Genomic DNA, 72,089 nt, shown 5'->3' on the forward strand with positions numbered 1-72,089 from the left:
GGACAGAAACCACACATAGAGCAAAAGGGCAAATGCTGACTTGATCTCGGTGTTCAGTACACACAGGGACAGCAAAAGCTCGGCCTATCGATCCTTTTGGTTTAAAGAGTTTTTAACAAGAGGTGTCAGAAAAGTTACCATAGGGATAACTGGCTTGTGGCGGCCAAGCGTTCATAGCGACGTCGCTTTTTGATCCTTCGATGTCGGCTCTTCCTATCATTGTGAAGCAAAATTCACCAAGCGTTGGATTGTTCACCCATGCAAGGGAACGTGAGCTGGGTTTAGACCGTCGTGAGACAGGTTAGTTTTACCCTACTAATGACAAAACGTTGTTGCGACAGCATTCCTGCGTAGTACGAGAGGAACCGCAGGTACGGACCAATGGCACAATACTTGTTCGAGCGAACAGTGGTATGACGCTACGTCCGTTGGATTATGCCTGAACGCCTCTAAGGTCGTATCCGTGCTGGACTGCAATGATAAATAAGGGGCAATTTGCATTGTATGGCTTCTAAACCATTAAAAGTTTATTTTATAAACGACAATGGATGTGATGCCAATGTTATTTGTAACATAGTAAATTGGGAGGATCTTCGATCACCTGATGCCGCGCTAGTTACTTATTAAAACATTATTTAATACAATGACAAAGCCTAGAATCAATTGTAAACGACTTTTGTAACAGGCAAGGTGTTGTAAGTGGTTGAGCAGCTGCCATACTGCGATCCACTGAAGCTTATCCTTTGCTTGATGATTCGATTTTTAAATTGCCGATGTACTTTTATTATATGGAGAGTATTTCATATAATAAGTATTATTAATTATTATAAGTATATAACTTAAAAGAACGAAAACGGCGGTTCCAACTGTGATCGTCATAATGTACCCAAATGAATCGTCATCATTTTAGTGACGCAACATATGTATTTTAAGAGATTCCTACTGTCCCTATTAAAAAGGGAAAATAAAATTATTATAAGTATATAACTTAAAAGAACGAAAACGGCGGTTCCAACTGTGATCGTCATAATGTACCCAAATGAATCGTCATCATTTTAGTGACGCAACATATGTATTTTAAGAGATTCCTACTGTCCCTATTAAAAAGGGAAAATAAAATTATTATAAGTATATAACTTAAAAGAACGAAAACGGCGGTTCCAACTGTGATCGTCATAATGTACCCAAATGAATCGTCATCATTTTAGTGACGCAACATATGTATTTTAAGAGATTCCTACTGTCCCTATTAAAAAGGGAAAATAAAATTATTATAAGTATATAACTTAAAAGAACGAAAACGGCGGTTCCAACTGTGATCGTCATAATGTACCCAAATGAATCGTCATCATTTTAGTGACGCAACATATGTATTTTAAGAGATTCCTACTGTCCCTATTAAAAAGGGAAAATAAAATTATTATAAGTATATAACTTAAAAAGAACGAAAACGGCGGTTCCAACTGTGATCGTCATAATGTACCCAAATGAATCGTCATCATTTTAGTGACGCAACATATGTTTTTTAAGAGATTCCTACTGTCCCTATTACAAAGGGAAAATAAAATTATTATAAGTATATAACTGCAAAAAGAACGAAAATGGGCGGTTTCAACTGTGATCGTCATAATGTAGCCAAATGACATTTCGTAATTTCAAAATTTCATAGTGATGCAATAAAATATTTTATTTATAGGGGTAAGGGAGTAAGCTGTTGTTTAAGTCAACTACCATGCGGCAGGTCAAGAACGAATGGAGCCTTAAGCTAAGAGACTGGTAGTGGAGCTTTAATGAAGCAAGTTAGCTGGCTAGTTGATATACAGGTATGCCTCCCCAGCCCGGTGCAGGTGTTTTGTTTGCCTTGTAAGTTTCACCGATACCCATGGAATTTCACAGCCGAACTGTGGATCTCAGGGATGGGTCGTCAGCCAAGTTGGCAGTCGGAACATGTTTCATCAGGGCTTTGTTTTGGAACCTTTGAAAAATTTTACGGCTGGACATGCAGGCTGTGCCCAGAAAGTGGGATCCCGTAGGTCCATACTGGCTTTAGAGATGGTTTTGTAAAAGATTGGCAAGTAGTTTTAACACGTAGCCTTAGTGATGGAGTAGTTATCGACCCATCTAAGGTGCAAGAGGAATTTCTACAACCTTTTGGTCGAGCATCTTCCGCTTATCCATGATAAGTGGTCGCCAGCGTTAATCTTTTATCCAATAAGTAGGCCAAGATATTTTTACTCCAGTTTGCCTCTGGAGAAAGATAAAGGCAAAAGCTCTCCGTTAAGTACTGGAGGACAGATCCCTCGTCTCATCGTGAAAAAGTCGTCAAATAAGAAGGTAGGCGTAGACTTTTCGGGATTCCCAATTTAGACCGCGTAGATGTTCAAACTGACAGGAGCCATTGGTTAGTGTCCGTTCAAGTAACGGTCGTTGAACATCATGTGTTAGACAATGGCGTATCAATCCTCATAAGTGGGCGAACTAGCGATTTGTGTATCAGACCTGATTGGTATGTCAGGGGTCATCAAATTGTTTGGCACAACGTTTAATGAGGCCCAGACAGGCTGCTACCTCTGGGTTGACACTTGAAGAACTATGATGACTTAAATGAAAGTTTAGGACCTCAAGCATAACGCCTACAGTCTTTGAACGATGAAGACTCCTCCCAAGAAGAACAGACTTAAGAGGAGTCCATGAGCTAGGTGCCGGGAGACAAACGATTTTAGAATGTACAGCAGGCCTGTGTGCCACACTTTGTCGAATGCCTAAGTTTTACATTTAGGAAGGTTGCCGTACAATATTTCCTCATCCTCAGAATGCTTCGAGAATTTTGATTGTTAATCCGAGTGACATTGTTCTGGAACGAACCATGACATTCCCTGAATGCCAAACTTGACGTGATCCGGGATCAAACCGGCCGCGTCCGTTATTGGTCGCAAGGCCAAAGGCAAATCATTTATCAACTACTTTGGAGAATATGGGCCCAACAGACTTACCTGGACGATAACAGGCGAGTATTGGCTGACAGGTTTCCCAGGTTTCGAGGATTACGTATGATTTCGGCGCACCTTCCACTGGGGTGGAGGAAGATACGTCCTTTAACTGGAAGCCATTGGTTTGCAATGGTGGAAGAAATGATGTTATGCCTTCTTCAGGTAGCAAGCTTTAATCGATGGTACGTCGATTCCGTCGTATCCCGAGGCACTTGAAAAACTTCAGTCTGGAGATTTTTTCCAGCAGCTCATCCATGTTGAACGGCTTGGATGGGAAGGGCCATTTGGCATGGAACGTAGCCAGGAACATCCTCTGTTTGCATGGGCCCCTGCCTGGGTGCATCACCTGAAATAGTGGTAACTCTGGATACAAGTGTTGTGGCGAAGGCTAATTTGCCCTATCGGTTTCGGATCGGCACCAGGTGACCATCGGCTCGGTTTTAACAGGCTCTTTTCTACTGGTGGGCCTTTTTAAAAGTCCGGATTGATTAATGTCCTCCAAATATCAGGTTATGTTGCTGGTCACCAGGTTCAACATTCTCAAGGAAATTTTCCAGAGACTGCTTGCGGAGAGTGTACAGCAGTTCCTTTAAAGCATTTGGCCGATCTAGGTTTAGCTCAGTTTTAGCCCTTGGATTGCGTGAACTCTAGCCAGACTCGTCGGAGTCGCCGCTTTTCCGCTACCATAGCCGTCACTTCCGGAGACCAAAGGAAGTCATCTCGACGAGGTATATTTCTTGAAGGGCCTTAGAGGTGGTGTTGCCTGGGTCACGGCATTGTGGATTTCGGTGTTAAGCAGTTCAGACTGCTTCCTCCAGGTCTTCTTTCGAGGAGATCTCAATGCTTGGATCCAGGTTCCTCTGAAGCCAAGATTGGTAGACCTCAGAGCGTTTTGGTATTCCGCCTGAAAAGTCTTCTAAAATCTTTTCGAGTTGGTGCTGGCTGGCATGTTTATCAGGAGCTTGACTCCACAGTGATCTGAAGACAGGTCGAGGTCATTTGGAGACTTCAATCCTGCGCCTGTCAATCCCCTTGGATATGGCTATATCCAGAACGTCCGGGATTTTATTTGGATCCGTGGGCCAGTATGTTGGTTCACCTGGCGTATGACAGTCAAGTCCTCTATCGACAACACATTGATACAGGGCCCTACCCTTGGGATTGACGATTCTGGATCCCCACCAAGTGTGTTTAGCGTTAGAGAATCTCCTCCGAATAGATGAATCTGCTCCCAAGGCTATCCAGCAGATCTTCAAATAGATTTTGTCCAACCAGATGGCGTGGTGGACAGTAAGCAGCCGCCAAGACGATGTCTCCAGTTGGGGAAGTAACTCTAACGCCGAGCGCATTGGGCCCAGGGCTCCTAAATAGGCGGGCAATTCCACATATTTTATGCCACTCACTGATAGGATGACAGCGGCGCCGCCAGGTTCGCTGTGCCATTGGGATGGTTGGTGGCAATGGTGTCGTAATTTAGTTTCCACTGATTAGTGGAGAAGTAGGCTAGCAAGGAAAACATGGGTTTGAGATGGGACTTAAGTAAGATAGTTCATCCACAAGCAAGAAATATTAGGAGTTAAAATCACCTAACTTAAGAACCTCACGGTCTGTTCAGCACAGACCGTTCGCATTCCAGATGACAACATGAAGATTTATTTGCATTGATTGGCCATAAGCTTTGTGATCAACTGTGTCAAGAGCTGACATTTGAGCGATAATGCTCTCCATCAATGCCTCGAAGCTTATTGATTCTTCCATGTGTCTGGTCTACGACGGCAGCAACTGGAGTCTGGTTCGCGACTGGGCAGACTGCTGGTCCGCCTCCAACCACACCGACGAAGGTCAAGCTTAAGAGTACAATTGGTAGGTCCTTTGTAGACCAGGGGTGTGGAGCGGGTTTCTGAGTGAGGCCGCAGAGCTGGCCGATTTGCCTGGGCTGGTGAAACTCCTTGGCCTTTAGGTATACCTTGCACCCTTTATATGATGCTGTGTGATTGCCATTTTACAATTGATCACATTTTGCTGGTTCTTCTTTTGCCTTTGTGCATTCTGTCGAAGAGTGTTCCTGGCTACCACACTTGACGCAGGCATAGTCAAGGTAGCAACCTCCTCCTTGGGTGTGTCCAAACCCTTGACAGCGGAAGCACTGGAGAACTTCCATGGACCTGCGAGGAGGCTCAATGGAGGCTCAATTTAGGAGTTGCGCCGTAGTCCGTTTTTGACTTGTTCTCCTCGAACATTATGTCCTTGAGCACGCAGAGCTTCCTTAATATCCAACGGATCAGTGGTGTGATGGAGAACTCTTGATGACAATCCGATAGGCACGCTCATCCTTCGGCTGGAACGTCTGGAATCTAACCTGGTTATTTATCAGGTACGATTTTAGCTTGTGGAAGCTTTCCCTTTCTCCTCAAGGTTGATTCTGACGCGTCCGTCACGACCAGCCTTGTATATGAACTTATTACTCCCAATGACAGAGGTGACATCTGCTATGAACGCCTTGATGTTATCCACCTCGGGAATGAAGATTGGTGGCGGTTTTATTTTTCTCACCATCGCAGTTGGGACCTCAACCTCTGGCTCAGGAACTGGCTCGTCATCAATGTCGATGTCTTCATCGTTGTCATCGGAAAGCAGGGAAAAGCGATTGGCCTCGTTTTGCCCGGTCTTTGCCCTCGGGTCTCTCTTGCGTAAAGGCACTTTCCGCTTCACTTCTCCAGGTTCTGTGCCTGATGAGCTGGAATCCTCGTCGTCGTTTCCACTCATTTTCTTAGAAGAAACCCTCGCCAGCTTGAAGGTGGTCGGTCCCTTTCCCTCTGGGTTCACCTTTGACTTGACTCGCTGCCAAGTCGGTCTCTGATTTGATGTGGATGGCAAGTCCATTTTATCCATTGCGGCAGCCACAGCCCGCAAGTATGCAGCAAGTTTATTTTTCCTGGCACTGCCTAGAAGTATGCACCACTTTTTGTAGAGCTAGGGTACCTCTGATTGGCTGGCCAATCGGAGTAAAGCAAAAGGGACTTGACTAGCAGGTAGTCAACTTTATGCACCCTTGGTGACGTTTTTTGAGGTTTTTGTTTTGATTATTATTTAACACAGCACCGTTATAAACAGCAAATGCGCACAATAAATAGTCTTCCGAGAACACGTCCGTACGGTCTGACATTCACAATAAGACTGATCATTTTAGTGACGCAACATATGTATTTTAAGAGATTCCTACTGTCCCTATTACAAAGGGAAAATAAAATTATTATAAGTATATAACTTAAAAGAACGAAAATGGCGGTTTCAACTGTGATCGTCATAATGTACCCAAATGAATCGTCATCATTTTAGTGACGCAACATATGTATTTTAAGAGATTCCTACTGTCCCTATTACAAAGGGAAAATAAAATTATTATAAGTATATAACTTAAAAGAACGAAAATGGCGGTTTCAACTGTGATCGTCATAATGTAGCCAAATGAATCGTAATCTTTTTAGTGATGCAATTAAATATGGATTACAAATTCTTCCGTATTTATTATCTCCTCATTATATTGAAAAAAAGTGGGAACATCCATATATGGGATATGCATATTGTATGAATATCTCATATCATATGAAAAAATATCATAACGTATGGGATTTATTTATTATCCCATTTATATGAAAAAAAAATTGTACTCACTATTAAAAATATTAATTTTGCCCATTTATCATATGGGAACATCCATATCATATGGGATATGCATTTTGTATAAATATCTCATATCATATGAAAAAATATCATAACGTATGGGATTTATTTATTATCCCATTTATATTAAAAAAAATTTTACTCAATATTAAAAATATAAATTATGCCCACTTATCATATGGGAACATCCATATCATATGGGATATGCATATCGTATAAACATCTCATATCATATGAAAAAATAACATAACGTATGGGATTTATTTATTATCCCATTTATATGAAAAAAATTTCAATATCATATGGGATATGCATTTTGTATAAATATCTCATATCATATGAAAAAATATCATAACGTATGGGATTTATTTATTATACCATTTATATGAAAAAAAATTTTACTCAATATTAAAAATATAAATTATGCCCACTTATCATATGGGAACATCCATATCATATGGGAAATGCATATCGTATGAACATCTCATATCATATGAAAAAATATCATAACGTATGGGATTTATTTATTATCCCATTTATATGAAAAAAATTTCAATATCATATGGGAACATCCATATCATATGGGATATGCATTTTGTATAAATATCTCATATCATATGAAAAAATATCATAACGTATGGGATTTATTTATTATCTCATTTATATGAAAAAAATTTCAATATCATATGGGAACTTCCATATCATATGGGATATGCATTTTGTATAAATATCTCATATCATATGAAAAAATATCATAACGTATGGGATTTATTTATTATCCCATTTATATGAAAAAAAATTTTACTTAATATTAAAAATATAAATTTTGCCCATTTATCATATGGGAACATCCATATCATATGGGATATGCATATCGTATGAACATCTCATATCATATGAAAAAATATCATAACGTATGGGATTTATTTATTATCCCATTTATATGAAAAAAAATTTTACTCAGTATTGAAAATATTTATTTTGCCCATTTATCATATGGGAACATCCATATCATATGGGATATGCATATCGTATAAATATCTCATATCATATGAAAAAATATCATAACGTATGGGGCTTATTTATTATCCCATTTATATGAAAAAAAATTTTACTCAATATTAAAAATATAAATTTTGCTCATTTATCATATGGGATCATCCATATCATATGGGATATGCATATCGTATAAAAACATATTTATAAAAAAAAAATGTTAATTTATTATTGAGCGGTACCTTCACACATAAATGGGCGATTTCGAGAAAGCGTGGCTTAAAACCTACTTAGGTGGTGTGATGTCGAGCATGGTCAGTCATATGTAATATCGGTACAGTTCTCAAATACATATGTCTTATGCATTTATAATCGGCAATGTCAGTTTATTTATATATTATATTGAAGTTTAATGGTATTTATAAAAATACATATGAAAAATTATTGTTGAGTGGTACCTTCAAACATAAATGGGCGATTTCGAGAAAGCGTGGCACAAAACCTACTTAGGTGGTGTGATGTCGAGCATGGTCAGTCATATGTAATATCGGTACAGTTCTCAAATACATATGTCTTATGCATTTATAATCGGCAATGTCAATTTATTTATATATTATAATGAAGTTTAATGGTATTTATAAAAATACATATGAAAAATTATTGTTGAGTGGTACCTTCAAACATAAATGGGCGATTTCGAGAACGGGTGGAGCCTTCTAAGACGTCTGGTGGTGGAGCTTTGTCAAGCAGTTAATGGCCAGAGGATTCAGGGCCTGTCAAGGCGGTCTAGGTGGGTCTCGTCAGCCTTGTAATTTCATCCGATACCCATGGAATTTCCAGCGTACCGTGGATCTCTGCATTGGTCGTCGAAAGTTGGCATCGGACATACTCTCAGGGCTTTGTTTTGGAACCTTTGGATAATTTTACGCTGGACATGCGGCTCCCCAGAGTGGGACCCGTAGGTCCATACTGGCTTTAGGATGGTTTTGTAGATAAGTAGTTTTAAACGTAGCCTTAGTGTGGATTTACGACCCATCAGCCAGAGGTATTTCTTCAACCTTTTGTCGAGCATCTTCCTCTTATCCATGATATGTGGTCGCCAGGTTAATCTTTTATCCAAAAGTAGGCCAAGATATTTTACTCCATTTGCCTCTGGAATAAAGGCGCTGTCCATAAGTACTGGAGGACAGATCCCTCGTCTCATCGTGAAAGTAATGTGCGTAGACTTTTCGGGATTCACCATTATATTCCATCTGACAAGCCAGTGGTTAGTTTCGTCAAGCTGTCCTTGCAGTAGACTGCTGGCTTCCGATGGCGATTCATCCGTCGCTAGAAATGCCGTATCATCCGCATAAGTGGCAACTAGCATTCTGTGATCCGAGCTGACTGGCATGTCAGCGGTATAGATTGTGTACAGAACTGGGCCCAACACGCTACCTTGGGGCACACCCGCTCTGATGTCTTCAATCTCGGACCTCGCATCGCCACATCTTACGTAGAAGCTCCTCCCAAGAAGATAGGATTTGAGGAGTCCATATATAGGTGCCGGGAACAGGGATTTTAGCTTGTACAGCAGGCCTGTGTGCCACACTCTGTCGAATGCCTGTTTTACATCGAGGAAGGCTGCCGTACAATATTTCCTCTCCTCAAATGCTTCCAGAATTTTGTTGTTAATCCGATGACATTGTTCTGGCGTGCCATGACATTCCCTGAAGCCAAACTGGTGATCCGGGATCAAACCGGCCTCGTCCATTATTGGTCGCAATCTACGCAAAAGTAGTCTTTCAACTACTTTGGAGAATACGGCCAACAGACTTATCGGACGATAAGAGGCGAGATTGGCTGCAGGTTTCCCAGGTTTCGGGATTAGTATGATTTCGGCGCACTTCCACTGGGTGGGGAAGTGTCCTAACTGGAAGCATTGGTTTGCAATGGTGAGAAGAAATTGTATGCCTTCTTCAGGTAGCGCTTTAATCGATGGTACGTCGATTCCGTCGTATCCCGGGGACTTGGAAACCTTCAGTCTGGAGATTTCTTCCAGCAGCTCATCCATTTGAACGGCTTGGATGGGAAGGGCCATTTGGCATGGAACGTCCAGGAAATCCTCTGTTTGCTGGGCCTCTGCCTGGGTGCATCTGCTGAACGGGGTAAACGCATCAGACAAGTGGGTGGCGAAGGCATTTGCCCTGTCGCTGTCTGATCGGCACCAGGTACCATCGGCTCTTTTAACAGGCTCTTTTCTACTGGTGGGCCTTTTTAGTCCATTGGTTAGCCTCCACAGGTTATGTTGCTGGTCACCAGGTTCAACATTCTCAAGGAAATTTTCCAGAGACTGCTTGCGGAGAGTGTACAGCAGTTCCTTTAAAGCTTTGGCCGATCTGTTTAGCTCAGTTTTATCCCTTGGATTGCGTGAACTCTGCCAGACTCGTCGGAGTCGCCGCTTTTCCGCTACCATAGCCGTCACTTCCGGAGACCAAAGGAAGTCATCTCGACGAGGTATATTTCTTGAGGGCCTTAGAGGTGGTGTTGCCTGGGTCACGGCATTGTGGATTTCGGTGTTAAGCAGTTCAACTGCTTCCTCCAGGTCTTCTTTCGAGGAGATCTCAATGCTTGGATCCAGGTTCCTCTGAAGCCAAGATTGGTAGACCTCAACGTTGGTATTCCGCCTGAAAAGTCTTCTTCTCTTCGAGTTGGTGCTGGCTGGCATGTTTATCAGGAGCTTGACTCCACAGTGATCTGAAGACAGGTCGAGGTCATTGGAGACTTCAATCCTGCGCCTGTCAATCCCCTTGGATATGGCTATATCCAGAACGTCCGGGATTTTATTCGGATCCGTGGGCCAGTATGTTGGTTCACCTGGCGTATGACAGTCAAGTCCTCTATCGACAACACATTGATACAGGGCCCTACCCTTGGGATTGACGATTCTGGATCCCCACCAAGTGTGTTTAGCGTTGAAATCTCCTCCAATGATGAATCTGCTCCCAAGGCTATCCAGCAGATCTTCAAATAGATTTTGTCCAACCAGATGGCGTGGTGGACAGTAAGCAGCCGCCAAGACGATGTCTCCAGTTGGGGAAGTAACTCTAACCCGAGCGCATTGGGCCCAGGGCTCCTGAAAGGCGGGCAATTCCACATATTTTATGCCACTCCTGATAATGACAGCGGCGCCGCCACGCGCTGTGCCATTGGGATGGTTGGTGGCAATGGTGTCGTATCCACTGATGGAGAAGTAGGATAGGGAGGAAAAATGGGTTTCAGAGACTAGTAAGACATCCACAAATTTTGATTTGAGGTATAGCTCGACCTCAGGTCTGTTCCTGCACAGACCGTTCGCATTCCAGATGACAACATGAAGATTTATTTGCATTGATTGGCCATAAGCTTTGTGATCAACTGTGTCAGAGCTGACATTTGAGCGATAATGCTCTCCATCAATGCCTCAAGCTTATTGATTCTTCCATGTGTCTGGTCTACGACGGCGGGAACTGGGTCTGGTTGCGACTGGGCAGACTGCTGGTTGCCTCCAACCACACTGGCGAAGGTCATGCCAGGTACAATGGTAGGTCCTTTGTAGACCGGGTGTGGAGTGGGTCTCTGAGTGGGCCGCAGAGCTGGCCTTTGCCTGGGCTGGTGAAACTCCTTGGCCTTTGGTTACCTTGCACCCTTTATATGATGCTGTGTGATTGCCATTACAATTGACACATTTGTGGTTCTTCTTTGCCTTCGTGCATTCTGCCGAATGTTCCTGCCATTGACGCAGGCATAGTCAAGGTAGCAACCTCCTCCTTGGGTGTGTCCAAATCCTTGACAGCGGAAGCACTGGAGAACTTCCATGGACCTGCGAGGAGGCTCAATGGCAACAACACAACTGCACAGGCGTTTGATGTTGAACACGTCTTTGTTGTTGCTGGATGGCTCGAGATTAACAAAAAACATAGCCATCGGCTCCTTGGAGTTGCGCCGTAGTCCGTTTTTGACTTGTTCTCCTCGAACATTATGTCCTTGAGCACGCAGAGCTTCCTTAATATCCAACGGATCAGTGGTGTGATGGAGACCCTTGATGACAATCCGATAGGCACGCTCATCCTTCGGCTGGAACGTCTGGAATCTAACCTGGTTATTTATCAGGTACGATTTTAGCTTGTGGAAGCTTTCCTTCTCCTCAAGGTTGATTCTGACGCGTCCGTCACGACCAGCCTTGTATATGAACTTATTACTCCCAATGACAGAGGTGACATCTGCTATGAACGCCTTGATGTTATCCACCTCGGGAATGAAGATTGGTGGCGGTTTTATTTTTCTCACCATCGCAGTTGGGACCTCAACCTCTGGCTCAGGAACTGGCTCGTCATCAATGTCGATGTCTTCATCGTTGTCATCGGAAAGCAGGGAAAAGCTATTGGCCTCGTTTTGCCCGGTCTTTGCCCTCGGGTCTCTCTTGCGTAAAGGCACTTTCCGCTTCACTTCTCCAGGTTCTGTGCCTGATGAGCTGGAATCCTCGTCGTCGTTTCCACTCATTTTCTTAGAAGAAACCCTCGCCAGCTTGACGGTGGTCGGTCCCTTTCCCTCTGGGTTCACCTTTGACTTGACTCGCTGCCAAGTCGGTCTCTGATTTGATGTGGATGGCAAGTCCATTTTATCCATTGCGGCAGCCACAGCCCGCAAGTATGCAGCAAGTTTATTTTTTCCTGGCACTGCCTAGAAGTATGCACCACTTTTTGTAGAGTTTATTAAAAGGTACCTCTGATTGGCTGGCCAATCATATGGGAAAGGCAATTATGACGGGACTATCATATGAAAAATTCATAACGTATGGGATTTATTTATTATCATTTATATGAAAAAATTTGAATATCATTGGGCTTAGTCCATATTATATTCATCTTTTGGTATAATATTCGTATTATAAAATTATAACGTAGGGATTTTTTGTTATTGATTTATATGAAAAAATTTAACATCATAAACCGTTATAAACAGCAATATGCTTTTGCATCAATATCTCATATCATATGTAAAACATGTCCATAACGTATGGCATTTATTTATTATCCATTTATAATGAAAAAAATTTTACTTAATATTAAAAATATAAATTTTGCCCATAAATGGGAACAATATCATATATATGCATATGTATGAACATTCATGTCATATGTAAAATTCATAATATGGATTATTTATTATCATTTATAATGAAAAAATTTTATCAGTATTGAAAATATTTATTTATAAAAATACATATGAAAAATTATTGTTGAGTGGTACCTTCAAACATAAATGGGCGATTTCGAGAAAGCGTGGCACAAAACCTACTTAGGTGGTGTGATGTCGAGCATGGTCAGTCATATGTAATATCGGTACAGTTCTCAAATACATATGTCTTATGCATTTATAATCGGCAATGTCAATTTATTTATATATTATAATGAAGTTTAATGGTATTTATAAAAATACATATGAAAAATTATTGTTGAGTGGTACCTTCAAACATAAATGGGCGATTTCGAGAAAGCGTGGCACAAAACCTACTTAGGTGGTGTGATGTCGAGCATGGTCAGTCATATGTAATATCGGTACAGTTCTCAAATACATATGTCTTATGCATTTATAATCGGCAATGTCAATTTATTTATATATTATAATGAAGTTTAATGGTATTTATAAAAATACATATGAAAAATTATTGTTGAGTGGTACCTTCAAACATAAATGGGCGATTTCGAGAAAGCGTGGCACAAAACCTACTTAGGTGGTGTGATGTCGAGCATGGTCAGTCATATGTAATATCGGTACAGTTCTCAAATACATATGTCTTATGCATTTATAATCGGCAATGTCAATTTATTTATATATTATAATGAAGTTTAATGGTATTTATAAAAATACATATGAAAAATTATTGTTGAGTGGTACCTTCAAACATAAATGGGCGATTTCGAGAAAGCGTGGCACAAAACCTACTTAGGTGGTGTGATGTCGAGCATGGTCAGTCATATGTAATATCGGTACAGTTCTCAAATACATATGTCTTATGCATTTATAATCGGCAATGTCAATTTATTTATATATTATAATGAAGTTTAATGGTATTTATAAAAATACATATGAAAAATTATTGTTGAGTGGTACCTTCAAACATAAATGGGCGATTTCGAGAAAGCGTGGCACAAAACCTACTCATGATGAACAGTGGTTGTTCAGACTAATTGAAGGTTATGCTCTACTTCAAATTTAATATATCAAATAAAAAGATAATGAAAAAGCCTACCAAGGTATTCCAAGGTGTATGATGAAACGGTCTTAGGAGCGTTCTCTCTGCTGAAGTTTATTCACTGGTTATATTTGGATTTATCGTTAATACAAAATAAAGATTATGAGCATTAAATTAGTTCTTAGTTTAATTGTTCATAATCTTTAACCTTTTTATATAAAAAGGTAAATATGAGAATTGCGTCATAAATCTTGTTATGTTCGCAAATTAACTAATTGATCTTTTATATAGAGCAAAATTATTATTTTTTTTTTATTAAAATCAAGTCATTTTTATTGAATTAACTTTTCCTTATAATTAAAAAACATTCGTCACATTAAATTTGAGTGATGGTTTTACTTAATATATAAAATCACACATTAAATATCAATTTCTATTTAAATTTTAAATTTAATATCAAAATACAAATGTTTATTTTATTTGAAAATAAACAAAATTAAAGCAAATGTGATTATATATTTTGTAAGTGTAAAAATAAAGATATTTTTGATCATTATTATTGAAAATTTATACAATTAATGAAAAACGAAAATGAACGCTATTAAATTTTGGCCGTATTCGTAAAATGTTACCACAAATAATATATTTTATTTTATTGAAAAATATATAATATTGTCAAGTATCTTTAAATATTTTAAAATATGCGTTTGTCTAAATTCATATATTCATGTTTTTAACAACACATTAAATAATAACATTATTCTGGTTGATCCTGCCAGTAGTTATATGCTTGTCTCAAAGATTAAGCCATGCATGTCTAAGTACACACGAATTAAAAGTGAAACCGCAAAAGGCTCATTATATCAGTTATGGTTCCTTAGATCGTTAACAGTTACTTGGATAACTGTGGTAATTCTAGAGCTAATACATGCAATTAAAACACGGACCTTTTGGGACGTGTGCTTTTATTAGACTAAAACCAAGCGATCAATTGATCGTTATATTGGTTGAACTCTAGATAACATGCAGATCGTATGGTCTTGTACCGACGACAGATCTTTCAAATGTCTGCCCTATCAACTTTTGATGGTAGTATCTAGGACTACCATGGTTGCAACGGGTAACGGGGAATCAGGGTTCGGTTCCGGAGAGGGAGCCTGAGAAACGGCTACCACATCTAAGGAAGGCAGCAGGCGCGTAAATTACCCACTCCCAGCTCGGGGAGGTAGTGACGAAAAATAACAATACAGGACTCATATCCGAGGCCCTGTAATTGGAATGAGTACACTTTAAATCCTTTAACAAGGACCAATTGGAGGGCAAGTCTGGTGCCAGCAGCCGCGGTAATTCCAGCTCCAATAGCGTATATTAAAGTTGTTGCGGTTAAAACGTTCGTAGTTGAACTTGTGCTTCATACGGGTAGTACAACATACATTTGTAGTTAGTACTATACCTTTATGTATGTAAGCGTATTATCGGTGGAGTTCTTATATGTAATTAAGTACTTGTACTTTTTTATATATTCCTCCTATTTAAAAACCTACATTAGTGCTCTTCATCGAGTGTTTTTGTGGGCCGGTACAATTACTTTGAACAAATTAGAGTGCTTAAAGCAGGCTTCAAATGCCTGAATATTCTGTGCATGGGATAATGAAATAAGACCTCTGTTCTGCTTTCATTGGTTTTCAGATCAAGAGGTAATGATTAATAGAAGCAGTTTGGGGGCATTAGTATTACGACGCGAGAGGTGAAATTCTTGGACCGTCGTAAGACTAACTTAAGCGAAAGCATTTGCCAAAGATGTTTTCATTAATCAAGAACGAAAGTTAGAGGTTCGAAGGCGATCAGATACCGCCCTAGTTCTAACCATAAACGATGCCAGCTAGCAATTGGGTGTAGCTACTTTTATGGCTCTCTCAGTCGCTTCCCGGGAAACCAAAGCTTTTGGGCTCCGGGGGAAGTATGGTTGCAAAGCTGAAACTTAAAGGAATTGACGGAAGGGCACCACCAGGAGTGGAGCCTGCGGCTTAATTTGACTCAACACGGGAAAACTTACCAGGTCCGAACATAAGTGTGTAAGACAGATTGATAGCTCTTTCTCGAATCTATGGGTGGTGGTGCATGGCCGTTCTTAGTTCGTGGAGTGATTTGTCTGGTTAATTCCGATAACGAACGAGACTCAAATATATTAAATAGATATCTTCAGGATTATGGTGTTGAAGCTTATATTGCCTTCATTCATGGTAGCAGTAAAATGTTTATTGTGTTTGAATGTGTTTATATAAGTGGAGCCGTACCTGTTGGTTTGTCCCATTATAAGGACACTAGCTTCTTAAATGGACAAATTGCGTCTAGCAATAATGAGATTGAGCAATAACAGGTCTGTGATGCCCTTAGATGTCCTGGGCTGCACGCGCGCTACAATGAAAGTATCAACGTGTATTTCCTAGACCGAGAGGTCCGGGTAAACCGCTGAACCACTTTCATGCTTGGGATTGTGAACTGAAACTGTTCACATGAACTTGGAATTCCTAGTAAGTGTGAGTCATTAACTCGCATTGATTACGTCCCTGCCCTTTGTGCACACCGCCCGTCGCTACTACCGATTGAATTATTTAGTGAGGTCTCCGGACGTGATCACTGTGACGCCTTGCGTGTTACGGTTGTTTCGCAAAAGTTGACCGAACTTGATTATTTAGAGGAAGTAAAAGTCGTAACAAGGTTTCCGTAGGTGAACCTGCGGAAGGATCATTATTGTATTTTCCAACCGTTATTAAAATAAATAAATTCCAAATTATTATAAGATATATAAGATGAAAATGAAATTAAAGATGAGAGCATAAGAACTAAATTCTATCCTATTTACCCAAGGATAAAAAAAAAAGAGTATAAAATTAAACAACAATTGACGGACGGTAGCAAAATATGCTAAAACTCTTTAAATTATGGTGTTTTGCCAGCCATAAATAAAAATTATGTATTCCGATCGGAGATTGAAAATGATTTTTGTATATCTTATTTATTTGCGTGTATATGTACCATAATATACAGGCGTTGCGTATTGTATTGGCCATTATTGGTTTGGGCATTCAATGGTTAAAGCAACATCCCAAATGTACAATGTTGTACCTGCATTTAAGGTTAACGTTTTACATAATTTGATCGCTTACAAAATTTATCATCTTTTATAAATTATCAAGTCCAGTATTCAATCATTTATGTTAACTAAGACATTTCGCAGCATTCGTTTGGGTTAAGATTTTATTGAAGGAATTGATATATGCCAGTAAAATGGTGTATTTTTAATTTCTTTCAATAAAAATATTATTGACGTAATGAAATAAACAAACAATTTATTAATCACTCTAAGCGGTGGATCACTCGGCTCATGGGTCGATGAAGAACGCAGCAAACTGTGCGTCATCGTGTGAACTGCAGGACACATGAACATCGACATTTTGAACGCATATCGCAGTCCATGCTGTTATGGTACTTTAATTAATTTTAGAGTGCTGCTTGGACTACATATGGTTGAGGGTTGTAAGACTATGCTAAATAAGTTGTTTTAGTATTTTACGAAATATTAAAGCATATGGTATATTATTGGATATATATATATATGTATATTCATAATATTAATAATAATTGAAACACATTGGCTCTCATATGTATGAGAAAAATGAAGATGTATAATTTTCTTTTTCAAATCAAATGATACTGAGGAATGTTTAGCATAAAAAATATAAAATTTTAATCTAGAATTGCCTCTTATTAATGATATGAAATGAAAAACAATTGTCATAATATTATTCTTCACTTAAATTAGAAATTTACAATGGTTTTAATATATTTAATAATATATTTGTGTGTATATACAACCTCAACTCATATGGGACTACCCCCTGAATTTAAGCATATTAATTAGGGGAGGAAAAGAAACTAACAAGGATTTTCTTAGTAGCGGCGAGCGAAAAGAAAATAGTTCAGCACTAAGTCACTTTGTCTTTATGGCAAATGTGAGATGCAGTGTATGGAGCATCAATATTCTAGTATGAGAAATTAACGATTTAAGTCCTTCTTAAATGAGGCCATTTACCCATAGAGGGTGCCAGGCCCGTATAACGTTAATGATTACTAGATGGTGTTTCCAAAGAGTCGTGTTGCTTGATAGTGCAGCACTAAGTGGGTGGTAAACTCCATCTAAAACTAAATATAACCATGAGACCGATAGTAAACAAGTACCGTGAGGGAAAGTTGAAAAGAACTCTGAATAGAGAGTTAAATAGTACGTGAAACTGCTTAGAGGTTAAGCCCGATGAACCTGAATATCCATTATGGAAAATTCATCATTAGAGTTGTAATATTTCAATAATATTATAATAATAGTGTGCATTTTTTCCATATAAGGACATTGTAATCTATTAACATGAACCAAATTTATCATAAAATATGACTTATAGTTTATTTAAATTATTTTGCTTGCATTTTAACATAGAATAAATGTCATTAATTTGATAAAGTGTTGATAGATTTATATGAATACAGTGCGTTAATTTTTCGGAATTATATAATAGCATGATTATCATTGATTTTCTGTGTTTATTATATGCACTTGTATGATTAACAATGCGAAAGATTCAGGATACCTTCGGGACCCGTCTTGAAACACGGACCAAGGAGTCTAACATATGTGCAAGTTATTGGGATATAAACCTAATAGCATAATTAACTTGACTAATAATGGGATTAGTTTTTTAACTATTTATAGTTAATTAACACAATCCCGGGGCGTTCTATATAGTTATGTATAATGATATTTATATTATTTATACCTCTAACTGGAACGTACCTTGAGCATATATGCTGTGACCCGAAAGATGGTGAACTATACTTGATCAGGTTGAAGTCAGGGGAAACCCTGATGGAAGACCGAAACAGTTCTGACGTGCAAATCGATTGTCAGAATTGAGTATAGGGGCGAAAGACCAATCGAACCATCTAGTAGCTGGTTCCTTCCGAAGTTTCCCTCAGGATAGCTGGTGCATTTAAATGTTATATAAAATAATCTTATCTGGTAAAGCGAATGATTAGAGGCCTTAGGGTCGAAACGATCTTAACCTATTCTCAAACTTTAAATGGGTAAGAACCTTAACTTTCTTGATATGAAGTTTAAGGTTATGATATATTGTGCCCAGTGGGCCACTTTTGGTAAGCAGAACTGGCGCTGTGGGATGAACCAAACGTAATGTTACGGTGCCCAAATTAACAACTCATACAGAAACCATGAAAGGCGTTGGTTGCTTAAAACAGCAGGACGGTGATCATGGAAGTCGAAATCCGCTAAGGAGTGTGTAACAACTCACCTGCCGAAGCAACTAGCCCTTAAAATGGATGGCGCTTAAGTTGTATACCTATACATTACCGCTAAAGTAGATGATTTATATTATTTATAATATAAATTTTGAAACTTTAGTGAGTAGGAAGGTACAATGGTGTGCTTAGAAGTGTTTGGCGTAAGCCTGCATGGAGCCGCCATTGGTACAGATCTTGGTGGTAGTAGCAAATAATCGAATGAGACCTTGGAGGACTGAAGTGGAGAAGGGTTTCGTGTGAACAGTGGTTGATCACGAGTTAGTCGGTCCTAAGTTCAAGGCGAAAGCCGAAAATTTTCAAGTTTTAAATATGTCAAATAAATTAATCTAAAGTAAAACACTTGAATAATTTTGAACGAAAGGGAATACGGTTCCAATTCCGTAACCTGTTGAGTATCCGTTTGTTATTAAATATGGGCCTCGTGCTCATCCTGGCAACAGGAACGACCATAAAGAAGCCGTCGAGAGGTATCGGAAGAGTTTTCTTTTCTGTTTTATAGCCGTACTACCATGGAAGTCTTTCGCAGAGAGATATGGTAGATGGGCTAGAAGAGCATGACATATACTGTTGTGTCGATATTTTCTCCTCGGACCTTGAAAATTTATGGTGGGGATACGCAAACTTCTCAACAGGCCGTACCAATATCCGCAGCTGGTCTCCAAGGTGAAGAGTCTCTAGTCGATAGAATAATGTAGGTAAGGGAAGTCGGCAAATTAGATCCGTAACTTCGGGATAAGGATTGGCTCTGAAGATTGAGATAGTCGGGCTTGATTGGGAAACAATAACATGGTTTATGTGCTCGTTCTGGGTAAATAGAGTTTCTATCATTTATGATAGTTATTTGTTCCCCGGATAGTTAGTTACGTAGCCAATTGTGGAACTTTCTTGCTAAAATTTTTAAGAATACTAATTAATTTTAATTAGTTCTTTTAAATTATAACGATTATCAATTAACAATCAATTCAGAACTGGCACGGACTTGGGGAATCCGACTGTCTAATTAAAACAAAGCATTGTGATGGCCCTAGCGGGTGTTGACACAATGTGATTTCTGCCCAGTGCTCTGAATGTCAAAGTGAAGAAATTCAAGTAAGCGCGGGTCAACGGCGGGAGTAACTATGACTCTCTTAAGGGAAGCAGGGTCTGATAAGCGCAGAAGGGGTGTTTTAAACACTGTAATTCATAAGTCGTTAGTCAGATCAAGTCGACTCGAAACCTCCTCGTGGTGCTTCCTGGGTGCTGATAAATTCCTAGATTCTAGGTTTCTATCGGTAGCTAATTCGAGCGGCGGAGCAACTCTTGGGGTTACCAGCCCCTTGAGCCAAGAACAAGTTGGTGAATCTCGAAATACTGTGCCTCGGATAAATTATAACACAACAACTTCAGTGACAACTAGTCCTGGGGACCAACCGAGAGAGGCTATAGCAGTGGTTAACCTCGCTAGCGAGATTCCCTGTACAGTATGTGGGCGCCTCTTTAGTAGCAGAAGAGGGCTCGGAGTTCACATGTCACATCAACACAGAGACGAATTAGATACACAACGTCAACGTGAAGATGTAAAACTCCGATGGAGTGAGGAAGAAGCGTGGATGATGGCGAGAAAGGAGGTGGAGCTCGAAGCAAGTGGTAATTTGAGATTTCCTAATAAAAAGCTAGCGGAAGTATTTACTCACCGTAGCTCCGAAGCAATCAAGTGTTTTCGGAAGAGGGGTGAATATAAGGAAAAATTGGAGCAGATAAGAGGGCAATCTACTCACACCCCAGAAGCGTTGGACTCAAATACCTCACAGCGTCGCCCTAGTTTAATCGAGCGACACCACCAAGTATCATCGTCGGAAGCGCAACCAATCAATCCATCAGAAGAACAGTCGAACTGGGAAATCATGCGGATACTGCGGGGCTATAGCCCCGTAGAATGTAATCCCCGGTGGAGAGCCCAGGTCTTGCAATCTATCGTAGATAGTGCGCAGACCGTAGGGAAGGAAACCACTCTCCAATGCTTATCCAACTATCTCCTTGATATATTTCCACCACCAAATGAACCACACACCATCAGTGCGAGACCTCCTCGGAGACCTCGTAATAGGAGACAGTTAAGACAACAAGAATACGCACAGGTTCAGCGTCGTTGGGATAAGAACACTGGGAGATGCATTAGATCCTTGCTTGATGGAACAGATGAGTCGGTTATGCCAAACCAAGAAATTATGGAGCCCTATTGGAGACAAATAATGACAAATCCCAGCACATGCTCTTGCGATAACACGAGGTTCCATATGGAACATTCGCTTGAGACAGTTTGGTCAGCAATTACGCCACGTGACCTGAGGGAAAATAAATTAAAGTTGTCAAGTGCTCCGGGTCCTGATGGTATCACTCCACGAACATTCAGAAGTGTACCGTCGGGCATTATGCTACGCATAATGAACCTAATTCTCTGGTGCGGCAAAATACCATACTCTACCCGGCTGGCCAGAACTATCTTTATCCCGAAGACTGTGACGGCAAATCGACCGCAAGACTATCGTCCAATAACAGTCCCCTCGGTTTTGGTCAGGCAATTAAACGCTGTTCTGGCTTCTCGGCTGGCTTCTAAAGTCAATTGGGATCCAAGGCAGCGCGGTTTCCTACCTACCGATGGGTGCGCTGATAATGCGACGATGGTTGATCTTATTTTGCGGGAGCATCATTTAAGGTGGAAGTCATGTTACCTTGCGGCGGTGGATGTCAGCAAGGCTTTTGACTCAGTATCACACCGGGCCATTATCAACACCTTACAGGCCTATGGTGCTCCAGCAAATTTTGTCAGCTTCATAGAAGAACAGTATAAGGGCGGCGGTACCTCCCTCAATGGGGCAGGATGGAGATCAGAGGTTTTCATACCAGCGAGAGGCGTCAAGCAGGGCGATCCTCTATCTCCCTTGCTATTTAATCTTGTCATTGACAGGTTACTTAGGTCTTACCCCAAAGAGATTGGTGCCAAAGTCGGAAATACCATGACAAGCGCGGCAGCGTTCGCAGATGATCTGGTGCTATTTGCGGAAACTCCGATGGGGCTTCAGAAATTGTTGGACACCACGGTAGGCTTTTTGGCCTCCGTGGGACTCACCCTGAATTCTGACAAGTGTTTCACTATCAGTATAAAGGGGCAAGCCAAGCAAAAGTGTACTGTCGTTGAACGACGGAGCTTTCGTGTAGGTGAGCGCGAGTGTCCTTCATTGAAGCGTACTGAAGAGTGGAAGTATTTAGGAATCCGGTTCACTGCGGATGGGCGGGCTCGATATAGTCCAGCAGACGACCTCGGTCCGAAGCTATTAAGATTATCGAGAGCCCCCCTGAAACCACAACAGAAGTTGTTTGCACTTAAGACTGTCCTTATCCCACAACTCTATCACCAACTAACACTTGGGAGTGTGATGATAGGCGTCTTAAGAAAATGTGACAGATTGGTACGGCAATTCGTGAGGAGGTGGTTAGACCTCCCGCTGGATGTACCAGTTGCTTTCTTTCACGCCCCCCACACTTGTGGGGGTCTCGGGATTCCGTCAGTTAGATGGATAGCGCCGATGCTGCGTCTGAAGCGATTGAGCAATATAAAATGGCCCCACCTCGAACAATCCGAGGTAGCTAGCTCTTTCATTGACGGCGAAATGCAAAGGGCTCGAGATAGATTAAAGGCGGAAAATGTGCAGCTGGTTTCGCGTCCAGAGATTGACTCGTATTTTGCAAACAGGTTGTACATGTCTGTTGATGGTTGCGGTCTCCGTGAAGCGGGTCACTATGGCCCGCAACATGGATGGGTGAGTCAGCCCACGCGCTTGCTAACAGGAAAGGAATATTTACACGGTGTCAAATTGCGGATAAATGCCCTACCCTCTAAGTCTCGTACGACGAGGGGAAGGCACGAATTGGAGAGACGGTGTCGTGCAGGATGTGATGCTCCCGAGACAACAAACCACATCTTGCAAAAATGCTATCGTACGCATGGGAGGCGGGTAGCTAGACACAACAGCGTAGTAAATGCCGTCAAGCGGGGGCTTGAAGGCAGAGGCTGCGTTGTCCATGTCGAACCAAGTCTGCATTGCGACTCGGGGTTAAATAAACCGGACCTGGTGGGAATCCGACAGAATCACATTTATGTGATTGACATCCAGGTGGTGACAGACGGACATTCCTTAGACCAAGCGCATCAGCGTAAGGTTGAAAGGTACGACAGAGCTGACATAAGATCACAACTGCGGCGATCTTTCGGAGCGACAGGTGACATCGAGTTTCACTCCGTCACACTCAACTGGAGAGGAGTCTGGAGCGGTCAGTCGGTCAAACGATTGATAGCAAAGGACCTCCTCACCGCTAATGATAGCAAAATCATTAGCGTCAGAGCAGTGAACGGCGGAGTGACGTCATTCAAATACTTCATGTATTGTGCTGGGTATACGAGAGCTAGGCGTATCATACTCTAGCTTCTTATATTTTTGCCTGCTACCTTGGCATAACACCTAAAAAGGTACAAACATCGCACATCTATAGAATTGAGGTGGTTTTAGTACGTAGGCACTGTAGAACTTAATTGTTCTGATGACACAGTGAATCGTGCATGCGAGATTTTTCCATAAAGGTTTGCTCGTATCTTTAGAAGATTTCCTTCCTTAGCGATCAAAAAAAAAAAAAAAAAAAAAAAAATAGCCAAATGCCTCGTCATCTAATTAGTGACGCGCATGAATGGATTAACGAGATTCCTACTGTCCCTATCTACTCAGTCTTGTTTTGACTGTTGTTGCGTGCGGTCGTATCGCGGAGTAGCGAAATTCGAACGCGAGTGTAAAACGGAGACGCCGATTAAACGGTAAAGTGTTTACTTGGAGTAAACAAGTGGATTAAGCGAACAAGCAACGGTAACTTGTTTACCAGTTGACTGTGCGTGTGAGTGACAGTGCGAGTGTGTGTGTGAGCACGTGCTCCAGTACAGTGGACACTCGATAAGAGTGATAGTACAGTGTGCCCTCGCTAAAAGGGCCAAGTGCAAAATTCGGCGTGCGTGATCGGACTCGTGCGTGAGCCGATTGTCGTGAGCCGATAGTTCGTGCGTGACACGAAAAATTTTTTCGAATTTTTTCGTGCCACGAAAATTCGTGGAGAGCCGTCATTATGAACGGCTTGATGAAGCGTAGTGGAAGCGCCATCAGCGTGATGAGCGCTTCCAGCGCTGTTGAAAGCGCCCGCAGCGCTGCGTCGGGCGTTGAGTCGGCCGCGGAGTCCATGGGAGTCACCGCTAGTGACACCTTGGACGAATCGGGCGCGGAGATGACGCTTGTCGTCTCAAAGCGAGGAAAGAAGGCCCGCAAGGCAAAGGCTCGCTCGGCGCGTTCGTCGCCGGTGCTTGAGCAAGTTGCTCCCGTCGCCAAGAAGCCGCACTTGGACAGCGTGTCCATGCCCGCCCCCGCCGTTCCGCCCGTGAAGCCAGCCAAACGGAAGGCTGCCGTTGCCTCGCCCGTTGATGCTGAGAGTCCTCCCGCTGGACCAGCCGTCTCCGAGACGGAAATGCCGCGAAGTGGAGCTTGGCGAATCGTCGCCAGTGGCTCGTCTGCAATTCTTGCAGAGATTGGCGCCTCAGGGCAAGCCATAAGAAATGCCATGGTTGGCATGGAGCCACTAGCTGCGATGCAGTTATCGTCTGCCATCAGACGACTGGAGGAGTTGGCGACATCGCTAACCCTCAGGAATGCTTTGTTGGAAGCGGCAGCGAGCAAACCTGCTGCACAGCCGCCCACCACACATGTTGCTACCCCCGTTGCTGCACCCGTGGCTATGCATACTGCTGCATACCACGCTGCCTTCCCCGCGGTCACCGCCAGAGCTGCTCCCGTTGTCCCCGTCCCCGGAGTGCCGGTCGCCGCACCACGCTTCAGCAAGCCAGCTGAGACGTGGTCCGCGGTGGTCACGAGTCGGGACCCGAACGTGTCGAGTAAGCAGGTAGCCGAACGGGTGATGAAGGAGGTCGCACCGACGCTTGGAGTGCGTGTACATGAAGTACGCGTGCTCAAGAGCGGAGGCGCTGTGATCCGCACGCCGTCGGTAGGCGAGCTAAAGCGGGTGGTAGCGAACAAGAAGTTCGCAGAAGTTGGCCTTAACGTACGGCAAAATAAAGCGGCAAGGCCTTCACTCAGGGTGATAGGCTTAAACAAGAAGCATACCCCGGAGGCCTTCATGAAGCTGCTTTATGAAGGCAACTTCAAGGAGATGACGGTAGAGTCTTTCAAGAAGGCAGTACACATAGTGTCTAAGCCTTGGATTGCGCAGGAGGACAAAAGAGTCAACGTCACCATCGAGGTAGACGACTCGGCAGCGGCCCTACTGGAAGGTAGCGACAGGTTCTACATCGATTGGTTCAGCTACAGGTTCCATTGGATAGAAAGAACCCATGTATGCCACAGATGCGCAAGTTACGACCACAAGGTGTCCAAGTGTGGGGCAAAGGAAGATACATGCTTCCGATGCGGACAAAAAGGACACAAAGTCCGGAAGTGCGACAACCCGGTGGACTGCCGGAATTGTCGCTTTAATGGTAGACCATCAGGGCATCTGATGCTTTCGATGGACTGCCCGTTGTTCGCTGCCAAGGAGGCGAGGTTTGCAGCTAGACATTAACAATGTTTAGTTTCATCCAAGCCAATTGTGGTCGGGGTCGCGTTGCGTGCATCGATATCGGTGTGCGTATGCGTGACCTTGGCCACTCCTTTGCGTTGCTGCAGGAGCCCCACACAGACCTGGACGGCCGAATAATTGGATTCCCAACCGGGATGAGAATTTTCGGCAGTCGGATCTTCGAGGGACACCGAAGGAACTCTGCCGTCATCATCGACGATCCAGATGCCATTTGCCTGCCGGTCGAGTCATTGATCACCGAGGCTGGAGTATGCGTGAGGATTACGGGTAAATTCGGATCGATTTACCTGATCTCACTGTACTGCCATGCGCATGCTGAGTTGACAAGCGTCTTTCAGTACATGGATACCATACTGCTACTGGCGAGCAGTACTCCGGTCATCCTCTGCCTAGATTCGAATGCTGTATCTCCGATGTGGTTCAGTAAACGCTACGATAGCTATCGTGGCCAGCTGAACTACAGACGGGGTGAGCAGCTAGAGGATTGGATTCTCGCTAGCCGAGCCGGAGTTGTCAACAGATTCAGCGAGGTGTACACGTTCGATAATCGCCGTGGACAAAGCGATATTGACGTAACAATTGTTAGCGAAGCAGCGTCTACGTGGGCCGCGTATGACTGGAGCGTGGACGAGTGGGAGATGAGCGATCACAACATTATCACCGTTGTGGTGACGCCTTCCCCAGACACAGTTGAGAGCACATTTGCTCCTGTGCCGTCCTGGAAGCTCAGAAATGCTAACTGGCGTTTGTTTGACTCCGTACTGGTAGAGGAAATTCGGGAGCACCTTCCGTTGGAGCACATTAGAATGTCGCCGTTGGACTCCTCGGTGTCTGCACTACGCCTTGCCGTACAGTCTACGTGCGACAGGGTGTTAGTTCGCAGAGCGTCGCGAGCCGCTGGAAAGGTAAAGTGGTGGACCACTGAACTGAGTACAAAACGTCATGAAGTCAGGAGACTTAGGCGGAGGCTCCAGGATGCTAGGCGCAGAGGGAACGAATCTGCGCAGTTTCTGGCAACTCATCTGCGGACGGCTGTCCGCGAGTTCAAGAAGCTCATCCTGAAGACGAAGGAGGATCACTGGCGGAACTTCGTTGGAGACCACAGAGATGACCCATGGGGGCATGCATACAAGATATGCCGAGGACGAAAGCGGTCCACAGAGTTGGGATGCCTTCGCGAGGATGGCAGGCCGGTCGTAACCTGGCACGACTGCGCGAGTCTCCTCCTCCGTAACTTCTTTCCAGTTGCGGCAGCGAGCGACGACATTGCTATTCCAAGCGGAGCTACACCGGCTCTCGAAGCCTTCGAGATCGGAGTATGCGTCGCCCGGTTGAAGAGCAGGCGCTCTCCCGGATTGGACGGCATCACAGGTGGTATCTGCAAGGCAGTATGGCGTGCTATCCCCGAGCACATAACAGCGTTGTTATCTCGCTGTGTGGCAGAGGGATATTTTCCCCTTGAGTGGAAATGCCCGAGAGTAGTGGCGCTCCTCAAGGGCCCCGACAAGGAAAGGAGTGATCCAGCTTCCTATCGGGGCATCTGCTTGCTGCCAGTGTTTGGCAAGGTGCTAGAGGGGATTATGGTTAATCGAATGAAAGAGGTGCTTCCGGAAGGAAATAGATGGCAATTCGGCTTTCGACCTGGACGCTGTGTTGAGGATGCCTGGCACCATGTGAAGGCCAGCGTTGCCGCCAGCCAGGCGGTATACGTGCTGGGTCTTTTCGTGGATTTTAAGGGTGCCTTCGACAATGTTGAGTGGAGCGCGGTTATGCGCCGCTTGATTGACGCGGGATGCCAAGAAGCCAGCTTATGGAGAAGCTTCTTCAGTGGCAGAAAAGCGAGGATGACCAGCAGATTCGGAGAGGTTGACGTGGAGGTCACTCGAGGATGTCCGCAGGGATCCATCAGTGGACCATTCATTTGGAACACCATGATGGATGTGCTGCTCCAACGTTTGGAGCCCCTGTGCGTATTCAGTGCATATGCAGACGATCTGTTGGTCCTCGTCGAGGGAAGGTCGAGAGCCGAGCTGGAACGTCGTGGAAAGGAGCTGATGTCCGTCGTGGGAGCTTGGGGAGCTGAAGTCGGAGTTTCGATTTCGACCAGCAAGACGGCAATGATGTTACTAAAAGGGAGATTGGCCGCTACTAGGCCACCCTTTGTAGAGTTTGCAGGAGCAGGCCTACAATATGTAACTCAATACCGATACCTGGGCATCACAGTCGGCGAGCGGCTTAATTTTCAGCCGCACATCGCAGGATTACGCGGTAAGTTGGCTGGAGTCAGTGGTGCACTCAGTCGCGTTCTGAGGGTCGACTGGGGTCTCAGTCCCCGATCCAGACGCACTGTTTACGCTGGACTCATGGTGCCTTGTGCGCTATTTGGTGCCTCAGTGTGGTATTCCGCGGTTAAGAGTACGATGGTCGCCAGGAGGCACCTCTGCTCTTGCCAGAGAGTCATGCTCTTAGGATGCCTACCGGTATGCCGTACAGTGTCCACTGTGGCACTGCAGGTGCTTGCTGGAGCCCCACCTCTGGACTTGGTTGCCAAGCAACTGGCAATTAGGTACAAGGTGAAGCATGCCCACCCGCTGGAGGAAGGCGATTGGCTGTTCGGTCTGGACGTAACAAATCTGGATCGGAGGCAGATGAAGGCGATGCTGGACGAGCGCATGTGCTGCGAGTGGCAACGCAGGTGGGATGACGATGAGTGCGGTAGACCGACTCATGAGTTTATCCCGGACGCATGCTTCGTTTTCAGCCGGAAGGACTTTGGTTTTGGACTTCATGCTGGATTCCTGCTGACTGGCCATGGATCGCTTAACGCATTTCTGTATCGGAGAAGTCTAAGTCAGACGCCCACATGTCGATGTGGTGCGCCGTGCGAAGACTGGCAGCACGTGTTAGTTGCTTGCCCGCTCTATACGGATTTGCGAGACCTTGATGGACTTGGTGTTAGAAGGGAAGATACCCGTTGGGTCTTTTCCCGGGTCCTAGACACACCGGAGCAGCTTCAGATGCTTGAACTGTTTGCGCGTGCGGCGTTTAGAAGGCGGCGAATGACACAGGATCAACCAGTGCCGGGTCGGACGGGCCAAAACTGGTAGCAGTACCTCACACACACTGCAAAGCCGTACCAGAGCGCTTTAATCTGGCAGATGAACCCCCATCGGGGTGACTCGGGGATGATCCATTCCTTGTTCAGGTGAACAAAAATGGCTAGTAGTTTCGACTGCGAACAGCCCGCCAAAGCTGCAAATCTGGTAGACGAACCCCATGAGGGGGAGTTGAGGATGATCCATTCCCTGTTCGTGTTGAACAAAAATGGCTAGTAGTCTCTGACTGCGAACAGCCCACCAAAGCTGTAATCTGGTAGATGAACCCCATGAGGGGCGAGTCGGGGATGATCCATTCCCTGTTCGTGTTGAACAGAAATGGCTAGTAGTTTCGACTGCGAACAGCCCACCAAAGCTGCAATCTGGTAGATGAACCCCATGAGGGGCGAGTCGGGGATGATCCATTCCTTGTTCGTGTTGAACAGAAATGGCTAGTAGTTTCGACTGCGAACAGCCTGCCAAAGCTGCAATTTGGTAGACAAACCCCATGAGGGGCGAGTCGGGGATGATCCATTCCATGTTCGTGTTGAACAGAAATGGCTAGTAGTTTCGACTGCGAACAGCCCGCCAGAGCTGCAATCTGGTAGACGAACCCTAGTTGGGGGGAGTCGAGGACGATCCATTCCGTGTTGTCGAGGACACATATGGCTAGTAGTTTCGACTGCGAACAGCCGACCGAAGCTGTGATTCGGTACTACGGGATGGGCTAGTAGCCCAAGGCTAGCCCAATTAGAGGTTGGCCCCCTAGTGGGAGATCGTAGTGGCTGTGGTTTGATACCCAAATGCGGGGAGAGTCATTGGACTCAGCGTGGAGTTGCGTTACACAACCGGGTGCTGTACCCATAGACCAGCAGAGGTTTAAGATGGGCCTCGCTCCTTACCCAGGGGGAATGTCATGTCCGACAGCATGGCATTCAACAGGCACTGATGAGATCCTGCAATAGCAGTATCTCTGAAGGGCGTTGGTTGACGCATTATTTTGACCCGCTGTACTATATGTCACAAATGTGGCATATTAGAGTACCGTGGTTGTACACCCTATCAATGGGTACACGTCACGTTAAATAAACTCGACTTCATGTCCCTATCTACTATCTAGCGAAACCACAGCCAAGGGAACGGGCTTGGAATAATTAGCGGGGAAAGAAGACCCTTTTGAGCTTGACTCTAATCTGGCAGTGTAAGGAGACATAAGAGGTGTAGAATAAGTGGGAGATATTATTCCTTGTGTTTGATATCGCCAATGAAATACCACTACTCTTATTGTTTCCTTACTTACTTGATTAAATGGAACGTGTATCATTTCCTAGCCATTATACGGATATATTTATTATATCTTATGGTATTGGGTTTTGATGCAAGCTTCTTGATCAAAGTATCACGAGTTTGTTATATAATCGCAAACAAATTCTTTAATGAGAGATTGCATTTATGTATTTTCAATTTGAAATTTTTGGTATAACTCCAATTACTCAGGTATGATCCAATTCAAGGACATTGCCAGGTAGGGAGTTTGACTGGGGCGGTACATCTCTCAAATAATAACGGAGGTGTCCCAAGGCCAGCTCAGTGCGGACAGAAACCACACATAGAGCAAAAGGGCAAATGCTGACTTGATCTCGGTGTTCAGTACACACAGGGACAGCAAAAGCTCGGCCTATCGATCCTTTTGGTTTAAAGAGTTTTTAACAAGAGGTGTCAGAAAAGTTACCATAGGGATAACTGGCTTGTGGCGGCCAAGCGTTCATAGCGACGTCGCTTTTTGATCCTTCGATGTCGGCTCTTCCTATCATTGTGAAGCAAAATTCACCAAGCGTTGGATTGTTCACCCATGCAAGGGAACGTGAGCTGGGTTTAGACCGTCGTGAGACAGGTTAGTTTTACCCTACTAATGACAAAACGTTGTTGCGACAGCATTCCTGCGTAGTACGAGAGGAACCGCAGGTACGGACCAATGGCACAATACTTGTTCGAGCGAACAGTGGTATGACGCTACGTCCGTTGGATTATGCCTGAACGCCTCTAAGGTCGTATCCGTGCTGGACTGCAATGATAAATAAGGGGCAATTTGCATTGTATGGCTTCTAAACCATTAAAAGTTTATTTTATAAACGACAATGGATGTGATGCCAATGTTATTTGTAACATAGTAAATTGGGAGGATCTTCGATCACCTGATGCCGCGCTAGTTACTTATTAAAACATTATTTAATACAATGACAAAGCCTAGAATCAATTGTAAACGACTTTTGTAACAGGCAAGGTGTTGTAAGTGGTTGAGCAGCTGCCATACTGCGATCCACTGAAGCTTATCCTTTGCTTGATGATTCGATTTTTAAATTGCCGATGTATTTTTATTATATGGAGAGTATTTCATATAATAAGTATTATTATTTATTATAAGTATATAACTTAAAAGAACGAAAACGGCGGTTCCAACTGTGATCGTCATAATGTACCCAAATGAATCGTCATCATTTTAGTGACGCAACATATGTATTTTAAGAGATTCCTACTGTCCCTATTAAAAAGGGAAAATAAAATTATTATAAGTATATAACTTAAAAGAACGAAAACGGCGGTTCCAACTGTGATCGTCATAATGTACCCAAATGAATCGTCATCATTTTAGTGACGCAACATATGTATTTTAAGAGATTCCTACTGTCCCTATTAAAAAGGGAAAATAAAATTATTATAAGTATATAACTTAAAAGAACGAAAACGGCGGTTCCAACTGTGATCGTCATAATGTACCCAAATGAATCGTCATCATTTTAGTGACGCAACATATGTATTTTAAGAGATTCCTACTGTCCCTATTAAAAAGGGAAAATAAAATTATTATAAGTATATAACTTAAAAGAACGAAATCGGCGGTTCCAACTGTGATCGTCATAATGTACCCAAATGAATCGTCATCATTTTAGTGACGCAACATATGTATTTTAAGAGATTCCTACTGTCCCTATTACAAAGGGAAAATATAATTATTATAAGTATATAACTTAAAAGAACGAAAATGGCGGTTTCAACTGTGATCGTCATAATGTACCCAAATGAATCGTCATCATTTTAGTGACGCAACATATGTATTTTAAGAGATTCCTACTGTCCCTATTAAAAAGGGAAAATAAAATTATTATAAGTATATAACTTAAAAGAACGAAAATGGCGGTTTCAACTGTGATCGTCATAATGTACCCAAATGAATCGTCATCATTTTAGTGACGCAACATATGTATTTTAAGAGATTCCTACTGTCCCTATTACAAAGGGAAAATAAAATTATTATAAGTATATAACTTAAAAGAACGAAAATGGCGGTTTCAACTGTGATCGTCATAATGTAGCCAAATGAATCGTAATCTTTTTAGTGATGCAATAAAATGTGGATTACAAATTCTTCCGTATTTATTATCTCCTCATTATATTGAAAAGAAAAAAGTGGGAACATCCATATATGGGATATGCATATTGTATGAATATCTCATATCATATGAAAAAATATCATAACGTATGGGATTTATTTATTATCCCATTTATATGAAAAAAATTGTACTCACTATTAAAAATATTAATTTTGCCCATTTATCATATGGGAACATCCATATCATATGGGATATGCATTTTGTATAAATATCTCATATCATATGAAAAAATATCATAACGTATGGGATTTATTTATTATCCCATTTATATGAAAAAATTTATTTTAATATCATATGGGATATGCATTTTGTATAAATATCTCATATCATATGAAAAATATCATAAGTATGGGATTTATTTATTATCCATTTATATGAAAATTTCAATATCATAAAAATATCATAACGTATGGGATTTATTTATTATACCATTTATATGAAAAAAAATTTCAATATCATATGGGAACTTCCATATCATATGGGATATGCATTTTGTATAAATATCTCATATCATATGAAAAAATATCATAACGTATGGGATTTATTTATTATCCCATTTATATGAAAAAAAAATTTTTCCATATCATATGGGATATGCATTTTGTATAAATATCTCATATCATATGAAAAAATATCATAACGTATGGGATTTATTTATTATCCCATTTATATGAAAAAAATTTCAATATCATATGGGATATGTATTTTGTATAAATATCTCATATCATATGAAAAATATCATAACGTATGGGATTTATTTATTATCCCATTTAGAAAAAAATTTCATTATCTTATGGGTTGATTTTGTTAAATATTTCATATATTATAAAAATATCATAACGTATGGGATTTATTTATTATACCATTTATATGAAAAAAAATTTTACTCAATATTAAAAATATAAATTTTGCCCATTTATCATATGGGAACATCCATATCATATGGGAAATGCATATCGTATGAACATCTCATATCATATGAAAAAATATCATAACGTATGGGATTTATTTATTATCCCATTTATATGAAAAAAATTTCAATATCATATGGGAACATCCATATCATATGGGATATGCATTTTGTATAAATATCTCATATCATATGAAAAAATATCATAACGTATGGGATTTATTTATTATCTCATTTATATGAAAAAAATTTCAATATCATATGGGAACTTCCATATCATATGGGATATGCATTTTGTATAAATATCTCATATCATATGAAAAAATATCATAACGTATGGGATTTATTTATTATCCCATTTATTATGAAAAAAAAATTTTACTTAATATTAAAAATATAAATTTTGCCCATTTATCATATGGGAACATCCATATCATATGGGATATGCATATCGTATGAACATCTCATATCATATGAAAAAATATCATAACGTATGGGATTTATTTATTATCCCATTTATATGAAAAAAATTTTACTCAATATTGAAAATATTTATTTTGCCCATTTATCATGTATGGGTTTTTTTTTGAAAAAACATCCATATCATATGGGATATGCATATCGTATAAATATCTCATATCATATGAAAAAAATATCATAACGTATGGCGCTTATTTATTATCCCATTTATATGAATTTAAAAATTTCAATATCATATGGGAACATCCATATCATATGGGATATGCATTTTGTATAAATATCTCATATCATATGAAAAAAATATCATAACGTATGGGATTTATTTATTATCCCATTTATATGAGAAAAATTTCAATATCATATGGGAAATGCATTTTGTATAAATATCTCATATCATATGAAAAAATATCATAACGTATGGGATTTATTTATTATACCATTTATATGAAAAAAATTTTACTCAATATTAAAAATATAAATTATGCCCACTTATCATTGGGAACATCCATATATAGGATGCATATCGTATGAACATCTCATATCATATGAAAAAATATCATAACGTATGGGATTTATTTATTATCCCATTTATTTGAAAAAATTTTAAATTTAAAATATAATATCATATGGGAACATCCATATCATATGGGATATGCATTTTGTATAAATATCTCATATCATATGAAAAAATATCATAACGTATGGGATTTATTTATTATCTCATTTATATGAAAAAAATTTCAATATCATATGGGAACTTCCATATCATATGGGATATGCATTTTGTATAAATATCTCATATCATATGAAAAAATATCATAACGTATGGGATTTATTTATTATCCCATTTATATGAAAAAATTATTAATATTATAAATATAAATTTTGCCCATTTTTTATATGGGAACATCCATATCATATGGGATATGCATTTCGTATGAACATCTCATATCATATGAAAAAATATCATAACGTATGGGATTTATTTATTATCCCATTTATATGAAAAAAAATTTTTACTTATTGAAAATATTAATTTTGCCCATTTATCATATGGGAACATCCATATCATATGGGATATGCATATCGTATAAATATCTCATATCATATGAAAAAATATCATAACGTATGGGACTTATTTATTATCCCATTTATATGAAAAAAATTTTACTCAATATTAAAAATATAAATTTTGCCCATTTATCATATGGGATCATCCATATCATATGGGATATGCATATCGTAATATTTAAAAACATATTTAAAAAAAAAATGTTAATTTCTTATTGAGCGGTACCTTCACACAAAAATGGGCGATTTCGAGAATGCGTGGCACAAAACCTACTTAGGTGGTGTGATGTCGAGCATGGTCAGTCATATGTAATATCGGTACAGTTCTCAAATACATATGTCTTATGCATTTATAATCGGCAATGTCAATTTATTTATATATTATAATGAAGTTTAATGGTATTTATAAAAAATACATATGAAAAATTATTGTTGAGTGGTACCTTCAAACATAAATGGGCGATTTCGAGAAAGCGTGGCACAAAACCTACTTAGGTGGTGTGATGTCGAGCATGGTCAGTCATATGTAATATCGGTACAGTTCTCAAATACATATGTCTTATGCATTTATAATCGGCAATGTCATTTATTTATATATTATATGAAGTTTATGGTTTTAAAAATAAAAATTTTTTTTTTTTATAATGAAGTTTAATGGTATTTATAAAAATACATATGAAAAATTATTGTTGAGTGGTACCTTCAAACATAAATGGGCGATTTCGAGAAAGCGTGGCACAAAACCTACTTAGGTGGTGTGATGTCGAGCATGGTCAGTCATATGTAATATCGGTACAGTTCTCAAATACATATGTCTTATGCATTTATAATCGGCAATGTCAGTTTATTTATATATTATAATGAAGTTTAATGGTATTTATAAAAATACATATGAAAAATTATTGTTGAGTGGTACCTTCAAACATAAATGGGCGATTTCGAGAAAGCGTGGCACAAAACCTACTTAGGTGGTGTGATGTCGAGCATGGTCAGTCATATGTAATATCGGTACAGTTCTCAAATACATATGTCTTATGCATTTATAATCGGCAATGTCAATTTATTTATATATTATAATGAAGTTTAATGGTATTTATAAAAATACATATGAAAAATTATTGTTGAGTGGTACCTTCAAACATAAATGGGCGATTTCGAGAAAGCGTGGCACAAAACCTACTTAGGTGGTGTGATGTCGAGCATGGTCAGTCATATGTAATATCGGTACAGTTCTCAAATACATATGTCTTATGCATTTATAATCGGCAATGTCAATTTATTTATATATTATAATGAAGTTTAATGGTATTTATAAAAATACATATGAAAAATTATTGTTGAGTGGTACCTTCAAACATAAATGGGCGATTTCGAGAAAGCGTGGCACAAAACCTACTTAGGTGGTGTGATGTCGAGCATGGTCAGTCATATGTAATATCGGTACAGTTCTCAAATACATATGTCTTATGCATTTATAATCGGCAATGTCAATTTATTTATATATTATAATGAAGTTTAATGGTATTTATAAAAATACATATGAAAAATTATTGTTGAGTGGTACCTTCAAACATAAATGGGCGATTTCGAGAAAGCGTGGCACAAAACCTACTTAGGTGGTGTGATGTCGAGCATGGTCAGTCATATGTAATATCGGTACAGTTCTCAAATACATATGTCTTATGCATTTATAATCGGCAATGTCAATTTATTTATATATTATAATGAAGTTTAATGGTATTTATAAAAATACATATGAAAAATTATTGTTGAGTGGTACCTTCAAACATAAATGGGCGATTTCGAGAAAGCGTGTCACAAAACCTACTCATGATGAACAGTGGTTGTTCAGACTAATTGAAGGTTATGCTCTACTTCAAATTTAATATATCAAATAAAAAGATAATGAAAAAGCCTACCAAGGTATTCCAAGGTGTATGATGAAACGGTCTTAGGAGCGTTCTCTCTGCTGAAGTTTATTCACTGGTTATATTTGGATTTATCGTTAATACAAAATAAAGATTATGAGCATTAAATTAGTTCTTAGTTTAATTGTTCATAATCTTTAACCTTTTTATATAAAAAGGTAAATATGAGAATTGCGTCATAAATCTTGTTATGTTCGCAAATTAACTAATTGATCTTTTATATAGAGCAAAATTATTATTTTTTTTTATTAAAATCAAGTCATTTTTATTGAATTAACTTTTCCTTATAATTAAAAAACATTCGTCACATTAAATTTGAGTGATGGTTTTACTTAATATATAAAATCACACATTAAATATCAATTTCTATTTAAATTTTAAATTTAATATCAAAATACAAATGTTTATTTTATTTGAAAATAAACAAAATTAAAGCAAATGTGATTATATATTTTGTAAGTGTAAAAATAAAGATATTTTTGATCATTATTATTGAAAATTTATACAATTAATGAAAAACGAAAATGAACGCTATTAAATTTTGGCCGTATTCGTAAAATGTTACCACAAATAATATATTTTATTTTATTGAAAAATATATAATATTGTCAAGTATCTTTAAATATTTTAAAATATGCGTTTGTCTAAATTCATATATTCATGTTTTTAACAACACATTAAATAATAACATTATTCTGGTTGATCCTGCCAGTAGTTATATGCTTGTCTCAAAGATTAAGCCATGCATGTCTAAGTACACACGAATTAAAAGTGAAACCGCAAAAGGCTCATTATATCAGTTATGGTTCCTTAGATCGTTAACAGTTACTTGGATAACTGTGGTAATTCTAGAGCTAATACATGCAATTAAAACACGGACCTTTTGGGACGTGTGCTTTTATTAGACTAAAACCAAGCGATCAATTGATCGTTATATTGGTTGAACTCTAGATAACATGCAGATCGTATGGTCTTGTACCGACGACAGATCTTTCAAATGTCTGCCCTATCAACTTTTGATGGTAGTATCTAGGACTACCATGGTTGCAACGGGTAACGGGGAATCAGGGTTCGGTTCCGGAGAGGGAGCCTGAGAAACGGCTACCACATCTAAGGAAGGCAGCAGGCGCGTAAATTACCCACTCCCAGCTCGGGGAGGTAGTGACGAAAAATAACAATACAGGACTCATATCCGAGGCCCTGTAATTGGAATGAGTACACTTTAAATCCTTTAACAAGGACCAATTGGAGGGCAAGTCTGGTGCCAGCAGCCGCGGTAATTCCAGCTCCAATAGCGTATATTAAAGTTGTTGCGGTTAAAACGTTCGTAGTTGAACTTGTGCTTCATACGGGTAGTACAACATACATTTGTAGTTAGTACTATACCTTTATGTATGTAAGCGTATTATCGGTGGAGTTCTTATATGTAATTAAGTACTTGTACTTTTTATATATTCCTCCTATTTAAAAACCTACATTAGTGCTCTTCATCGAGTGTTTTTGTGGGCCGGTACAATTACTTTGAACAAATTAGAGTGCTTAAAGCAGGCTTCAAATGCCTGAATATTCTGTGCATGGGATAATGAAATAAGACCTCTGTTCTGCTTTCATTGGTTTTCAGATCAAGAGGTAATGATTAATAGAAGCAGTTTGGGGGCATTAGTATTACGACGCGAGAGGTGAAATTCTTGGACCGTCGTAAGACTAACTTAAGCGAAAGCATTTGCCAAAGATGTTTTCATTAATCAAGAACGAAAGTTAGAGGTTCGAAGGCGATCAGATACCGCCCTAGTTCTAACCATAAACGATGCCAGCTAGCAATTGGGTGTAGCTACTTTTATGGCTCTCTCAGTCGCTTCCCGGGAAACCAAAGCTTTTGGGCTCCGGGGGAAGTATGGTTGCAAAGCTGAAACTTAAAGGAATTGACGGAAGGGCACCACCAGGAGTGGAGCCTGCGGCTTAATTTGACTCAACACGGGAAAACTTACCAGGTCCGAACATAAGTGTGTAAGACAGATTGATAGCTCTTTCTCGAATCTATGGGTGGTGGTGCATGGCCGTTCTTAGTTCGTGGAGTGATTTGTCTGGTTAATTCCGATAACGAACGAGACTCAAATATATTAAATAGATATCTTCAGGATTATGGTGTTGAAGCTTATATTGCCTTCATTCATGGTAGCAGTAAAATGTTTATTGTGTTTGAATGTGTTTATATAAGTGGAGCCGTACCTGTTGGTTTGTCCCATTATAAGGACACTAGCTTCTTAAATGGACAAATTGCGTCTAGCAATAATGAGATTGAGCAATAACAGGTCTGTGATGCCCTTAGATGTCCTGGGCTGCACGCGCTACAATGAAAGTATCAACGTGTATTTCCTAGACCGAGAGGTCCGGGTAAACCGCTGAACCACTTTCATGCTTGGGATTGTGAACTGAAACTGTTCACATGAACTTGGAATTCCTAGTAAGTGTGAGTCATTAACTCGCATTGATTACGTCCCTGCCCTTTGTGCACACCGCCCGTCGCTACTACCGATTGAATTATTTAGTGAGGTCTCCGGACGTGATCACTGTGACGCCTTGCGTGTTACGGTTGTTTCGCAAAAGTTGACCGAACTTGATTATTTAGAGGAAGTAAAAGTCGTAACAAGGTTTCCGTAGGTGAACCTGCGGAAGGATCATTATTGTATTTTCCAACCGTTATTAAAATAAATAAATTCCAAATTATTATAAGATATATAAGATGAAAATGAAATTAAAGATGAGAGCATAAGAACTAAATTCTATCCTATTTACCCAAGGATAAAAAAAAAGAGTATAAAATTAAACAACAATTGACGGACGGTAGCAAAATATGCTAAAACTCTTTAAATTATGGTGTTTTGCCAGCCATAAATAAAAATTATGTATTCCGATCGGAGATTGAAAATGATTTTTGTATATCTTATTTATTTGCGTGTATATGTACCATAATATACAGGCGTTGCGTATTGTATTGGCCATTATTGGTTTGGGCATTCAATGGTTAAAGCAACATCCCAAATGTACAATGTTGTACCTGCATTTAAGGTTAACGTTTTACATAATTTGATCGCTTACAAAATTTATCATCTTTTATAAATTATCAAGTCCAGTATTCAATCATTTATGTTAACTAAGACATTTCGCAGCATTCGTTTGGGTTAAGATTTTATTGAAGGAATTGATATATGCCAGTAAAATGGTGTATTTTTAATTTCTTTCAATAAAAATATTATTGACGTAATGAAATAAACAAACAATTTATTAATCACTCTAAGCGGTGGATCACTCGGCTCATGGGTCGATGAAGAACGCAGCAAACTGTGCGTCATCGTGTGAACTGCAGGACACATGAACATCGACATTTTGAACGCATATCGCAGTCCATGCTGTTATGGTACTTTAATTAATTTTAGAGTGCTGCTTGGACTACATATGGTTGAGGGTTGTAAGACTATGCTAAATAAGTTGTTTTAGTATTTTACGAAATATTAAAGCATATGGTATATTATTGGATATATATATATATGTATATTCATAATATTAATAATAATTGAAACACATTGGCTCTCATATGTATGAGAAAAATGAAGATGTATAATTTTCTTTTTCAAATCAAATGATACTGAGGAATGTTTAGCATAAAAAATATAAAATTTTAATCTAGAATTGCCTCTTATTAATGATATGAAATGAAAAACAATTGTCATAATATTATTCTTCACTTAAATTAGAAATTTACAATGGTTTTAATATATTTAATAATATATTTGTGTGTATATACAACCTCAACTCATATGGGACTACCCCCTGAATTTAAGCATATTAATTAGGGGAGGAAAAGAAACTAACAAGGATTTTCTTAGTAGCGGCGAGCGAAAAGAAAATAGTTCAGCACTAAGTCACTTTGTCTTTATGGCAAATGTGAGATGCAGTGTATGGAGCATCAATATTCTAGTATGAGAAATTAACGATTTAAGTCCTTCTTAAATGAGGCCATTTACCCATAGAGGGTGCCAGGCCCGTATAACGTTAATGATTACTAGATGGTGTTTCCAAAGAGTCGTGTTGCTTGATAGTGCAGCACTAAGTGGGTGGTAAACTCCATCTAAAACTAAATATAACCATGAGACCGATAGTAAACAAGTACCGTGAGGGAAAGTTGAAAAGAACTCTGAATAGAGAGTTAAATAGTACGTGAAACTGCTTAGAGGTTAAGCCCGATGAACCTGAATATCCATTATGGAAAATTCATCATTAGAGTTGTAATATTTCAATAATATTATAATAATAGTGTGCATTTTTTCCATATAAGGACATTGTAATCTATTAACATGAACCAAATTTATCATAAAATATGACTTATAGTTTATTTAAATTATTTTGCTTGCATTTTAACATAGAATAAATGTCATTAATTTGATAAAGTGTTGATAGATTTATATGAATACAGTGCGTTAATTTTTCGGAATTATATAATAGCATGATTATCATTGATTTTCTGTGTTTATTATATGCACTTGTATGATTAACAATGCGAAAGATTCAGGATACCTTCGGGACCCGTCTTGAAACACGGACCAAGGAGTCTAACATATGTGCAAGTTATTGGGATATAAACCTAATAGCATAATTAACTTGACTAATAATGGGATTAGTTTTTTAACTATTTATAGTTAATTAACACAATCCCGGGGCGTTCTATATAGTTATGTATAATGATATTTATATTATTTATACCTCTAACTGGAACGTACCTTGAGCATATATGCTGTGACCCGAAAGATGGTGAACTATACTTGATCAGGTTGAAGTCAGGGGAAACCCTGATGGAAGACCGAAACAGTTCTGACGTGCAAATCGATTGTCAGAATTGAGTATAGGGGCGAAAGACCAATCGAACCATCTAGTAGCTGGTTCCTTCCGAAGTTTCCCTCAGGATAGCTGGTGCATTTAAATGTTATATAAAATAATCTTATCTGGTAAAGCGAATGATTAGAGGCCTTAGGGTCGAAACGATCTTAACCTATTCTCAAACTTTAAATGGGTAAGAACCTTAACTTTCTTGATATGAAGTTTAAGGTTATGATATATTGTGCCCAGTGGGCCACTTTTGGTAAGCAGAACTGGCGCTGTGGGATGAACCAAACGTAATGTTACGGTGCCCAAATTAACAACTCATACAGAAACCATGAAAGGCGTTGGTTGCTTAAAACAGCAGGACGGTGATCATGGAAGTCGAAATCCGCTAAGGAGTGTGTAACAACTCACCTGCCGAAGCAACTAGCCCTTAAAATGGATGGCGCTTAAGTTGTATACCTATACATTACCGCTAAAGTAGATGATTTATATTATTTATAATATAAATTTTGAAACTTTAGTGAGTAGGAAGGTACAATGGTGTGCTTAGAAGTGTTTGGCGTAAGCCTGCATGGAGCCGCCATTGGTACAGATCTTGGTGGTAGTAGCAAATAATCGAATGAGACCTTGGAGGACTGAAGTGGAGAAGGGTTTCGTGTGAACAGTGGTTGATCACGAGTTAGTCGGTCCTAAGTTCAAGGCGAAAGCCGAAAATTTTCAAGTTTTAAATATGTCAAATAAATTAATCTAAAGTAAAACACTTGAATAATTTTGAACGAAAGGGAATACGGTTCCAATTCCGTAACCTGTTGAGTATCCGTTTGTTATTAAATATGGGCCTCGTGCTCATCCTGGCAACAGGAACGACCATAAAGAAGCCGTCGAGAGGTATCGGAAGAGTTTTCTTTTCTGTTTTATAGCCGTACTACCATGGAAGTCTTTCGCAGAGAGATATGGTAGATGGGCTAGAAGAGCATGACATATACTGTTGTGTCGATATTTTCTCCTCGGACCTTGAAAATTTATGGTGGGGATACGCAAACTTCTCAACAGGCCGTACCAATATCCGCAGCTGGTCTCCAAGGTGAAGAGTCTCTAGTCGATAGAATAATGTAGGTAAGGGAAGTCGGCAAATTAGATCCGTAACTTCGGGATAAGGATTGGCTCTGAAGATTGAGATAGTCGGGCTTGATTGGGAAACAATAACATGGTTTATGTGCTCGTTCTGGGTAAATAGAGTTTCTATCATTTATGATAGTTATTTGTTCCCCGGATAGTTAGTTACGTAGCCAATTGTGGAACTTTCTTGCTAAAATTTTTAAGAATACTAATTAATTTTAATTAGTTCTTTTAAATATAATTAAATTAAAAAAAAATTACTAACGATTATCAAACTAAAAAAAAAAAAAAAATTAACAATCAGCAAGATGATCAAGCCGGCGCTGTAGATAAAGTTAAATCGGCTAGACCACCCCCCTTATACATCCGTGGAGCCAACTGCAGCGCCCTGATTTCGAAGCTAGTAGAAATAGTAGGGGCAAATAACTTTGTTGTAACCCCTCTCAATAGGGGTAACATTAAAGAAATTAAATGCCAAACCCAAACTGAGGACAATTTCCGCATCATCGAAAAGTACCTCCGTAATGCTAACATCAACTTCTATACCTACCAACTAAAAAGCAGTAAAGGGCTCCAGGTTGTGTTGAAGGGGATTGAGCCATCGGTCCCTACTCAAGAAATAGCAGACGCGTTGGTCGAAAAAGGGTTTGCGGTCAAATCCGTTGTCAACATCATCAACAGGAACAAAGTCGCACAGCCGCTCTTTAAAATCGAGCTCCAACCAGATGCAAAGCGGTCGAAGCCAAATGAAGTGCACCCAATCTACAACCTACAGCTCCTATTGCACAGAAGAATCACCGTAGAGGAGCCCCATAAGAGACACCAACCACCGCAGTGTAAAAACTGCCAGGAATACAACCACACCTCTAACAACTGCAATCTCAGGTCAGTGTGTGTTGGCTGTGGCGAACATCATAAAGATGGCATTTGCACCAAGGACAGAAACAATGTCGCACTAAGATTATGCAGTAACTGTGGAGGGAACCACACGGCCAACTACAGAGGATGTCCTGTCTTCAAGGATCTTAAATCTCACCTAAACGGGCGCAAACCCCCAGCTGGACCAAAAATCACCGTCAACGCCTCTAAAACTACACCGGAGGTATTCTTTGCCAAGGCTGTTAGATCATCTAACTTGCCTGCTACATACAGTCCTAGTGTATCCTTCGCTAGTGTGCTCCGAACTGGACAGACGGAGCCCGCAAAAGAGACCCCGTCACTCCACCATCTACAGAATCCGCAACCTAGCGCACCAGAGCTTGGCCAGCAAATTCCAAGTGGCTTAGAAGCCCTATTGATCTCACTCAATCAAAACATGACCACTTTTATGACGTTCATGCAAAACTGTATGCAAGAACTGATGCGGAATCAAAACCTGCTTATCCAGAAGCTTATCGAGAATAAATAATGGCTTCCCTACGTCTATGTCTTTGGAATGCTAACGGCATCTCCAAGCACAAAAATGAACTGCAACTATTCCTAGACTCAAGTGAAATCGACGTTTTGCTGATTTCGGAAACACATTTAACATCAAAAAATAATTTTCAAATACCAAAATATACCTTCTATGCAACAAACCATCCAGACAGAAAAGCTCATGGCGGGGCTGGTATCCTAATCAAAAACCGTATAAAACACTCGTTCCTCAACAGATTTGAAACACAGCACCTACAAGCAACTGCTATAACCGTCCAAACCAGCTGCGGCAACACTACATTGGTTGCCCTGTACTGCCCACCACGCTTCTCAATCTCTGAAAAGGAATTTACCGATTTCTTTAACACACTCGGAGATCGCTTCATTGCAGCAGGGGACTATAACGCCAAACATACGCACTGGGGATCTCGCCTGGTAAATCCTAAAGGCAAGCAGTTGTACAACACAATAGTCAACCCTCTCAATAAGATGGATTGCGTATCACCGGGTAGGCCTACTTATTGGCCCACAGATCCACAGAAAGTGCCTGACTTGATTGATTTCGCAGTAACCAAGAGGATTCCACGTAATCGGATCACTGCGGATACACTGCTAGATCTAACTTCCGATCACTCTCCAGTACTATTCACACTATTAACAAGACCTCAAGTACTTGATCGCCCATATAGGCTTACAAACAACAAAACAAATTGGCTTAAATTTAAAATGTACATGAGTGCCCACATTGACTGTTCGCCGAAACTGAATGCTGCAGAGGACATTGATATGTGCGTCTCTGCACTTGAGTCTATGATGGCAGCTGCAGCAAAAGTATCTACTCCACCTGCCTCTTCTTACACTAAACCTGTTGACAGGCCTACGAACCGGCGGATAGAACAATTAGTAACGGAAAAACGACGTCTAAGAAGAGAATGGCAGATTACTCGCTCACCAGCAGCAAAACTTCGCCTAAGGCATGCCAATCGCAACCTCTCCAAGGCGTTAAGACAAGAGGAAAGCTGGGCTCAAAGAAAATACATAGAAAAGCTCAGCCCAACCAGCACTAAACATCCTCTGTGGAAAGCCCACCCAACTTTAAGCGCTCCTGCAGAGACAATTTCACCGATAAGGAGTCCAACCGGTGGATGGGCCCGCAGCGACGAAGAGAGGGCATCCGTATTTGCCACACATCTTAAAATGGTTTTCCAGCCAAATCCAACATCAAACTCATCTGTACTTCCCCCTTCGAGCACACTAACGGATAGTGAGTACTCGGAACTCCAATCGGACGAGATCACTGCAGTTATTAAAAACCACATAAAGCCAAAAAAAGCCCCTGGCCATGACCTAATCACACCGAAAATGATCCTGGAACTCCCTATCATTGCCATACAATACATCTGCAAACTGTTCAACGCTATAATAAGAATTGGCTACTTCCCAAGAACATGGAAAAGGTCCACTATCATCATGATTCCTAAAGTGGGAAAGGACAAAACCCAGCCATCATCCTATAGGCCAATTAGTTTGCTGCCATGTCTTTCGAAGCTTTTTGAAAAGGTCCTGCAGATCCGACTAAACTCATTTCTGGCATCGGAGAACACAATCCCTTCACACCAGTTCGGCTTCCGCGAAAAACATGGTACAATTGAACAAGTCAATCGCATAACATCCGAAATACGAACAGCATTCGAACTAAAAAGAATACTGTGCGGCTGTCTTTCTCGACGTTGCCCAGGCTTTCGATAGAGTTTGGCTGGAGGGTCTGATGTTCAAAATCCGGCAAAAACTGCCACAGTACACCCACAAACTCATGGAATCTTACCTTTACAATAGGCAATTCGCTGTAAGATGTAATGGCTCCGTCTCGGCTGATTTTGAAATCAAAGCTGGTGTACCGCAAGGCAGTGTACTCGGCCCATTGCTCTACCTACTGTACACTGCAGACTTACCAACGAGTTTAGGACTTACAACGTCCACTTTTGCCGATGACACGGCAATCCTCAGCAGATCCAAATGCCCAATACAAGCCTCTGCAAAATTAGAGGAACACCTCAAGGTGGTAGAGGAATGGCTAGCAACCTGGCGTATCCGGGTCAACGAGCAGAAATGCAAACATGTTACATTTACGCTTAACAAAAGAATCTGTCCAGCTCTAATGCTAAACAACGTACCAGTTCCTCAAGCCGAGGATGTCACTTACCTTGGCATCCACCTAGACAGAAGACTAACTTGGCGCAAGCACATCGAAGCAAAAAAGTCACAGCTTAAACTGAAAGCAAGTAGCCTACATTGGATCATCAATGCTCGGTCCCCTCTACGTCTGGAATATAAAGTCCTCCTATACAACACCGTACTGAAACCCATCTGGACTTACGGAGCCGTACTATGGGGGAAGGCAAGTACCAGCAATGTCGATATTATACAAAGAGCGCAGTCGAAAATTTTAAGATCAATCACGGGGGCCCCGTGGTACATACGGAACGACAACATTCAAAATGATCTAAATATACCTAGCGTAAAATCTGAAATAGGTAGTCAACAACTAAAGTATTCTGCGAAACTGGATGCACACCCAAATGTTCTTGCCAATTCCCTTACGCGAACTAATAATAGAACTCGTCTTAAAAGAAATGACAGACCAACCCAATAACAAGTGATTCGGGCCGCCTGCAATATCCCCAGGATTTATCTTAAGTACTAGATTAAGAAAAATATCTCAAACTTGTTGTTAGGCTCTAATTTAAGAGTAGATTCAACAAATATATATTAAACGTTAAAAAAAAAAAAAAAAAAATCCATATATGGGATATGCATTTTGTATGAATATCTCATATCATATGAAAAAATATCATAACGTATGGGATTTATTTATTATACCATTTATATGAAAAAAAATTGTACTCACTATTAAAAATATTAATTTTGCCCATTTATCATATGGGAACATCCATATCATATGGGATATGCATTTTGTATAAATATCTCATATCATATGAAAAAATATCATAACGTATGGGATTTATTTATTATCCCATTTATATGAAAAAAATTTTACTCAATATTAAAAATATAAATTATGCCCACTTATCATATGGGAACATCCATATCATATGGGATATGCATATCGTATAAACATCTCATATCATATGAAAAAATAACATAACGTATGGGATTTATTTATTATCCCATTTATATGAAAAAAATTTCAATATCATATGGGATATGCATTTTGTATAAATATCTCATATCATATGAAAAAATATCATAACGTATGGGATTTTTTTATTATACCATTTATATGAAAAAAAATTTTACTCAATATTAAAAATATAAATTATGCCCACTTATCATATGGGAACATCCATATCATATGGGAAATGCATATCGTATGAACATCTCATATCATATGAAAAAATATCATAACGTATGGGATTTATTTATTATCCCATTTATATGAAAAAAATTTCAATATCATATGGGAACATCCATATCATATGGGATATGCATTTTGTATAAATATCTCATATCATATGAAAAAATATCATAACGTATGGGATTTATTTATTATCTCATTTATATGAAAAAAATTTCAATATCATATGGGAACTTCCATATCATATGGGATATGCATTTTGTATAAATATCTCATATCATATGAAAAAATATCATAACGTATGGGATTTATTTATTATCCCATTTATATGAAAAAAATTTTACTTAATATTAAAAATATAAATTTTGCCCATTTATCATATGGGAACATCCATATCATATGGGATATGCATATCGTATGAACATCTCATATCATATGAAAAAATATCATAACGTATGGGATTTATTTATTATCCCATTTATATGAAAAAAAATTTTACTCAGTATTGAAAATATTTATTTTGCCCATTTATCATATGGGAACATCCATATCATATGGGATATGCATATCGTATAAATATCTCATATCATATGAAAAAATATCATAACGTATGGGACTTATTTATTATCCCATTTATATGAAAAAAAATTTTACTCAATATTAAAAATATAAATTTTGCTCATTTATCATATGGGATCATCCATATCATATGGGATATGCATATCGTATAAAAACATATTTATAAAAAAAAATGTTAATTTATTATTGAGCGGTACCTTCACACATAAATGGGCGATTTCGAGAAAGCGTGGCACAAAACCTACTTAGGTGGTGTGATGTCGAGCATGGTCAGTCATATGTAATATCGGTACAGTTCTCAAATACATATGTCTTATGCATTTATAATCGGCAATGTCAGTTTATTTATATATTATATTGAAGTTTAATGGTATTTATAAAAATACATATGAAAAATTATTGTTGAGTGGTACCTTCAAACATAAATGGGCGATTTCGAGAAAGCGTGGCACAAAACCTACTTAGGTGGTGTGATGTCGAGCATGGTCAGTCATATGTAATATCGGTACAGTTCTCAAATACATATGTCTTATGCATTTATAATCGGCAATGTCAGTTTATTTATATATTATATTGAAGTTTAATGGTATTTATAAAAATACATATGAAAAATTATTGTTGAGTGGTACCTTCAAACATAAATGGGCGATTTCGAGAAAGCGTGGCACAAAACCTACTTAGGTGGTGTGATGTCGAGCATGGTCAGTCATATGTAATATCGGTACAGTTCTCAAATACATATGTCTTATGCATTTATAATCGGCAATGTCAATTTATTTATATATTATAATGAAGTTTAATGGTATTTATAAAAATACATATGAAAAATTATTGTTGAGTGGTACCTTCAAACATAAATGGGCGATTTCGAGAAAGCGTGGCACAAAACCTACTTAGGTGGTGTGATGTCGAGCATGGTCAGTCATATGTAATATCGGTACAGTTCTCAAATACATATGTCTTATGCATTTATAATCGGCAATGTCAATTTATTTATATATTATATTGAAGTTTAATGGTATTTATAAAAATACATATGAAAAATTATTGTTGAGTGGTACCTTCAAACATAAATGGGCGATTTCGAGAAAGCGTGGCACAAAACCTACTTAGGTGGTGTGATGTCGAGCATGGTCAGTCATATGTAATATCGGTACAGTTCTCAAATACATATGTCTTATGCATTAATAATCGGCAATGTCAATTTATTTATATATTATAATGAAGTTTAATGGTATTTATAAAAATACATATGAAAAATTATTGTTGAGTGGTACCTTCAAACATAAATGGGCGATTTCGAGAAAGCGTGGCACAAAACCTACTTAGGTGGTGTGATGTCGAGCATGGTCAGTCATATGTAATATCGGTACAGTTCTCAAATACATATGTCTTATGCATTTATAATCGGCAATGTCAATTTATTTATATATTATATTGAAGTTTAATGGTATTTATAAAAATACTTATGAAAAATTATTGTTGAGTGGTACCTTCAAACATAAATGGGCGATTTCGAGAAAGCGTGGCACGAAACCTACTTAGGTGGTGTGATGTCGAGCATGGTCAGTCAAAAGTAATATCGGTACAGTTCTCAAATACATATGTCTTATGCATTTATAATCGGCAATGTCAGTTTATTTATATATTAGATTGAAGTTTAATGGTATTTATAAAAATACATATGAAAAATTGTTGTTGAGTGGTACCTTCAAACATAAATGGGCGATTTCGAGAAAGCGTGGCACAAAACCTACTTAGGTGGTGTGATGTCGAGCATGGTCAGTCATATGTAATATCGGTACAGTTCTCAAATACATATGTCTTATGCATTTATAATCGGCAATGTCAGTTTATTTATATATTATATTGAAGTTTAATGGTATTTATAAAAATACATATGAAAAATTATTGTTGAGTGGTACCTTCAAACATAAATGGGCGATTTCGAGAAAGCGTGGCACAAAACCTACTTAGGTGGTGTGATGTCGAGCATGGTCAGTCATATGTAATATCGGTACAGTTCTCAAATACATATGTCTTATGCATTTATAATCGGCAATGTCAATTTATTTATATATTATAATGAAGTTTAATGGTATTTATAAAAATACATATGAAAAATTATTGTTGAGTGGTACCTTCAAACATAAATGGGCGATTTCGAGAAAGCGTGGCACAAAACCTACTTAGGTGGTGTGATGTCGAGCATGGTCAGTCATATGTAATATCGGTACAGTTCTCAAATACATATGTCTTATGCATTTATAATCGGCAATGTCAATTTATTTATATATTATATTGAAGTTTAATGGTATTTATAAAAATACATATGAAAAATTATTGTTGAGTGGTACCTTCAAACGTAAATGGGCGATTTTGAGAAAGCGTGGCACAAAACCTACTTAGGTGGTGTGATGTCGAGCATGGTCAGTCATATGTAATATCGGTACAGTTCTCAAATACATATGTCTTATGCATTTATAATCGGCAATGTCAATTTATTTATATATTATAATGAAGTTTAATGGTATTTATAAAAATACATATGAAAAATTATTGTTGAGTGGTACCTTCAAACATAAATGGGCGATTTCGAGAAAGCGTGGCACAAAACCTACTTAGGTGGTGTGATGTCGAGCATGGTCAGTCATATGTAATATCGGTACAGTTCTCAAATACATATGTCTTATGCATTTATAATCGGCAATGTCAATTTATTTATATATTATAATGAAGTTTAATGGTATTTATAAAAATACATATGAAAAATTATTGTTGAGTGGTACCTTCAAACATAAATGGGCGATTTCGAGAAAGCGTGGCACAAAACCTACTTAGGTGGTGTGATGTCGAGCATGGTCAGTCATATTTAATATCGGTACAGTTCTCAAATACATATGTCTTATGCATTTATAATCGGCAATGTCAATTTATTTATATATTATATTGAAGTTTAATGGTATTTATAAAAATACATATGAAAAATTATTGTTGAGTGGTACCTTCAAACGTAAATGGGCGATTTCGAGAAAGCGTGGCACAAAACCTACTTAGGTGGTGTGATGTCGAGCATGGTCAGTCATATGTAATATCGGTACAGTTCTCAAATACATATGTCTTATGCATTTATAATCGGCAATGTCAATTTATTTATGTGGGAAATGGTATTGAGAGAGAGCAATCAAAAGTGATAGAAGAGAGGAGACAAACGCGTAGTGGCCGAACATTCTAGTAGTAGTAGAGAGAGCAGGGCATAGGATCATTATATAAGTTGAGAGAGAGCTTGTAAAAGAGGCCGTGGTTCATTCGCAGAGAGACTGTCAACTGAGTCGCACGTCAAGGTCCATAATTCGTTTAGTGTTATTTCAATAAGTATGTTTAAATTCTATCAATATATTGAACTAAATTGTCATCAAGCAATTAAAATATTAATAAATAAATAAATACGTAACGATCGCTAAATGAACGCTACATTTTTGGGGGCTCGTCCGGGATATTGTTTAAAGAAATTAACATACAAACATATAACACTGCGTGAGTGAAAGAGACAACAAATAAAGTTCTTCGAAGTGACAAAGGATAAACTTTTTGTGTCGGCATCATTGTGTAAGAGCAAGCGAGATAGGCTGTGCTAAATTTGTTGCATTAAATCGTTGGTGTCCAAATACGTTACGACGCAAAACTACACGCACGAGCATGTTTGGTAACGGACGGCGATCAGTGAATCTTTCTAGAACAGTCTAGAAATATTTGGACAGAGCGAATCAAGAGGTAAAACGTCAGCAGAGGCAGAGGCAACCCGTTGGCAGAGGCGAACCGTTGGCAGAGGCAACCCGTTGGCAGAGGCGAACCGTTGGCAGAGGCAACCCGTTGGCAGAGGCAAAGCTGGACGTAGCGTGAGGCAAAACGTCAGCAGAGGCAGAGGCAACCCGTTGGCAGAGGCGAACCGTTGGCAGAGGCAACCCGTTGGCAGAGGCAAAGCTGGACGTAGTGTGAGACAAAACGTCAGCAGAGGCAGAGGCAACCCGTTGGCAGAGGCGAACCGTTGGCAGAGGCAACCCGTTGGCAGAGGCAAAGCTGGACGTAGCGAGAGGCAAAACGTCAGCAGAGGCAGAGGCAACCCGTTGGCAGAGGCGACCCGTTGGCAGAGGCAGAAGCTGGACGCGGCAAGAGACAAAACGTTAGAAGAAGACAGACAACCTGCTGGCAGAAATTAAACGAAGACTTCGTGGGACAGGAGCGGACTTGGGTAAATTTTTTGGGGACTATATGTATATACATAGTTCTAACCTTAATTGAATTTACTAAAACTAACCTTAGCATTAATTATTGGTATTGAACAAAGAAAATATTGTAATATGGAGCTTGACGAGGTTATGGCATTGCGAGTCGCAGATTTGCGAAATAAGTTGGCCGAATTGAACCTAAGCACAGTGGGAAGAAAACGTGATCTACAGAATAGACTTCTTACTCATTACGATATTCAAGACCAAGATAGCGAGGATGAAGAAGTAGAATCAGTAGTTACAGCTAGAGACGAATTGCCCATAAACAATTGTAGTCGATCTTGGTACACCTTAAAAGATGTTGAGGGCAGTGTATCCTATTTTTCCGGCACAGGTAGTCCCGACATTGATTCGTGGGTACAAGAGATAGAAGAGTGTGCTATTACAGTACAATGGGACAAGTTACAGACCTTTATATACGCCAAACAGTTGTTAGCTGCGGCAGCTAAATCATTTATTCGGAGTCAACATGGTATAAACAATTGGGAGATATTAAAAGCAGCACTGCGCAAAGAATTTGGTTCGAAACGATCAGCAGCTGAGATTCATAGAATATTATCGCAACGTTCTCAGAAAAGAGAGGAGACTTTGCATGAATATTTGTATGCGTTAATGGAAATTGCCAAACCAGTGAATTTGGACGATGAGAGCTTGATAGAATACTTTGTAAAGGGCATTCCAGACTCACAAGTAAATAAAGCTATTCTATTTCAAGCCAGGAATCTACAAGAACTGAAGTTTCAAATAGAAACGTATCAGAAAGTTCGTGTTTCACACAAGTCGTTAAACAAGTTTGAGGCTCAGTCAGGAGGAAAGATTAATCAGGGTAAAATAATTGATACATCTAAGAATCGGAAATGCTATAGTTGCGGTGATACATCACATATCAGACGAGACTGTCCGAAGAACGACCAAAAGTGTTTCAAATGTGGTAAAGTAGGACATCGAATGGCACAGTGCAAACTAGAAAATCCAATTAAATACGAGAGAAATACAAACGTGGTAGAAAATGAAGATGTAGTAATACAGCCGTCAAGCGAATTTACTCCGTCAGGGTTAGAACTTAAAAACATCGTATATTCTAACGTTATATTTAAAGGACTCGTAGATACTGGCGCTGGATTATGTCTTATGCGAAGAAATATTTATTTTATGATTGGATCGAAACCGTTATTAGGCGGAGCTAGACACTTAACAGGAATTGGCGACAGTAAAGTGTTGACTTTCGGTAGTTTTATCATACCAGTGAAAGTGGATGGTTTAGTTATGAACATAGAATTCCATGTAGTGCCAGATCAGGATATAAGTTTTGATGCTATACTGGGTCGAACGATATTGAACACTGTCAATATAAATGTAACAGCAAATGGATCTAGGTTTGCTATGCGCAACGATATAGAAGTTTGTCACACCCATAGTATGTCGAAGAGAGAACAAAATGAGTCAGATATTCAGTGGGCAGGAGATATTGGAAATATCTTCATCACAAATATTGAAGACAGGGATAAGAGTCCAGACATAAATCTTTCGCATTTAAACCATTTGATAAAAGGGGAAGTAGAGAAATTAATTCGGAACTACCAGCCAAAAAGAAATGCAAACGCACCAGTAAGCATGAAAATTATATTGAGCGACGAAATACCTGTGTATCAGCACCCGAGGCGTTTAGCCCTTTGTGATCAGGAAATTGTTGATAAACAAATTCAAGAATGGCTAGCAGAGAAAATAATTAAAACCAGTACTTCTGAGTACGCGTCGCCAGTTGTCTTAGTCTCGAAAAAGAATGGTCAGAAGCGTTTATGCTGTGACTACAGGAAATTAAACGAAAAGATTCTTCGTGATAACTTTCCCATGGCTCATATGGACAGCGTTTTAGAAAAGTTGCAAGGTGCCAATATGTTTTCAACTTTAGACTTAACAAACGGATTTTTCCATGTACCGGTAGTAGAAAGCTCTCAGAAATACACTTCTTTTGTTACTCAGAGTGGACAATATGAATTCCTGTATGTCCCTTTTGGTATTTCAAATTCACCAGCTGTATTTACAAGATTCATAATGGTTGTGTTACGAGATTTGATTAAAGCAAACGATTGTGTAGTATACATGGACGACATCATCATTCCAATACAGGTATCGATGATGGGTTGGCCAAGCTAAAACGCGTACTAGACGTGTCAGCCAAAAACGGTTTACGAATTAATTGGAGTAAATGTCAGATGCTACAACGAAAAGTCCTATTTTTAGGGTATGATGTGGAAAATGGTACCATAACGCCGAGCAAAGAAAAGATTAGAGCTGTTTCGAATTTTCCTATCCCAAATAGCAAAAAGGGGTTACAAAGATTTTTGGGTCTAACTTCCTATTTTAGAAAGTTTATTGAAAGGTATGCAGTAATTGCGAAACCGTTGTCCGATTTAATGCGTAAGGATTCTAAGTTTGAATTCAAAGATATACACAAACTCGCTTTCGAGGAACTAAGAGCTGCGTTGACTAAAGAACCTGTCCTTAAATTGTTTAACCCGAAATTGCAAACTGAAATACATGCGGACGCTTCAAAATACGGATTTGGGGCAGCTTTGTTACAAAAGCATCCAGAGGATAATTCATTTCATCCCGTTGAATATATGAGTCGTAAGACAAAATTGTGCGAAGAAAGGTATCATTCTTACGAACTCGAAGTGCTTGCTATAATTGGAGCACTAACCAAATGGCGTGTTTATGTCCTAGGATCTCGATTCACCATAGTTACTGATTGTAACGCATTTGCTATGACCATGAAAAAGAAAGATGTTCCTTTGAGAGTTGCTCGTTGGGCTATGTATCTTCAAGATTTCGATTATGTTATCGTACATCGATCAGGTACTCAAATGAGGCACGTCGATGCGTTGAGTCGTTTTGCATGTTGTATGCTTGTTGAGGACACTATTAAACATCGATTAAAAGAAGCTCAGTTGGAAGATGAGTGGACCAAGGCAGTAAGGACGCTAGTCGAAAAAGAAAGTTATAAAGACTTCTATATAGAGAACGAGATTCTCTTTAAAGACCCTAATTGTGAGTTGATTGTAGTGCCTTCGGCAATGGAACATGAGATTATTAGACTTGCACATACCCAGGGTCACTTTTCCGTCAAGAAAACGCAAGATTTAATCGAGAAATCATACTATATTCCAGAATTGAGAGATAAGGTTATTCGTGTGGTACATAGTTGTGTGGAGTGTATTGTTGTTAACGCAAAGGCTGGCAAAAGAGAGGGATATCTAACTTCGATAGAAAAGGGTGACAAACCACTTTGTTCTTACCATATTGATCACGTCGGACCAATGGAACTTACAAATAAACGGTATAATTACTTGTTGGTTATTATAGATGGTTTTTCTAAGTACGTTTGGTTGTATCCCACTAGGAGCACAGGCGTAGATGAAGTGATACGGTGTTTAGAAGTTCAAGCAACAAATTTTGGGAACCCAGTACGATTGATATCTGATAGAGGCGCGGCTTTTACATCGCATATTTTCAAAAAGTATTGCGAGGATCACGACATCGTGCATTTATTGATTACCACCGGAGTACCGCGAGGAAATGGGCAGGTTGAAAGGATTCACAAGATTGTTATTCCAATGCTAGCTAAAATGAGTTTAGATAATCCAGCTTCATGGTATAAATACGTTGGGAAAGTTCAGCAAATCATCAACGATACGGCACCTAGAAGTACTAAGATAGCTCCTTTTAGGATCCTAACCGGTATTGACATGCGTAGATCAGAGGATGTAAACCTTAAAGAACTACTCGATGATCTTCTAATCGAAGAACTAGCAGAACACAGAAAGAAAATACGAATGGAGGCAGTTGAAAATATAAAACAAATTCAGGAGGAGAACAAGAAGTCAGCTAATCTAAAGAGAAAAGAGGGAAAACGATTCAAAATAAATGATTTTGTTGCTATTAAGCGTACCCAATATGGCGTTGGTCTGAAACTCAAAGGAAAGTATTTAGGACCCTATAAAGTAACGGCAATTAAAAATCATGGTAGATATGAAGTAGAGAAAGTTGGACAGGCGGAAGGGCCTAATAGGACATCAACTGTATCGGAATATATGAAATTGTGGGGACCGTCATTCGGGTCGAATGTACAGTCAGGAGGGCCGAATGTGGGAAATGGTATTGAGAGAGAGCAATCAAAAGTGATAGAAGAGAGGAGACAAACGCGTAGTGGCCGAACATTCTAGTAGTAGTAGAGAGAGCAGGGCATAGGATCATTATATAAGTTGAGAGAGAGCTTGTAAAAGAGGCCGTGGTTCATTCGCAGAGAGACTGTCAACTGAGTCGCACGTCAAGGTCCATAATTCGTTTAGTGTTATTTCAATAAGTATGTTTAAATTCTATCAATATATTGAACTAAATTGTCATCAAGCAATTAAAATATTAATAAATAAATAAATACGTAACGATCGCTAAATGAACGCTACATTTATATATTATAATGAAGTTTAATGGTATTTATAAAAATACATATGAAAAATTATTGTTGAGTGGTACCTTCAAACATAAATGGGCGATTTCGAGAAAGCGTGGCACAAAACCTACTTAGGTGGTGTGATGTCGAGCATGGTCAGTCATATGTAATATCGGTACAGTTCTCAAATACATATGTCTTATGCATTTATAATCGGCAATGTCAATTTATTTATATATTATAATGAAGTTTAATGGTATTTATAAAAATACATATGAAAAATTATTGTTGAGTGGTACCTTCAAACATAAATGGGCGATTTCGAGAAAGCGTGGCACGAAACCTACTTAGGTGGTGTGATGTCGAGCATGGTCAGTCAAAAGTAATATCGGTACAGTTCTCAAATACATATGTCTTATGCATTTATAATCGGCAATGTCAGTTTATTTATATATTAGATTGAAGTTTAATGGTATTTATAAAAATACATATGAAAAATTGTTGTTGAGTGGTACCTTCAAACATAAATGGGCGATTTCGAGAAAGCGTGGCACAAAACCTACTTAGGTGGTGTGATGTCGAGCATGGTCAGTCATATGTAATATCGGTACAGTTCTCAAATACATATGTCTTATGCATTTATAATCGGCAATGTCAGTTTATTTATATATTATATTGAAGTTTAATGGTATTTATAAAAATACATATGAAAAATTATTGTTGAGTGGTACCTTCAAACATAAATGGGCGATTTCGAGAAAGCGTGGCACAAAACCTACTTAGGTGGTGTGATGTCGAGCATGGTCAGTCATATTTAATATCGGTACAGTTCTCAAATACATATGTCTTATGCATTTATAATCGGCAATGTCAATTTATTTATATATTATAATGAAGTTTAATGGTATTTATAAAAATACATATGAAAAATTATTGTTGAGTGGTACCTTCAAACATAAATGGGCGATTTCGAGAAAGCGTGGCACAAAACCTACTTAGGTGGTGTGATGTCGAGCATGGTCAGTCATATGTAATATCGGTACAGTTCTCAAATACATATGTCTTATGCATTTATAATCGGCAATGTCAATTTATTTATATATTATAATGAAGTTTAATGGTATTTATAAAAATACATATGAAAAATTATTGTTGAGTGGTACCTTCAAACATAAATGGGCGATTTCGAGAAAGCGTGGCACGAAACCTACTTAGGTGGTGTGATGTCGAGCATGGTCAGTCAAAAGTAATATCGGTACAGTTCTCAAATACATATGTCTTATGCATTTATAATCGGCAATGTCAGTTTATTTATATATTAGATTGAAGTTTAATGGTATTTATAAAAATACATATGAAAAATTGTTGTTGAGTGGTACCTTCAAACATAAATGGGCGATTTCGAGAAAGCGTGGCACAAAACCTACTTAGGTGGTGTGATGTCGAGCATGGTCAGTCATATGTAATATCGGTACAGTTCTCAAATACATATGTCTTATGCATTTATAATCGGCAATGTCAATTTATTTATATATTATAATGAAGTTTAATGGTATTTATAAAAATACATATGAAAAATTATTGTTGAGTGGTACCTTCAAACATAAATGGGCGATTTCGAGAAAGCGTGGCACAAAACCTACTTAGGTGGTGTGATGTCGAGCATGGTCAGTCATATGTAATATCGGTACAGTTCTCAAATACATATGTCTTATGCATTTATAATCGGCAATGTCAATTTATTTATATATTATAATGAAGTTTAATGGTATTTATAAAAATACATATGAAAAATTATTGTTGAGTGGTACCTTCAAACATAAATGGGCGATTTCGAGAAAGCGTGGCACAAAACCTACTTAGGTGGTGTGATGTCGAGCATGGTCAGTCATATGTAATATCGGTACAGTTCTCAAATACATATGTCTTATGCATTTATAATCGGCAATGTCAATTTATTTATATATTATAATGAAGTTTAATGGTATTTATAAAAATACATATGAAAAATTATTGTTGAGTGGTACCTTCAAACATAAATGGGCGATTTCGAGAAAGCGTGGCACAAAACCTACTTAGGTGGTGTGATGTCGAGCATGGTCAGTCATATTTAATATCGGTACAGTTCTCAAATACATATGTCTTATGCATTTATAATCGGCAATGTCAATTTATTTATATATTATATTGAAGTTTAATGGTATTTATAAAAATACATATGAAAAATTATTGTTGAGTGGTACCTTCAAACGTAAATGGGCGATTTCGAGAAAGCGTGGCACAAAACCTACTTAGGTGGTGTGATGTCGAGCATGGTCAGTCATATGTAATATCGGTACAGTTCTCAAATACATATGTCTTATGCATTTATAATCGGCAATGTCAATTTATTTATATATTATAATGAAGTTTAATGGTATTTATAAAAATACATATGAAAAATTATTGTTGAGTGGTACCTTCAAACATAAATGGGCGATTTCGAGAAAGCGTGGCACAAAACCTACTGAGGTGGTGTGATGTCGAGCATGGTCAGTCATATGTAATATCGGTACAGTTCTCAAATACATATGTCTTATGCATTTATAATCGGCAATGTCAATTTATTTATATATTATAATGAAGTTTAATGGTATTTATAAAAATACATATGAAAAATTGTTGTTGAGTGGTACCTTCAAACATAAATGGGCGATTTCGAGAAAGCGTGGCACAAAACCTACTTAGGTGGTGTGATGTCGAGCATGGTCAGTCATATGTAATATCGGTACAGTTCTCAAATACATATGTCTTATGCATTTATAATCGGCAATGTCAGTTTATTTATATATTATATTGAAGTTTAATGGTATTTATAAAAATACATATGAAAAATTGTTGTTGAGTGGTACCTTCAAACATAAATGGGCGATTTCGAGAAAGCGTGGCACAAAACCTACTTAGGTGGTGTGATGTCGAGCATGGTCAGTCATATGTAATATCGGTACAGTTCTCAAATACATATGTCTTATGCATTTATAATCGGCAATGTCAGTTTATTTATATATTATATTGAAGTTTAATGGTATTTATAAAAATACATATGAAAAATTATTGATGAGTGGTACCTTCAAACATAAATGGGCGATTTCGAGAAAGCGTGGCACAAAACCTACTTAGGTGGTGTGATGTCGAGCATGGTCAGTCATATGTAATATCGGTACAGTTCTCAAATACATATGTCTTATGCATTTATAATCGGCAATGTCAATTTATTTATATATTATAATGAAGTTTAATGGTATTTATAAAAATACATATGAAAAATTATTGTTGAGTGGTACCTTCAAACATAAATGGGCGATTTCGAGAAAGCGTGGCACAAAACCTACTTAGGTGGTGTGATGTCGAGCATGGTCAGTCATATGTAATATCGGTACAGTTCTCAAATACATATGTCTTATGCATTTATAATCGGCAATGTCAATTTATTTATATATTATAATGAAGTTTAATAATATATTTATAAAAATACATATGAAAAATTATTGTTGAGTGGTACCTTCAAACATAAATGGGCGATTTCGAGAAAACGTGGCACGAAACCTACTTAGGTGGTGTGATGTCGAGCATGGTCAGTCAAAAGTAATATCGGTACAGTTCTCAAATACATATGTCTTATGCATTTATAATCGGCAATGTCAGTTTATTTATATATTAGATTGAAGTTTAATGGTATTTATAAAAATACATATGAAAAATTGTTGTTGAGTGGTACCTTCAAACATAAATGGGCGATTTCGAGAAAGCGTGGCACAAAACCTACTTAGGTGGTGTGATGTCGAGCATGGTCAGTCATATGTAATATCGGTACAGTTCTCAAATACATATGTCTTATGCATTTATAATCGGCAATGTCAGTTTATTTATATATTATATTGAAGTTTAATGGTATTTATAAAAATACATATGAAAAATTATTGTTGAGTGGTACCTTCAAACATAAATGGGCGATTTCGAGAAAGCGTGGCACAAAACCTACTTAGGTGGTGTGATGTCGAGCATGGTCAGTCATATGTAATATCGGTACAGTTCTCAAATACATATGTCTTATGCATTTATAATCGGCAATGTCAATTTATTTATATATTATAATGAAGTTTAATGGTATTTATAAAAATACATATGAAAAATTATTGTTGAGTGGTACCTTCAAACATAAATGGGCGATTTCGAGAAAGCGTGGCACAAAACCTACTTAGGTGGTGTGATGTCGAGCATGGTCAGTCATATGTAATATCGGTACAGTTCTCAAATACATATGTCTTATGCATTTATAATCGGCAATGTCAATTTATTTATATATTATATTGAAGTTTAATGGTATTTATAAAAATACATATGAAAAATTATTGTTGAGTGGTACCTTCAAACGTAAATGGGCGATTTCGAGAAAGCGTGGCCCAAACCTACTTAGGTGGTGTGATGTCGAGCATGGTCAGTCATATGTAATATCGGTACAGTTCTCAAATACATATGTCTTATGCATTTATAATCGGCAATGTCAATTTATTTATATATTATAATGAAGTTTAATGGTATTTATAAAAATACTTATGAAAAATTATTGTTGAGTGGTACCTTCAAACATAAATGGGCGATTTCGAGAAAGCGTGGCACGAAACCTACTTAAGTGGTGTGATGTCGAGCATGGTCAGTCAAAAGTAATATCGGTACAGTTCTCAAATACATATGTCTTATGCATTTATAATCGGCAATGTCAGTTTATTTATATATTAGATTGAAGTTTAATGGTATTTATAAAAATACATATGAAAAATTGTTGTTGAGTGGTACCTTCAAACATAAATGGGCGATTTCGAGAAAGCGTGGCACAAAACCTACTTAGGTGGTGTGATGTCGAGCATGGTCAGTCATATGTAATATCGGTACAGTTCTCAAATACATATGTCTTATGCATTTATAATCGGCAATGTCAGTTTATTTATATATTATATTGAAGTTTATTGGTATTTATAAAAATACATATGAAAAATTATTGTTGAGTGGTACCTTCAAACATAAATGGGCGATTTCGAGAAAGCGTGGCACAAAACCTACTTAGGTGGTGTGATGTCGAGCATGGTCAGTCATATGTAATATCGGTACAGTTCTCAAATACATATGTCTTATGCATTTATAATCGGCAATGTCAATTTATTTATATATTATAATGAAGTTTAATGGTATTTATAAAAATACATATGAAAAATTATTGTTGAGTGGTACCTTCAAACGTAAATGGGCGATTTCGAGAAAGCGTGGCACAAAACCTACTTAGGTGGTGTGATGTCGAGCATGGTCAGTCATATGTAATAGCGGTACAGTTCTCAAATACATATGTCTTATGCATTTATAATCGGCAATGTCAATTTATTTATATATTATATTGAAGTTTAATGGTATTTATAAAAATACATATGAAAAATTATTGTTGAGTGGTACCTTCAAACGTAAATGGGCGATTTCGAGAAAGCGTGGCACAAAACCTACTTATGTGGTGTGATGTCGAGCATGGTCAGTCATATGTAATATCGGTACAGTTCTCAAATACATATGTCTTATGCATTAATAATCGGCAATGTCAATTTATTTATATATTATAATGAAGTTTAATGGTATTTATAAAAATACATATGAAAAATTATTGTTGAGTGGTACCTTCAAACATAAATGGGCGATTTCGAGAAAGCGTGGCACAAAACCTACTTAGGTGGTGTGATGTCGAGCATGGTCAGTCATATGTAATATCGGTACAGTTCTCAAATACATATGTCTTATGCATTTATAATCGGCAATGTCAATTTATTTATATATTATATTGAAGTTTAATGGTATTTATAAAAATACTTATGAAAAATTATTGTTGAGTGGTACCTTCAAACATAAATGGGCGATTTCGAGAAAGCGTGGCACGAAACCTACTTAGGTGGTGTGATGTCGAGCATGGTCAGTCAAAAGTAATATCGGTACAGTTCTCAAATACATATGTCTTATGCATTTATAATCGGCAATGTCAGTTTATTTATATATTAGATTGAAGTTTAATGGTATTTATAAAAATACATATGAAAAATTATTGTTGAGTGGTACCTTCAAACGTAAATGGGCGATTTCGAGAAAGCGTGGCACAAAACCTACTTATGTGGTGTGATGTCGAGCATGGTCAGTCATATGTAATATCGGTACAGTTCTCAAATACATATGTCTTATGCATTAATAATCGGCAATGTCAATTTATTTATATATTATAATGAAGTTTAATGGTATTTATAAAAATACATATGAAAAATTATTGTTGAGTGGTACCTTCAAACATAAATGGGCGATTTCGAGAAAGCGTGGCACAAAACCTACTTAGGTGGTGTGATGTCGAGCATGGTCAGTCATATGTAATATCGGTACAGTTCTCAAATACATATGTCTTATGCATTTATAATCGGCAATGTCAATTTATTTATATATTATATTGAAGTTTAATGGTATTTATAAAAATACTTATGAAAAATTATTGTTGAGTGGTACCTTCAAACATAAATGGGCGATTTCGAGAAAGCGTGGCACGAAACCTACTTAGGTGGTGTGATGTCGAGCATGGTCAGTCAAAAGTAATATCGGTACAGTTCTCAAATACATATGTCTTATGCATTTATAATCGGCAATGTCAGTTTATTTATATATTAGATTGAAGTTTAATGGTATTTATAAAAATACATATGAAAAATTGTTGTTGAGTGGTACCTTCAAACATAAATGGGCGATTTCGAGAAAGCGTGGCACAAAACCTACTTAGGTGGTGTGATGTCGAGCATGGTCAGTCATATGTAATATCGGTACAGTTCTCAAATACATATGTCTTATGCATTTATAATCGGCAATGTCAGTTTATTTATATATTATATTGAAGTTTAATGGTATTTATAAAAATACATATGAAAAATTATTGTTGAGTGGTACCTTCAAACATAAATGGGCGATTTCGAGAAAGCGTGGCACAAAACCTACTTAGGTGGTGTGATGTCGAGCATGGTCAGTCATATGTAATATCGGTACAGTTCTCAAATACATATGTCTTATGCATTTATAATCGGCAATGTCAATTTATTTATATATTATAATGAAGTTTAATGGTATTTATAAAAATACATATGAAAAATTATTGTTGAGTGGTACCTTCAAACATAAATGGGCGATTTCGAGAAAGCGTGGCACAAAACCTACTTAGGTGGTGTGATGTCGAGCATGGTCAGTCATATGTAATATCGGTACAGTTCTCAAATACATATGTCTTATGCATTTATAATCGGCAATGTCAATTTATTTATATATTATATTGAAGTTTAATGGTATTTATAAAAATACTTATGAAAAATTATTGTTGAGTGGTACCTTCAAACATAAATGGGCGATTTCGAGAAAGCGTGGCACGAAACCTACTTAGGTGGTGTGATGTCGAGCATGGTCAGTCAAAAGTAATATCGGTACAGTTCTCAAATACATATGTCTTATGCATTTATAATCGGCAATGTCAGTTTATTTATATATTAGATTGAAGTTTAATGGTATTTATAAAAATACATATGAAAAATTGTTGTTGAGTGGTACCTTCAAACATAAATGGGCGATTTCGAGAAAGCGTGGCACAAAACCTACTTAGGTGGTGTGATGTCGAGCATGGTCAGTCATATGTAATATCGGTACAGTTCTCAAATACATATGTCTTATGCATTTATAATCGGCAATGTCAGTTTATTTATATATTATATTGAAGTTTAATGGTATTTATAAAAATACATATGAAAAATTATTGTTGAGTGGTACCTTCAAACATAAATGGGCGATTTCGAGAAAGCGTGGCACAAAACCTACTTAGGTGGTGTGATGTCGAGCATGGTCAGTCATATGTAATATCGGTACAGTTCTCAAATACATATGTCTTATGCATTTATAATCGGCAATGTCAATTTATTTATATATTATAATGAAGTTTAATGGTATTTATAAAAATACATATGAAAAATTATTGTTGAGTGGTACCTTCAAACATAAATGGGCGATTTCGAGAAAGCGTGGCACAAAACCTACTTAGGTGGTGTGATGTCGAGCATGGTCAGTCATATGTAATATCGGTACAGTTCTCAAATACATATGTCTTATGCATTTATAATCGGCAATGTCAATTTATTTATATATTATATTGAAGTTTAATGGTATTTATAAAAATACATATGAAAAATTATTGTTGAGTGGTACCTTCAAACGTAAATGGGCGATTTCGAGAAAGCGTGGCACAAAACCTACTTAGGTGGTGTGATGTCGAGCATGGTCAGTCATATGTAATATCGGTACAGTTCTCAAATACATATGTCTTATGCATTTATAATTGGCAATGTCAATTTATTTATATATTATAATGAAGTTTAATGGTATTTATAAAAATACATATGAAAAATTATTGTTGAGTGGTACCTTCAAACATAAATGGGCGATTTCGAGAAAGCGTGGCACAAAACCTACTTAGGTGGTGTGATGTCGAGCATGGTCAGTCATATGTAATATCGGTACAGTTCTCAAATACATATGTCTTATGCATTTATAATCGGCAATGTCAATTTATTTATATATTATATTGAAGTTTAATGGTATTTATAAAAATACATATGAAAAATTATTGTTGAGTGGTACCTTCAAACATAAATGGGCGATTTCGAGAAAGCGTGGCACAAAACCTACTTAGGTGGTGTGATGTCGAGCATGGTCAGTCATATATAATATCGGTACAGTTCTCAAATACATATGTCTTATGCATTTATAATCGGCAATGTCAGTTTATTTATATATTATATTGAAGTTTAATGGTATTTATAAAAATATATATGAAAAATTATTGTTGAGTGGTACCTTCAAACATAAATGGGCGATTTCGAGAAAGCGTGGCACAAAACCTACTTATGTGGTGTGATGTCGAGCATGGTCAGTCATATGATATATCGGTACAGTTCTCAAATACATATGTCTTATGCATTTATAATCGGCAATGTCAATTTATTTATATATTATAATGAAGTTTAATGGTATTTATAAAAATACATATGAAAAATTATTGTTGAGTGGTACCTTCAAACATAAATGGGCGATTTCGAGAAAGCGTGGCACAAAACCTACTTAGGTGGTGTGATGTCGAGCATGGTCAGTCATATGTAATATCGGTACAGTTCTCAAATACATATGTCTTATGCATTTATAATCGGCAATGTCAATTTATTTATATATTATATTGAAGTTTAATGGTATTTATAAAAATACATATGAAAAATTATTGTTGAGTGGTACCTTCAAACGTAAATGGGCGATTTCGAGAAAGCGTGGCACAAAACCTACTTAGGTGGTGTGATGTCGAGCATGGTCAGTCATATGTAATATCGGTACAGTTCTCAAATACATATGTCTTATGCATTTATAATCGGCAATGTCAATTTATTTATATATTATAAGGAAGTTTAATGGTATTTATAAAAATACATATGAAAAATTATTGTTGAGTGGTACCTTCAAACATAAATGGGCGATTTCGAGAAAGCGTGGCACAAAACCTACTTAGGTGGTGTGATGTCGAGCATGGTCAGTCATATGTAATATCGGTACAGTTCTCAAATACATATGTCTTATGCATTTATAATCGGCAATGTCAATTTATTTATATATTATATTGAAGTTTAATGGTATTTATAAAAATACATATGAAAAATTATTGTTGAGTGGTACCTTCAAACGTAAATGGGCGATTTCGAGAAAGCGTGGCACAAAACCTACTTAGGTGGTGTGATGTCGAGCATGGTCAGTCATATGTAATATCGGTACAGTTCTCAAATACATATGTCTTATGCATTAATAATCGGCAATGTCAATTTATTTATATATTATAATGAAGTTTAATGGTATTTATAAAAATACATATGAAAAATTATTGTTGAGTGGTACCTTCAAACATAAATGGGCGATTTCGAGAAAGCGTGGCACAAAACCTACTTAAGTGGTGTGATGTCGAGCATGGTCAGTCATATGTAATATCGGTACAGTTCTCAAATACATATGTCTTATGCATTTATAATCGGCAATGTCAATTTATTTATATATTATATTGAAGTTTAATGGTATTTATAAAAATACATATGAAAAATTATTGTTGAGTGGTACCTTCAAACATAAATGGGCGATTTCGAGAAAGCGTGGCACAAAACCTACTTAGGTGGTGTGATGTCGAGCATGGTCAGTCATATGTAATATCGGTAACATAGAATAAATGTCATTAATTTGATAAAGTGTTGATAGATTTATATGAATACAGTGCGTTAATTTTTCGGAATTATATAATAGCATGATTATCATTGATTTTCTGTGTTTATTATATGCACTTGTATGATTAACAATGCGAAAGATTCAGGATACCTTCGGGACCCGTCTTGAAACACGGACCAAGGAGTCTAACATATGTGCAAGTTATTGGGATATAAACCTAATAGCATAATTAACTTGACTAATAATGGGATTAGTTTTTTAACTATTTATAGTTAATTAACACAATCCCGGGGCGTTCTATATAGTTATGTATAATGATATTTATATTATTTATACCTCTAACTGGAACGTACCTTGAGCATATATGCTGTGACCCGAAAGATGGTGAACTATACTTGATCAGGTTGAAGTCAGGGGAAACCCTGATGGAAGACCGAAACAGTTCTGACGTGCAAATCGATTGTCAGAATTGAGTATAGGGGCGAAAGACCAATCGAACCATCTAGTAGCTGGTTCCTTCCGAAGTTTCCCTCAGGATAGCTGGTGCATTTAAATGTTATATAAAATAATCTTATCTGGTAAAGCGAATGATTAGAGGCCTTAGGGTCGAAACGATCTTAACCTATTCTCAAACTTTAAATGGGTAAGAACCTTAACTTTCTTGATATGAAGTTTAAGGTTATGATATATTGTGCCCAGTGGGCCACTTTTGGTAAGCAGAACTGGCGCTGTGGGATGAACCAAACGTAATGTTACGGTGCCCAAATTAACAACTCATACAGAAACCATGAAAGGCGTTGGTTGCTTAAAACAGCAGGACGGTGATCATGGAAGTCGAAATCCGCTAAGGAGTGTGTAACAACTCACCTGCCGAAGCAACTAGCACTTAAAATGGATGGCGCTTAAGTTGTATACCTATACATTACCGCTAAAGTAGATGATTTATATTATTTATAATATAAATTTTGAAACTTTAGTGAGTAGGAAGGTACAATGGTGTGCTTAGAAGTGTTTGGCGTAAGCCTGCATGGAGCCGCCATTGGTACAGATCTTGGTGGTAGTAGCAAATAATCGAATGAGACCTTGGAGGACTGAAGTGGAGAAGGGTTTCGTATGAACAGTGGTTGATCACGAGTTAGTCGGTCCTAAGTTCAAGGCGAAAGCCGAAAATTTTCAAGTTTTAAATATGTCAAATAAATTAATCTAAAGTAAAACACTTGAATAATTTTGAACGAAAGGGAATACGGTTCCAATTCCGTAACCTGTTGAGTATCCGTTTGTTATTAAATATGGGCCTCGTGCTCATCCTGGCAACAGGAACGACCATAAAGAAGCCGTCGAGAGGTATCGGAAGAGTTTTCTTTTCTGTTTTATAGCCGTACTACCATGGAAGTCTTTCGCAGAGAGATATGGTAGATGGGCTAGAAGAGCATGACATATACTGTTGTGTCGATATTTTCTCCTCGGACCTTGAAAATTTATGGTGGGGATACGCAAACTTCTCAACAGGCCGTACCAATATCCGCAGCTGGTCTCCAAGGTGAAGAGTCTCTAGTCGATAGAATAATGTAGGTAAGGGAAGTCGGCAAATTAGATCCGTAACTTCGGGATAAGGATTGGCTCTGAAGATTGAGATAGTCGGGCTTGATTGGGAAACAATAACATGGTTTATGTGCTCGTTCTGGGTAAATAGAGTTTCTATCATTTATGATAGTTATTTGTTCCCCGGATAGTTAGTTACGTAGCCAATTGTGGAACTTTCTTGCTAAGATTTTTAAGAATACTAATTAATTTTAATTAGTTCTTTTAAATTATAACGATTATCAATTAACAATCAATTCAGAACTGGCACGGACTTGGGGAATCCGACTGTCTAATTAAAACAAAGCATTGTGATGGCCCTAGCGGGTGTTGACACAATGTGATTTCTGCCCAGTGCTCTGAATGTCAAAGTGAAGAATTTCAAGTAAGCGCGGGTCAACGGCGGGAGTAACTATGACTCTCTTAAAAATGCTATCGTACGCTATCGAGTTTCACTCCGTCACACTCAACTGGAGAGGAGTCTGGAGCGGTCAGTCGGTCAAACGATTGATAGCAAAGGACCTCCTCACCGCTAATGATAGCAAAATCATTAGCGTCAGAGCAGTGAACGGCGGAGTGACGTCATTCAAATACTTCATGTATTGTGCTGGGTATACGAGAGCTAGGCGTATCATACTCTAGCTTCTTATATTTTTGCCTGCTACCTTGGCATAACACCTAAAAAGGTACAAACATCGCACATCTATAGAATTGAGGTGGTTTTAGTACGTAGACACTGTAGAACTTAATTGTTCTGATGACACAGTGAATCGTGCATGCGAGATTTTTCCATAAAGGTTTGCTCGTATCTTTAGAAGATTTCCTTCCTTAGCGATAAAAAAAAAAAAAAAAAAAAAAAAAATAGCCAAATGCCTCGTCATCTAATTAGTTTTTTTTTTTTTTTTTTTTTTTTTTTTATTGCGGGGATAGCCCTCTTTCTGCAATCTATCCGAAACGTGGATAATCAGCGGAAATCAGTGACAAACGGGACATTTGGGAGGTTATACATATAAAAACAAAAGGTACATATAACATTTCATAATTTCAAAATTTCAAAGTAATTAGAAGTGGATTAATAGGGGTAAGGGAGCAAGCTGTTGTTTAGTCCACTCCATGCGGCAGGTCAAGAACGTGGAGCCTTCTAAGACGTCTGGTGGTGGAGCTGTTGTCAAGCAAGTTAATGGCCAGAGGATTCAGGTGCCTGTCAAGGCGGTCCAGGTGGGCTCTCGTCAGCCTTGTAATTTCATCCGATACCCATGGAATTTCCAGCGTACTGTGGATCTCTGCATTGGTCGTCAGAAAGTTGGCATCGGACATGACTCTCAGGGCTTTGTTTTGGAACCTTTGGATAATTTTACGGCTGGACATGCAGGCTGTGCCCCAGAGTGGGATCCCGTAGGTCCATACTGGCTTTAGGATGGTTTTGTAGATAAGTAGTTTTAAACGTAGCCTTAGTGTGGATTTACGACCCATCAGCCAGAGGTATTTCTTCAACCTTTTGTCGAGCATCTTCCTCTTATCCATGATATGTGGTCGCCAGGTTAATCTTTTATCCAAAAGTAGGCCAAGATATTTTACTCCATTTGCCTCTGGAATAAAGGCGCTGTCCATAAGTACTGGAGGACAGATCCCTCGTCTCATCGTGAAAGTAATGTGCGTAGACTTTTCGGGATTCACCATTATATTCCATCTGACAAGCCAGTGGTTAGTTTCGTCAAGCTGTCCTTGCAGTAGACTGCTGGCTTCCGATGGCGACTCATCCGTTGCTAGAAATGCCGTATCATCCGCATAAGTGGCAACTAGCATTCTGTGATCCGAGCTGACTGGCATGTCAGCGGTATAGATTGTGTACAGAACTGGGCCCAACACGCTACCTTGGGGCACACCCGCTCTGATGTCTTTAATCTCGGACCTCGCATCGCCACATCTTACGTAGAAGCTCCTCCCAAGAAGATAGGATTTGAGGAGTCCATATATAGGTGCCGGGAACAGGGATTTTAGCTTGTACAGCAGGCCTGTGTGCCACACTCTGTCGAATGCCTGTTTTACATCGAGGAAGGCTGCCGTACAATATTTCCTCTCCTCAAATGCTTCCAGAATTTTGTTGTTAATCCGATGACATTGTTCTGGCGTGCCATGACATTCCCTGAAGCCAAACTGGTGATCCGGGATCAAACCGGCCTCGTCCATTATTGGTCGCAATCTACGCAAAAGTAGTCTTTCAACTACTTTGGAGAATACGGCCAACAGACTTATCGGACGATAAGAGGCGAGATTGGCTGCAGGTTTCCCAGGTTTCGGGATTAGTATGATTTCGGCGCACTTCCACTGGGTGGGGAAGTGTCCTAACTGGAAGCATTGGTTTGCAATGGTGAGAAGAAATTGTATGCCTTCTTCAGGTAGCGCTTTAATCGATGGTACGTCGATTCCGTCGTATCCCGGGGACTTGGAAACCTTCAGTCTGGAGATTTCTTCCAGCAGCTCATCCATTTGAACGGCTTGGATGGGAAGGGCCATTTGGCATGGAACGTCCAGGAAATCCTCTGTTTGCTGGGCCTCTGCCTGGGTGCATCTGCTGAACGGGGTAAACGCATCAGACAAGTGGGTGGCGAAGGCATTTGCCCTGTCGCTGTCTGATCGGCACCAGGTACCATCGGCTCTTTTAACAGGCTCTTTTCTACTGGTGGGCCTTTTTAGTCCATTGGTTAGCCTCCACAGGTTATGTTGCTGGTCACCAGGTTCAACATTCTCAAGGAAATTTTCCAGAGACTGCTTGCGGAGAGTGTACAGCAGTTCCTTTAAAGCTTTGGCCGATCTGTTTAGCTCAGTTTTATCCCTTGGATTGCGTGAACTCTGCCAGACTCGTCGGAGTCGCCGCTTTTCCGCTACCATAGCCGTCACTTCCGGAGACCAAAGGAAGTCATCTCGACGAGGTATATTTCTTGAGGGCCTTAGAGGTGGTGTTGCCTGGGTCACGGCATTGTGGATTTCGGTGTTAAGCAGTTCAACTGCTTCCTCCAGGTCTTCTTTCGAGGAGATCTCAATGCTTGGATCCAGGTTCCTCTGAAGCCAAGATTGGTAGACCTCAACGTTGGTATTCCGCCTGAAAAGTCTTCTTCTCTTCGAGTTGGTGCTGGCTGGCATGTTTATCAGGAGCTTGACTCCACAGTGATCTGAAGACAGGTCGAGGTCATT

At 38.6% G+C, this 72,089-nt stretch overlaps 4 non-coding genes and 1 pseudogene across 4 annotated transcripts; all 5 read left to right on the forward strand.

The window, feature by feature from the left end:
• The window catches only part of LOC137579663 (large subunit ribosomal RNA), a 7,444-nt pseudogene extending 6,685 nt beyond the window's left edge, over positions 1 to 759 (forward strand).
• A 13,887-nt stretch (positions 760 to 14,646) lies between these two features.
• On the forward strand, positions 14,647 to 16,641 carry LOC137579660 (small subunit ribosomal RNA). Its single transcript, XR_011032874.1, has one exon. It is a non-coding gene; the product is annotated as a small subunit ribosomal RNA (ribosomal RNA).
• Positions 16,642 to 17,248: 607 nt separating this feature from the next.
• Positions 17,249 to 17,427, forward strand: LOC137579664 (5.8S ribosomal RNA). Its single transcript, XR_011032877.1, has one exon. It is a non-coding gene; the product is annotated as a 5.8S ribosomal RNA (ribosomal RNA).
• A 20,127-nt stretch (positions 17,428 to 37,554) lies between these two features.
• Positions 37,555 to 39,546, forward strand: LOC137579661 (small subunit ribosomal RNA). Its single transcript, XR_011032875.1, has one exon. It is a non-coding gene; the product is annotated as a small subunit ribosomal RNA (ribosomal RNA).
• Positions 39,547 to 40,152: 606 nt separating this feature from the next.
• Positions 40,153 to 40,331, forward strand: LOC137579665 (5.8S ribosomal RNA). Its single transcript, XR_011032878.1, has one exon. It is a non-coding gene; the product is annotated as a 5.8S ribosomal RNA (ribosomal RNA).
• The last annotated feature ends 31,758 nt before the right edge of the window (positions 40,332 to 72,089 follow it).

Source organism: Drosophila tropicalis, unplaced genomic scaffold (genome assembly GCF_018151085.1).
Source record: "Drosophila tropicalis isolate 14030-0801.00 unplaced genomic scaffold, ASM1815108v1 contig_756, whole genome shotgun sequence".
Taxonomy (NCBI): domain Eukaryota; kingdom Metazoa; phylum Arthropoda; class Insecta; order Diptera; family Drosophilidae; genus Drosophila; species Drosophila tropicalis.